Here is a 72089-nt window from a genome sequence, read left to right as displayed (position 1 = left end):
TCCTTCTGCAGCATCCCCACCTCCTCAATACTACTCCTCCCTCCACCTATCTTTTGTATCGTCTGCAACTTAGCCAGAATGATCACAGTTCCTTCACTTACATCATTAACGTATAAAGTGAAAAGTTGTGATTCTAACACCGACCCTGTGGAACACCACTTGTCACCGGCTCCCGTCCTGAGAAAGACCCTTTTCACCCCACTCTCTACTTTCTGCCAGACAGCCAGCCTTCTATCCATGCTAGCACCTTACCTTTAACACCATGGGCCCTTATCTTACTTGGCAGCCTCCTGTGCAACAACTTGTCAAAGGCCTTCTTGAAGTCCAGGTAGATAACATCCATTGGATCTCCTTGGTCTACCCTGCTCGTTACTTTCTCAAAGCATTCTAGCAGATTTGTCAGGCATGACCTCCCCTTGTTGAAACCATGCAGACTTTGTGCTACTTTCCTATACCCTTCCAAATATTCAGAATTCTCATCCTTTACAATGGATTCCAAAATCTTACCCACGACTGAGGTAAGGCTAATTGGCCTGTAATTTTCCATCTTATGCCTTACTCCCTTTTTAAATGGGTGTAATGTTAATGATTTTCCAGTCCTCTGGGACCCTCCCTGACTCTAATGATTTCTGAAAGATCATCACTAATGCTTCCACTATCTCTTCAGCTATCTGCTTTAGAATTCTAGGGTGCAGTCCATCTGGTCCAGGTGATTTATCCACCTTCAGGCCAATCAGTTTTACTAGCACCTTTTCCTTGGTGGCAGCCACCATACTCAGCTCTGCCCCCGACCCTCTTGAATTTTTGGGAAATTACGAGTGTCTTTCACTGTGAATACTGATGCAAAGTAATTATTCAGTTCCTCAGCCATTTCCTTGTTCCCCACTACTATCCCTCCACAGTCATTTTCCAGTAACTCAATGCTCTTTTGCCCTTTATATTCCGAAAGAAACTCTTGCATTCTTCATCCATACGGATACCCCTCAGCTTCCGATGCTCCAAGGAAAATAGCCCCAGCCTACTCAGCCTCTCCCTTTAGTTCAAACACTCTAACCCTGGCAACATCCTTGTAAATCTTTGCTGAACCCTCTCAAGTTTAACAACGTCATTCCTTCCTATAGATTGGAGTCCAGGGTTTTTTTAAAATAATTGTACTCATAAGATGCAGGTATTTAAGGCTAGGATAATATTTATTGTCATCCCATTATTGCCCAAAGGGCACTTGAGAGTCAACCGCATTAATGTGGGTCTGGAGTCACGTGTAGACCAGACCAGGTAAGGATGGCAGATTTCCTTCCTTAAAGTACATTAGTGAGCCAGATGGGTTTTCCCCCTGACAATTGACAATAGTTTCATGGTCATCATTTAACTCTTAATTTCAGATTCTTTATTGAATTCAAATTGCCCCATCTACTATGGTGGGACTTGAACCCAAGTACTCAGAACATTGCCTGGGTCACTGGATTAATAGTCTAGCAATAATACCACTAGGTCATCACCTCCCCTAGCACACAGTATTCAAAAAGTGGCCTAAACAATGTCTTGCATAGCCGTAACATGACCTCCCAACTCCTGCATGGATCTATAATGGCAAGCATAACAAACTCCACCCTCGGTATCCTATCTATCTCTGACTCCACTTTCAAGGAACTATGAATCTCCACTCCAGGGTCTCTTTGTTCACAACACTCCCCAGGACCTTACCATGAAGAGTATAAGTCCTGCACTGATTTGCCTTTCCAAAATGCAGCACCTCTCATTTATCTAAATTAAACTCCATCTGCCACTTGGTCAATTGGACTGTCTGGCCAACAACCCACTGTTCTCTGAGGTCACCTTCTTTGCCGTCCACTATACCTTTGATTTTGGTGTCATTTGGAAATTTACTAACCATATCTCCTAAGTTCGTATCCAAATCATTTATGTAAACGATGAAAGACAGTGGACCCAACACCAATCCTTGTGGCATATGGCTGGTCACCAGGCCTCCAGTCTGAAAAAGCAACCCTCCACCAAAACCCTCTGTCTTCTACCTTTGAGACAGTTCTCTATCCAAGTAGTTTGTTCTCCCTCTATCCCGAGTGATCAAACCTCAGTAACCAGTCTTCAGTGAGCTTTATTGAATGAAGTCCACATAGATCATATTCACTGCTCTGCCCTTCTCAATCTTCTTCGTTACTTCTTTAAAAATATCAATTAATTAAGTGAGACACAATTTCCCAGGCACAAAGCCATGTTGACTATCCCTGATCAGTTCTTGTCTTTCCAAATACATGTAAACCCCGCCCCTCAGGATTTACTCCAACTACTTCCCCACCACTGATGTCAGGCTCACCGTTCTACAGTTCCCTGGCTTTTCTTTACAACCTTTCTTGAACAGTGATGCCATGTTAGCCAATCTCCAGTCTTCGGGCACCTCACCTGTGGCTATCGATGGTGCAAATATCTCAGCATGGGGCCAGCAAACACTTCCCTAGCTTCCCACAGAGTTCTAGGGTAGATCTGATCTGGTCCTGGGGATTTACCTACCTTTATGCATTTTAAGACGCCCAGCATCACCACCTCTGTATTAGAGGCATTTTTCAAGATGCTGTTTATTTCCCTATGTTCTCTATCTTCCTTGTCCTTCTCCATGGTAAGCACTGCAAAATACTCATTTAGTATCTTCCTAGCTCCTGCGTTCTTCCACACACAGATGGCCTTGCTGATCTTTCATGGGCCCTATTGTCTCCTCAGTTACCCTTTTGTCCTTTTAATGTATTTGTAGAATCCCTGGGGATTCTCCTTAACCCCATTTGTCAAAGTTATCTCATGTCCTCTTTTTGCCCTCCTGATTTGCCTCTGAAGTGTACTCCTACTGCTTTTATACTCTTCAGGGGAATCTCTCGATTTCTGCTGTCTATACCTGCCATATATTTCCTTCTTATTCTTGACCCAAACCTCGATTTCTCTGGTCATTCACCGTTCTCTACACCAATCAGCCTTGTGCTCCATTCAGACAGGAACATACTGTCTCTGGACTCTGGTTATCACACTTTTGAATGCTTCCCATTTTTCCAGCTGTCCGTTTTCCCTGCAAACATCTGCCACCAATCAACTTTTGGAAGTTCTTGCCTAATATCCTAGAAAGCAGGTGGCTGGATCCAGGTGATTTTTCAGCTTTTAGACCCATTTATTTTCTTCTCGTGTTCATGGAGAAATTTTGGTCAACTTTCAATATTGGTTGGTCTGTGTGATAAAACTCCACTTGTGACAACCCTCCTAACAGTTGGGAATGTGATTGGCTAAAGAAACTTAGCAGGGTAATTTTTGAGCTCTTGATGAAGTTGGATACATTTGGAAAGTATCCAAGAGTTTGAGTAGCCTGTAAACCAGACTTGTCATTACATCAGCCACCTGCCTCTTCAACAAACCTGTAACTGTGCTCTGTGCTTGGACTTGAAGTGTAAATTGGTGACGAAGAGGTCACTTGCAGGATCAATCGACCCATCAGCGATGTTCCCATTCTGACAGAAAAGTTCGCTTCATTTTCATGTCACAGCTATCATGCAAATCCAGATGAAATATGGTCCCTGAATTCCAGATACTGAGGCTATCTGCCGTTACAGAGCCAGTCATATAGCACAGAAACTGACCCTTTGATCCAACCAGTCCATGCTATTTCCCAAACTAGTTTTTCCTTCATTGCTGCAGACTCAGTTTCAGGACAGACACTGAATTCACATCATATAAATTTACTATTAGTACAAAGCTTAAACCACTTTAGCCAAGATGCAACTTGCAGAGTGTGTACATGTGCATCCTGGGCTAGTCTTCCCAAATGAGACCGTGTTGCTTCAATAATTGTCCTACTAGAAAGCTACCAAACCATAAAAAGCAGGAGTACAGGATTGTGATGGTAAATGATGGAGTCTCACAAAATGTGCCTGATTTGAACCTGCGTGAGAGTCACCCTGAGTTACTCCGACATATTTCCCACTGAGTGAGGCCTGACAGAAACCTGTGTGGTAGCTGTCAACAGCTTAATGCTGTTGTGCTGCCAATCAACTGATTATGCTCTGTTTAACAACATCACCAATTACATTGCACAACAACTGAGCAAGCAATATCCCTTTTCTGAAAAAAAATCAAGTTGCTGCTTTTTCCTAAACAAATATCTCATGGGCATCTAGCTTATGGAGAATTGCTAAGGGGGAAAACAGCAGAAATGCTACAATTCAAAAAAGTAGTTTGGGAGTGGACCAGGCCTGATATTCCTTTGTAGCCAACGTACAGCCATATAGCATAGAAATAGATCCTTCGGTCCAACTAGTATATGCTGACCGTGTTCCCAAACAAAACTTGGATGAAGGTAGAAGATGGGGTTGGGGCTTGAGGTGGGAGGACAGGATGGGTGGGAGGAAGGGCAGGTTAGGGAGGCGGGGAAGAGCTGGGCTGGTCTTGGGATGCGGTAGAGGGACGGGACATTTTGAAGCTTGTGAAGTCCACATTGATATCATTGGGCTGCATGGTTCCCAAGCGGAATATGAACTGCTGTTCCTGCAGCCTTTGGGTGGCATCATTGTGGCACTGCAGGAGGCCCAGGATGGACATTTTGTCTGCAGAATGGGAGAGGGAGTTGAAATGGTTCACGACTGGGAGGTGCAGTTGTTCAGTGTGAACCGAGCATAGATGCTCCGAGAACCCTGCAGCCCAATGGAATCAATGTGGACTTCACAAGCTTCAAAATCTCCCCTCCCTCTACTGCATCCCAAAACCAGCTCAGCTTGTCCCCGCCTCCCCAACCTGTCCTTCCTCCCACCTATCCCCTCCTCCCACCTCAAGCCCCACCCCTATCTCCTACCTACTAACCTCATCCCGCCCCCTTGACCTGTCCATTCTCCCTGGACTGACCTATCTCCTCCCTACCTCCGCACCCACACTCACCTTTACTGGTTCCATCCCGCCTCTTTGACCTGTCTGTCTCCTCTCCACCTATCGTCTCCTCTATCCATCTTCTATTCGCCTCCCTCTCTCTCCCTATGTATTTCAGAATCCCCTTCCCCTCCCTCATTTCTAAAGAAGGGTCTAGGCCCGAAACGTTAGCCTTCCTGCTCCTCTGATGCTGCTCGGCCTGCTGTGTTCATCCAGCTCTGCACCTTGTTATCTCAGATTCTCCAGCATCAGCAGTTCCAACTACCATCTGCCTGCATTTGACCCATATCCCTCCAAACCGTTCCTATTTGTGTACTTATTCAAATGTCTTTTAAATGTTGTTACTTTACCCGCATCCTCCACTTCCTCTCGCAGTTCATTCCACACACTGACCATTCTGTGTCTATTTAAAACAAAATGTGTCCCCTCATGTCCCTTTTTTTAAGTGAGAGGAGTAAGATTTTAAAAATATGCACCCTAGTTTTGAACTCCCCCACCCTAAGGAAAAGACTCTGCCTGTTCATCTTTTATCTATACCCCTCATGATTTTATAAATCTTTAAAGGTCACCCCTACACCTCCCCCCCCTCCCCCCGCCACCTGAATCTCTCGCCCTGCAGAGAGTGAAATCCTAGCTTACCCAGCCTATTTGTATAAATCAAACCGTCCAGTCCTGGCAACATCTGGTAAATCTTTTCTGAACCCGCTCCAGTTTAATTATATCCTTCCTATAACATGGTGACCAGAACTGCATACAGTTTTCCAGAAGAGGCCGCATCAATGTCCTGTCCAACCTCAACATGACATCCTAGCTCCTGTACTCCATGGTTACTGAGCAACGAAGGCAAGTGTGCTAAATGTTGCCTTAACTACTATGTCTACATGTGTTGCAAATGTCAAAGAATTCTGTACCAGAACACCCCAGTCCCTCTGATCTACGACCAAAATAAAGTTGCTGGGAAAGCTCAGCATGTCTGGCAGCATCTGTGGAGGAGAAAACAGAGTTAACGTTTCGGGTTCGGTGACGCTTCCTCAGAACTTCCTCTGATCTACAACGTTACTCAGGGCCCTACCATTAACTGTATCAGTCCTGCCCTTGTTTATTTTCCCAAAATGCAATACCTCGCTTTTATCTCAATTAAACTCCATCTGCCACTCCTCAGCCCATTGACCCAGTTGATCAAGTTCTCTTTGTAATCTCAGATAACCTTCTGATACTGCCAGGTTTAGTGTCATTCACAAACTAATTAACCATGCCTCCTATATTTATATCAATAATTTGGATGAGAATGACTGACAAAAGTGGACCTCTGGAATACTGATGGTCACAGACCTGCAGCCCTAAAAACAACCCTCCGCCACTCAGTCTCGTACTGGCAAAACAACTTTGTATCCAACTGGCAAGCTCGCTGTGAATCTCATGTGATCTAACCTTATTAATTTCTCTACCATTTGCAACCTTGTTAAAGGCTTCGTAACAGTCTAAGTAAACAAGATCTACCGCATTGCTGTCAATCTTTTTGGTTACTACTTCCTCAAAAGACTCAAGCAGGTTTGAGACACAGTTTCCTTCGCACAAAGCCACGCTAGCTATCCTTAATTGGTCCTTGCCTCTACAAATGCAGGTATATCCTATCTTTTCAGAATCCCTGCAACAACTGACCCACAACTGATGTCAGACTTGCAGGTCTGTTTGTTCCCAGGCTTCTCATTACAGCCATTCTTAAATAAAAGCGTCACATTAGCCACCCTCCAGTCCTCCAGCATCTCACCCATAGTTATCGACAACACAAATATTTCTGCTAGGGGTGCTGCAGTTCCCTCCCCAGCTTCCCACAATGCCCTGGAATACACTTGATTTGATCTTGGAGATTTATCTGCTTTAGTTTTCTAAGACCTCCAGCACTTCCTCTGGAATGTGAACTGTTTCCAAAACATCAATATTTATTTCCCCAAATTCTCTAACCTCAAATTCTTTCTCCACAATAAAAACTGACGCAAAGTATTCATTGAATATCTCGCTCATCTCCTGAGGTTCAGCACACAACCTCATTGATCTTTCAGGGGCTGCATTCTCTCTCTAGTTGCTCCTTTGCTCCTAGCGTACTTGTAGAATTTCTTTTAATTATCCTTAACCTTATCTGCCAAAGCGATCTCATATTCCCCTCTTTGCCTGAGCTTGATATCATTGCAGCAGAGGTTCCTCGGGCAATAAACATAATCTCCAACCTTCAATAAAAAAATCTGTAATAGTGGAGTCCTGCTGTTCTGTGCATGCACGTATATTATGTTTATGTACATTGTTGTGCATCTATCATGGAACATCAGGGAAACTTAAACTGCACAAATTCAAATTTGCATGTGCTTTAATCAGGAATGTCAGTAATCTCTCATTAAAACATTATACACATTATTAAAGCAGGATTGTATTGAATATGCATGGCTAGCATTTGATGAGCGGGCTGCTAATCATTTTAATATTTCTGAATGTTGGTTTCTGCCTTTCAAAGAGCAACTTTTAAGTCGGGTCAGGGATACAGCGACTCGCCCCAGTTTCATTTGAAGCTTGATTCCCAGGTGACTTTCACTGCTCATTACAATCACTTGACTTGCATACAAAATCACTTTAGCCTGAATTTCACCATCCTCTTGACATACATGTGGGATTTAAGTATGAGAGCTTGCATAAATGCTTAAATGTCAGTGTTCATTGTACTAACTGTGTGTATTGTGTTCAAATTATTCAGCTTTATGGAAATGAATATAATTAAACTAAATTTGGGAGAACTAGCATTAATTAAAATCATTTCTGAACAATGTAGTTTTGGGAGAGGCAATGAGCAAAAATGCTATATGGGTTAGGGGGACAATGGACACAATTTTTTTTTCCAGAAATGAACATTGTGCAATTTCCAATTCCCCAGTGCACTGGCCAGCTCACTTGGCTGGATAGCTGGTTTGCAATGCTGTGAGATGCCCACTCTATGGATTCAATTCCTGGGCTGGTTGAAGTCACGATGAAAGCCTTGCACCTTGCCTGAGGCAGGGTGACCTTTTGGTAAACTCAGCAGCTGCAGTATTTCATGAGGCAGGGGGCATTGGTGACGTCTAACCAGAGCTGATGGTGTTCACGTTCACCCTTTTTGTTCAGATAGAATGGCGAGCCAAGTCACAAGTTTGGTTTTTTTCAAAATCACACTGTTACATGGTAGCAGTAAATGTATCTCTTGCTCTGTTTAAATAATCATATGTGGCAGTTCGAGGAAAAGTCTGAGCAGCTAAAATAAAGCCAGAAACGCTGCAAGTATGCAACGTTATTTAAGTGATAAAATGCAGTATTAAAGAAGAAAACATTTTGTATGGCTGGAATGTCATGAGTCAGACCCGTAAGGAGAACGAATAGATTAATATTGTCTGCGGAACAAAATATTTAAGCCACGCAAGCCCCATCGTGGATAAATAAGCAAGAGATAGTGCAATCGCTAAGGGAACATGTCCTTCTGATTCCTTGTCGATATATCAAAACACCTGTGGTTTCAGTCCGTACCCTGAATCCCTTCATATTCTAGTTTTGACTAAGCATTTTACTCAGCGTGCACATATCAAATCACTTTTTGTATTTGAGTTTCTGATATCACCTGTTTCATTTACAGTAGCTGTTTAATTGCCAGGTCATTTCCTGCTTGAATCTTAAATCGACAAAATGGAAAATGCCAGAAACACTCAGCTTCTGTGAAACCTAACACTTTTTTTTAAAGTTTGATGTTTTGTTTAATCAGAAATAGGGAAAGTTCCAGAATATAATAGGTTTCAAGCACGTGAATAGGAAGAGAGGAAAAGTGAAGGTTGAGTAGTTGGAAACCAGGGAGATTCCAATGATTTTGACTTAGTGCTATAAAGTCCGAGTGAACGGTACTGATGGAGAGTTATGGGACTTGAAACATTAATTCTACTTTCTCCCCACAAATGCTGCCAGTCTTGCCCGAGTTTTGCCTGTAATTTCTGTGTTTGTTTGAGTGAACGGTCATGAGAGAAGTAAAGAAACGAGTAAGGTGTAGAGAAGGTGTGAATGGCAGAATGATTGGCTGCCATAAGAAAATAAAAACAAAGGGGAGAGGAAAAACTACAACCTACAAGGAGGAAGAGTAGCATCAAGCGTTCTCACTCCTAAATATTTTTGGTACAGTTTGAGCCAAGAGCACAATAGTGTTGAGGGTAAAAATCAGAAATAAAGGCAAACTGTTAAGAATATTCAGCATTTGTGAATAGAGTAGCTGAATTCTTGTCAGTCACTGACCTGAAACAGTCAACTGTTTCCTCGTCACAGATGCTGCCAGGCCTGCTGATTATTACTAGTATTTTCTGGGCCATGGTTACCTCAGTAAATGATGAAAGTGATCAACTTCAGACCTATTGCATTCTATTATGATGCAGCTTTGAACTAAGTGAGGGTTTAGTTCACTTTTTGCTTTTTTTTTGTTGCTTCATTAATGCAGAGAACACACACATCTCTAGGCTCACGTTAACTATATGTATTAACAAGTGGGTTGAGGTCCAGCAAGATACTATCAAAATGTTAAACATCTTGAATCTGACCTGTCTTCTATCTGCCACTTCTAGGTTTTAGTCGATGCAGGACAGGCAGGTATCATGCAGGCAGCTTGGCCACTTGAACAATATCCTCAGGTGTCTAGCAAGGTATTTAACCTGGCTCCAGCTTTAAACTTCTGTAGGTCAGGTCTCCCCAGATCTTGGGAGATTCAAAGCAAGCTGAAGGCTTTTCCATGAGGCAAATGTCTTTTATAGCACTGCTTAAGGGCAGGAGGAGTGTTTCCTTCTTGCCCAGTGAAGCTTAACTGGTGCTCTGTCCATTATTGTATGATGTCGGCCTAGAGTCTAAAGATTCTCTCCCCAGTCAATCAGGAATATTGCCCTCGCCCAGGCAACAGCACCTCCTGACCTATAAAACCTGAGTGCAGTGAGTCACCAGCAATATGAACTGTTTACCACCTTCACACTTCCTTTTTTCCCCATTGCAATTAGCTGTGAACTAAGGTGACCCTTTCTGTAGCACCCCTGCTAATTAGTGAGGCAAACCTGTCCAGCAAGCTTTCTTGCTGGTGGGGGAACTACCTGGGGGAGAGAAGGCGCCTGCTGTGAGAAAAGTTCCACAGTCTCTGGGGCGAACCTGACTTCGTCGTTCTTGAAATAATGCACTCTCTCTAAATTTGCACCAATTAAGATTAGGGCCTTCACTACTTAGAGGTGGAAGCAAAGGCAGCTGTTAAAATAATGTGATAAACAGCACAGTTCCTGATTCACGCATTTGCCAGCTTTGTGCATCTGTACGTCCATTGGAACCTGCTGGAGACCTTCAGGATACATCACTCCTACATGCAGTGCAAACAAGGACATTTTTATGGTAGCAATTACAGTCGATGATTCAACAATTCATGAAATGATCTACGACATTTGTAAGAGCTGAGGGCAAGAAAGAAATCAATAGTGAATCTGAAGTAATTGCATAATAATTCTGTGTCCAAAGATAATTGTATACTGACTCATGAGTGGTGATATTAACGTTTAGTTAGTTTACGAGTAAATAGATTTGATACTACGCACCATCTTGGGTGCTGCTTTGTTAAATATTGATTCATCAATGAATTACATTGATACTGCAAAGTTCCCAGGCATTATAATGTAACTTTCGAAGCGAATATTCAGTGCTTGACTGTGTGTTGTGACTTTTACATTCAAAACATGGTTAATCTCCGCTCCTCTTGCTGATACTGAGTTTAAAGTTAAGACTTCAGCAAAGGAGTGGCATGGTGTCTCAATAGTTAGACCTGCTGCCTCCATTTTGTCAGCAACCCAGGTTTGATTCCATCCTCAGATAACTATTTGTGTGGTGTTTGCACATTCTCCCTGAGCCTGCGTGGGTTTCCCCCACGTGCTCTGGTACCCTGCCACAGTCCAAAGAATCGCAGGCTAGGTGGATTGGCCAGGCTAAATTGCCTGTAGTGTCCAGGGATATGCAGGGACAGGTGGGTTAGCCATGGAAAATGCAGGTTTACAGGGATAGGATAGAGAGTTGTGTGGACTGAATGCTTCCACACTCCAGGGATTCCATGAAATTAGTGAATGTACATTGGACATATGGGCTGAGTTTTCCTGACCAGATGAGGGTGGTATTTGGTATTGATGAGGTTGGAGTGACTCTGAAAATGACATTGGGATCCCAATAGCATCCTACCCTCTGTGAGCTTTCCTAAAGGCCACTTGCAAGGCCTATGTGGAATCCATTGTCTCAACTGGAACAAAAACAATAGATTGGAAATTATAAGGATAATTAGATCCTTCTTTTGTTTCCATTTTTGCAACCATAGATTGTTTTTTCTCCCCCCGACAGTGGACAGGGTCCATACCATACATGCACGTTTCCATGGCCAATTGTGTGTATGGCGGGAAGAGCTGCTTTAGTGAAACTGACCAGCTTAGATATACCTTGGTCTATTACACTGAAGAGCTTCAGTCAGGGTCATTGACAGGCTGCTCTTCAGCGAATTACTTTTCTACAAATTGCTTTTACTACTGTTGGATGATTTCGTCTGTTTAGGGATGCATCGATGAAGCCATGTCTGAATTTTTAAAGTCGAAGGAAGATGTTGCATTCCTACAAATAGTAGTTAACCAGACAGAACTTTGAGCAGAACAGTGTTCTTATCCAAGGCAACAATATTTTCCTGGGGAGTTAGCTCACTGGCTGGGATGCAGTGATTGGTACTGGATTAGAAGAACTTTAAAGTATACTTTCTTTCAGATAGAATGTAGTAGGGATCTTGAATACACAGAAGCAGAGGTTTAGAAACTCTCCTCTCGTTTTGGGCCCTTATCTCATCCCCACCCTCCATGATGGGGGAGCCCAGCACATAAACACATTTGCGGCAATCTTCAGCTAGAAGTGCCGAGTAGATAATTCCTCTTGGCCTCCTCCAGTGGTCTCTAGCATCATACAGCCAGTCTACAGCCAATTTGATTCACTCCACATGATGTTAAGAAACAACTGGAAGCACTGGATATTGGGAAGCACTGGATATTGCAAAGGATATGGGTCCTGCCGACATTCCAACAACTATACAGAAAACCTGTACTCCACAACTTGCCAGTCTCCTTAGCCAAGCACTTCCAGTACAGTTCCATTTTGTACATCTACCTGACAATGTGAAAAATTGCCTAGGTATGCTATATATATACACAAAGCAGGAGAAATCCAACCTGACTGATTACTGCCCCATCAGCCTCCTCAAAATCATTTCTAAAGTGATGGAAGGAGCCATTAACAGTGCTATCAAGCGGCACCTACTCAGCAATAACTTGCTCAGTGATGCCCAGTTTGGGTTCTGTCAGGGCCACTCAGCTCCTGACCTCATTACAGCCTTGGTTCAAACATGGACAAAAGAGCTGAATTCCAGAGGTGAGAGTGACATCAGCAAGGTAGCATAGTGGCTCCTTGGTTTCACTGCTTCCTCACAGTGCCAGGAACTCGGGTTTGAATCCAGCACTGAGTGATTTTATGGAGTTTGCATGTTCTCCCCGTGTCTGTGCTTTTCTCCCACAATCCAAAGATGTTCAAGTTAGGTGGATTGGCCTTGCTAAATTGCCACATATTGCGCAGGATAAGCGGGTTAGCCATTCAGAATAAGGTTTTGTGGAGAGGGTGGGTGCACTTCAGACATCAGTACAGACTCGATGGGTGGAATGGCATCTTTGCACGCTGAGGCGATTCTGATTCTATCAAGAGCACATTTTACTGAGTGTGTAGAGAGCACCAACAGATTTGGAATCGGGGCAAAGTCTCCGCAGGAGTTATAGCTGGCATATAAGTTCCTTGGAGTTGGAGGTTGGTCATCTCAGCTCCAAGACATCTTTGCAGGAGTTCCTCAGGGTAGCATTGTCGGCCCAAACGTCTTCAACTGCTTCATCTTTGACCTTCCCTCCATTGTAAGATCAGAAGTAGAGGTGTTTGCTGATAATTGCAATGTGTTCCTCTGATACTGAAGCAGTCCAGGTTCAAATGCAACAAGATCTGGACAATATCCAGACTTAGGCTGGCAACTGGCAAGTAATATTCATGCCACACAAATGCCAGACAATTACAATCTCCAATCAGAGGTAATCTAACCACTGCCCCTTGACTTCCTTTGGTGTTGCCACCACTGAAAGCTCCAATATCAATATCCTGGGGCTTACCATTAAGCAGAAACTCCACTGGACTTGCTGTATAAATACAATGGCTTCAAGAGCAGGAATACTGTGGCAAGTACTCACCTTCTGACTCCCTAAAGCCTACCCACCATCTATAAGGCACTGATAACAAAATGTGAGGCTGGATGAACACAGCAGGCCAAGCAGCATCTCAGGAGCACAAAAGCTGACGTTTCAGGCATAGACCCTTTATCAGAGAGGGGGATGGGGAGAGGGAACTGGAATAAATAGGGAGAGAGGGGGAGGCGGACTGAAGATGGAGAGAAAAGAAGATAGGTGGAGAGGAGAGTATAGGTGGGGAGGCAGGGAGGGGATAGGTCAGTCCAGGGAAGACGGACATGTCAAGGAGGTGGGATGAGGTTAGTAGGTAGGAGATGAAGGTGTGACTTGAGGTGGGAGGAAGGGATGGGTGAGAGGAAGAACAGGTTAGGGAGGCAGAGACAGGCTGAGCTGGATTTGGGATGCGGTGGGGGGAGGGGAAGAACAGGGCTGGTTTTGGGACGCAGTGGGGGAAGGGGAGATTTTGAAGCTTGTGAAGTCCACATTGATACCATTGGGCTGCAGGGTTCCCAAGCGGAATATGAGTTGCTGTTCCTGCAACCTTCGGGTGGCATCATTGTGGCACTGCAGGAGGCCCGGGATGGACATGTCGTCTGAGGAATGGGAGGGGGAGTGGAAATAGTTTGCGACTGGGAGGTGCAGTTGTTTATTGCGAACCGAGAGGAGGTGTTCTGCAAAGCGGGCCCCAAGCCTCCGCTTGGTTTCCCCAAGGTAGAGGAAGCCCCACTGCGTACAATGGATACTGTATACCACATTGGTAGATGTGCAGGTGAACATCTGCTTAATATGGAAAGTCCTCTTGGGGCCTGGGATGGGGGTGAGGGAGGAGGTGTGGGGGCAAGTGTAGCATGTCCTGCGGTTGCAGGGGAAGGTGCCGGGTGTGGTGGGGTTGGAGGGGAGTGTGGAGCAGACAAGGGAGTCGCGGAGAGAGTGGTCTCTCCGGAAGGCAGACAAGGGTGGGGATGGAAAAATGTCTTGGGTGGTGGGGTCGGATTGTAGATGGCGGAAGGGTCAGAGGATGATGCGTTGTATCCGGAGATTGGTGGGGTGGTATGTTCCATCCCCTATTCCCAATTCCTCTGCCTTTGCCACATCTGCTCCCAGGATGAGGCAGTCCACTCCCGCACATCCCAGATGTCCACGTTCTTCAAGGACCGCAACATTCCCCCCACAGTGGTCGAGAACGCTCTTGACCGCGTCTCCCGCATTTCCCGCAACACATCCCTCACACCCTGCCCCCGCCACAGCCGCCCCAAGTGGATCCCCCTCGTTCTCACATACCACCCCACCAACCTCCGGATACAACGCATCATCCTCTGACATGTCCGCCATCTACAATCCGACCCCACCACCCAAGCCATTTTTCTCCTCTCCACCAATCTTCTTTTCTCTCCATCTTCGGTCCGCTTCCCCCTCTCTCCCTATTTATTCCAGAACCCTCACCCCATCCCCCTCTCTGATGAAGGGTCTAGGCCTGAAACATCAGCTTTTGTGCTCCTAAGATGCTGCTTGGCCTGCTGTGTTCATCCAGCTTCACACTTTGTTATCTTGGATTCTCCAGCATCTGCAGTTCCCATTATCACATCTATAAGGCACAAGTGAGTTGTGTGATGGAATACTCCCCAGTTGCCTGGATGAGTGCAGCCCCAACAACACTCAAGATGCTTGAAACAATCCAGGACAAAGCAGCCACTCGATTGGCATCACATCCAACCTCTCCATCCAGTAACTAACCTGCCATTACCCAGTAGCACCAGTGCATACTATTCACAGGATGCACTGCAGAAATTCACCAAAGGTCCTTTTTAGACAATACTTTCCAAACTCACAACAGCTTCCACAAAGGAGGCCAGGGGCAGCAGATATCTGCGAACACCACTTTCTGCAAGCTCCCCATCCATGCCACTTACCATTCTGACTTGGAAACACATTACCATTCCTTCATAGCCACAGGGTCAAAATCCTGGAATTTGCTCCCTCATAGCATTGAAGGCAAATCTACAGATTTGGACTGTCGCGGTTCAAGAAGGCAGCTCACCACCACCTCAAGGGCAACAAGGAACTGGCAATAAATGCTGGCCAGCCAACAACGGCCACACCTGACAAATGAATAAAAAAAAAATTCTGTGCAATGCAGTCGGTATACTTGCATGTATGATGTACAATAAAATCAATAAGGACACAACCAAAATTCTGTACAAGCCTGTGATTTGGTAGCATTGTAAAATGTTGATGTTGTAAGTAGACTTCAAGGTATCTGATTTGAGGAGCCTGAATGTATTTCATAGAATGTTATGCAGGCTAACATCAACTAAACTAAACCACAAAATGGCATCACTGTAGAAACGTGTTAGTTCTAGATGACATTGACAGCAAACATATATGTAAAGCAGATGGTAGCAAGTGGGAACCAGCTATTACTAGCTACCATGACTGGCTTTAAACGTGTGTTAAGGCTGAAAAGGTGAAGTATTTTTTTCCAAACAGTCAATCATTAATCTGTCAAGGTTCAGAGCCAAAATTACAACTGTTGTCAAAATTAAACGAAACAAACCTGTACTCAGTGAGCACTCTGCCCCACTTTCTACAAACAAATAAATACAATCAGTTGCTGAATTGACTTCCTTCTTTAAAAAAAAGGAAGCTTAAGTAGTCTTGAAAATATAGCTCCTAGAAAGAATTCAGCTTAACCACAAAAGCATATTTTTAGAATTTAAAAGGTTTACCAGTATTCAGACATTGGCCTATTCCACCATTTTGTTTTTCTGTGTTAGCACAAAAATAGTCTGTGACAATATCGCATTTTTTTGGCACAAAGAGCAAACTCTTCTTCTTGAGGCCACTGAAGGGCTAAGACTTGAACATTCTGGTATTTCTGATGCTGACTGCTAAAAATCCTGACATTTTCTTTCAGATTTTGGGCAATCAACTGAAACTTTTCAATTTGACAATATCCTTTGCAGTTTTTCCATTGTGTGTAAAAGAAAAACAAGAAAAATGTTGCTTTCAAATTAAAAGACTCTGGAAGATACCACAGTTTTAAAACGGGCCACCAAAACTGTTATATCTACGCAGAAGCCTTATTGAAACAGTAGTGGGGGAGATTGCTAGACCCCTTTGGTTCTGCGAGTATGTCCAAGGGCAGTTTGGTGAGTGACAGACTCCTGTTTGGTTTTTAAAGTGGACAAGTTGTGTGTGCTCTATCCCGCACTGGCTTTCTGTTGTGTCACACCCTCACTTCCCCGCCTCCCCACCACCCCTTTTCCCCACTCTGCGACCACCTCAGTAACTCCGAACGGAGTTGACATCCACAATCTGAATAGATCCCAGAGGTATACACTTGCGACATTCTTTTGGGCCTTCCCCTCCTGTAGTATTTGTGTCCTGTCTGTTTGGGTGTGCGTTTGTACGAACAAAGAGCAGTTCAGAAAAGGAACAGGACCTCTGGTCTACCAAACATATGCTGACACACAACTCCATTCTAGACCTAAAAACTTTTTGTTGTCTCTTAGAAGTTCACATCACTTTCTTTCCGCTGCCTATTAATCTGTCAGTCAAGGTGCTTCTTACATGTTACAATTGCATCTGTTTCTATCACCTGCTCTGACAATGCATTTCAGTCACTTACCCTCCGCATTTTAAAAAAAAAGCTTGCCTTGCACATTTCCTTTTAAACTTTTTCCTTTTTAGCTTAAACCAGTGTTCCCCAAGGATTGACATTTGTTCCTTGGGTAAAAGACTCCAAATATCCATTCTGTCCATGTCTCTCATAATTTTGTAAACTTCTATCAGGTTGCCCCTCACCTTTCAACATTCAAGTGAAAATGAACCAAGTTTGTCAAATCTCTTCTCCACAGTATGGGAATTTTATTTTTGAAAGACAAACATTTAGGCGATAGGGTTAGGTCAAAAATGCATGTTTTCTGCCATCAAGTTGTATAAAGTGCTGGCAATGAACAACTTTTTCTTAATCCAGGAATCTGATTGATTGTTTTATTTTAACCGAAATTTGTTAGTCAGGTAATTTGGGACTTTGAATAATTTGATGAAACCTTTTCACGCCTGTGATGACTCCAGGAATAGTGGGACTTGATTACCAGTCCACTATTTCAGTGATCTGTGACAAAACCAAACAGGTTGGTTGGTTGTAAGATAGCAGTGATAACAAAAACAAATTTCTGGAAAAGCTCAGCAGGTTTGGCAGCATCTGTGGAGAGAAATTCTTCCTCAATAATTTTGCCTGTCAGAGCTAAAATGATGGAGATGATTGAAAGTCCAGCACAATATTTAGATTTGTTAGAAATAGAGAGACTGGATACTCTGAGAGACAAAGTGTTGGAATTTAGCTTAAACTGAGTTACGGTGAGCTTTGAGGATGAGAAAAGCATTGGAGATGGACAGAGATTTTAAAGATCTTTAACTATAGGAGACATTATTGCTGGACTGTTAATCCAGAGACCCAGTAATGTTATGGAGACCTGGGTTCAAATCCTGCCATGGCAGATGGTGGATTTGAATTTATTAAATATCTGGAGTTAGGAATCTAATGATGACCATGAAACTATCATTGATTGTTAGAAAAACCCCTCTGGTTCACTAATGTCCTTTAGGGAGGGAAACTCCTAGCTTTCTTCTGGGAAATTAGGGATAGGCAATAAATGCTGACCTAGCCACCAATATCACCACTTTTTGAATATAAAAATATAACTACAGACCAAAGAGAAAGATGAGCGAAGTGAAACACCAGATAAGAGTTTGGGGAAACTAGAATGTGAGGCATAAAAGGACACAGGAGAGAGAGAGAATGTGAATTTAAACTTAAAATGTGCTAGTTGGAAGAGGAAAGCTGATAAGCCAAACAGGGGCTCTTGGGGACATTTTAGTCCGAACCTAAAATCCAGATTGATATGCCCTTTTAAAAATTTAAGCATGTCCTAAGCTTGAAGGAAAGAATGTCGAAGAATTCTTTGCCTCACTTTCGCTCAAATGGCAAATGAACTGAAATGAAAAAAATGCTGGACATTGGCAACGCAGTCCAAATTGATGGAAGAATCATGGGCAGTTTATGCTTCACAGTCAGTGGAGGTTTCTGGGGTTAATGACACTTCTTAAAAATCATGCTGGGTGCACATCAGTTAGATCTGGAAAAATGCAGAATTCAAGGAAACTACGTGGGTGAACCAAAACCAAATCTGAAAGGGTTAAGCAATGGAAACTTTAACCATGTATGAAGTTCTCAGGCAATTCTATTGGATGAATTTAAAAGCTTGCCATCTTTTGTAATTTAAAAAAAAACAAGTCTTGTTGAAAACCAGAGGATCACAACTGCTAGATGGGCTGTGGTACCATAAAATGAAAATATATTTTATCACTGCGTGTTCTCAATGCAGGACAGGGGAATGAAATGAAGACCAGGAACCAGAGTAAAGGAAGGACAGCTGGAAATGGCCAGTTTCTGCTTCTTGGATAAAGGAAAGAGCTAATCGTGGAGTTGAAAGTTTGAAGGCTGAGCTGTTTCTGTAGTAACAAAGTAAGTGTCACGGGCCAGACCAGACCAGAACACCTCAAAATATATTAGGAAGGTAGCCTATGCCCTAACTTTATTTTTTTATTTTAAAGGTAACTGTGAGGTGCTGTGTTCCGGGTGTAATTTGATTTGGTCAAACTAATTGATAAGTAAAACACTTTATTCAAACACTGGTTAAAAAAAAACAACAGAAAGGGAGGTCTTAATTATTGGAAAACTTTACGGAACATAGGCTATTTTATTCCTCAACAGTAGTGAACTGTTCCAATCTGGTCACATCCCATAAACACACCCTTGTCAAAAGGCAAATTCAGAAAACAGAATTGTCTCACATGCAACTCCAGCAGCCCGGGAGGAGAACCATCGAGAGAAAACTCAGCTGGGAGGGACTTGCTGTCTTTCAAACTTGCTAAGACCCCAGCATCAACTGCTGAATACTAAACCCAAAAATCTTGGTTCTGTGGCTGACAGCTGGATGATACCTATTCAGACTGCTTCTATTGTTCCAAATTTAAAACAAAAAGCAGAAGCCTCTTCTAGGGATGCCTATCTTGAAGAAGTTATCCTTCTCCCTTCGGAAGGACTTCAATGGATTTCTCTTCCATTGCAACCCTCTGGTAATCTCTTCGGCCTACCTGCACTCACCTATCACCATCTCACCTACCTTCCCCAGCCCCACCCCTCCTCTCTATTTATTTCAGAGCTCCCTTCCCCCTCCTCCACTTCTGAAAAGGAGTCCCGACCCAAAATGTTAACTTTCCTGCTCCTCTGATGCTGCCTGGCCTGCTGTGTTCCTCCAGCCTAAGACTGTGTTAACCCAAAGCTTCTCAGTAGTTTATCTTCTCAGGCCACTCACTGCCTGTCTCCCAATCTCTATCTAAAAGAAACCAGGTCAAAATACCCCTCTTAAAGTCATCTTTGCTTTGAGGGAAGCCTGTGGGACTTGCTGGGTTTTGTATGAATAAATCTGAAAAGGGAATTTGGAAGTAAAATACTGTAGATTAAACTGTAGCTTTAGCTGCTGGGTGCAGTTTTTGTTAAAAGGGAAAATAACTCATTTTTCTTCCCAGTCATGCCACCAAACCCACAACTCTGTTAAGGGACACTGGGAGCTACTCAGAGTCTCTTTGCTGGAGAAGGATTTTATCTTTTGTTGCACTCTCTGGAGGGAGAACTAAGCGTGAGAAGATGGGTTAAGTGGAAAATTTATCACAGTTTCATTATATAAAGGGAAATTGGAGTGTGACTGCTTCACCAGAACAGTCGTAGTAGGATTATTAAGAAATTACCACTGGATGAAACTGACTTAGGTCATATCTCATAGAATCCCTACAGTGTGGAAGCAAGCTATTTGGCCCATGAAGCCCACATTGACCCTCCAGACCCACCCTATCCCCGCGATGCTGCATTTTCCATGGCTAATCCACTCAGCCCACAGGTGGAAACCCGAGCACCCAGAGGAAACCCGCACAGACACAGGGAGAATGTGCAGATTCCACATAGACAGTCACCTGAGGGTGGAATCGAACCTGATGCTGTGAGGCAGCAGAGCTCACCACTGAGCCACCATACCTCCTTACTTCTGGATAATGATTTGACTAGAGTAAAGGTCATTGCAGGTGTTACTATCATGGAAGTTCCAAATGAGTTTGAAGAGATGGAACAGCAACAGTATGTTTCCAATATGTCTATTGGCCAGAGCTAAACAAAGTGCATCATCTGAAATCAAGCAATTGACACAGGCAGATGGTAGACTAAAGGAAAATGTACTTGAAGGAAGATTTTAATCAAGAGAAGTGTGAGACACATCTTCATTAATCGTGGCTCAGAAAGCGGATGCAGAGTTAGATAGGTTCACCCAGGCCATACTGAAGTTGAGGCTGCACGATTCTGGAGTGCCATTATGTTAAATGTGGAGACACCCTCCCAGATCTGTGGATGAAAAAAGGACGGTTGTTCGTCAGTAGTACCATCCAAGTATCCTAAGAAGATATTGCACATAGCCCATGAAATCCCTATGGCAGGACCTGTAGGAATACAGAAAACTTATTGATTTTAAACAGGCATTTTACAAGGCTATGACTTCAAAAGAGTGTAATGCATTACTGTAAAAGAGACCAGGTGTCAGGTAGTAGTTAAACCTTGGCATGTAATTAAACTGGCACCATTAATACCCAGAGATAACACAGAGTGGAGCTGCAGGAGCACGGCAGGCCAGGCAGCATCAGAGGAGCAGGAACGCTGATGTTTCGGGTTGGGATCCCTCTTCAGAAAATTCTTACTGTCTCTGGGTGAGTTATAACCATTACTACATGCCAGTTTTTGAAAACCTCTTAGTCAAGTGTTAATAGATTGTGTAGGACAGTTACCAAAAATGGAGGCATGACATCTGTATATCCTTATGATTGTGGATATTTCTTTTCTGAAGCAGTCCTTTTTAAGGAAAATTGCAACTGGCATATAATTGTGTAAAATTAACTTTCTTTCCTTTTAAGACCATAAGACCATAAGACGTAGGAGTGGAAGTAAGGCCATTCGGCTCATCAAGTCCACTCCGCCATTTAAATCATGGCTGATGGGCATTTCAACTCCACTTCCCTGCGCTTTCCCCGTAGCCCTTGATTCCTTGTGAGATCAAGAATTTATTGATCTCTGCCTTGAAGGCATCTAATGTCCTGGCCTCCATTGCACTCTGTGACAATGAATTCCACAAGCCCACCACACTCTGGCTGAAGAAATGTCTCCTCAAACTTATTTTAACTTGTGGTCTACCCATTGGCATACAATCTGCCCAAGGCCTGACCTTGTTTAAAATTTTTCAGAATGTAATTAGCAACTTGGGTCTAAAACAGTTGAAGTCCACCACCTGGAATCCATGTAGATGGGGAAGGCACCAACACACTCTCGAAATCATCATGAACAAAGCCTATCGTCAGGAAATGACTGCAAGACTGGGAGAAATTATTAGGCAGACAAACAGGAGGCTGGGAGAGCACAGCAGGCCAGGCAATATCTGGAGGAAAGGAGCAGAACTGAAGAAGGGTTATAGCTGAAACGTTGACTGCTCCTTTCCTCCAGATGCTGTCTGGCCTACTGTGCTCTTCCAGCCTCCCATTTGTCTACATTGGATTTTTGTGTGTTTTTTTTTTGACTCTAACTGGGATAAATGATTAGATTATTTCCCATTTGCTACCTCAGATTTCCCCAAACTAAGCTGCTGTGTTCAGTCCTTTCAAACTGGTCTATGGTCACAAGGTAGAAATTGTTTCAGGAAATGTTCTTGAGACCAAAGAAAGCAATCCTTAACGTTGAATTGCATGTCCCTGTTTTAGAGAGACTTGCAGAGTGCGTAGAACTGCACATAAAATGACTGTTTTAAAAACTTTGCAAGAAAAAAAAGAACAGAAGTCTGGGCAGACAAGCATGCTCCAACCAAAGAATTTCAAAAAGGAGGAGGCAGGCTAGCATCATTACATAAAAACTGAAAGAACTGCGGATGCTATAAATCAGGAACAAAAAAAAACGAAGTTGCTGGAAAAGCCCAGCAGGTCTGGCAGCATCTGTGAAAGACAAAAAAAAGTTAACATTTTGGACCAGGTGGCCCTTCCCCACAACAGTTCTAAGGAAGGGTCACTGGACCCGAAACATTAACTGTTTTATTCCTTCACAGATGTTGCCAGACCTGTGGCGTTTTTCCAGCATCTTTGTTTTTTGAGACTACTGGCTTTATTACCTTTTGAAAGGAGAACTTTAAACAAAATCCCACAGTCTCTATAGGACAGTTACAGGGAGCGTTAGTGTAGTGATTTATCTGATGGACACACATTGCAGGGAGAAGCATAAGAAGATTGAAATGATCCCATCACAGTGAAGAGGATGAGAAGGAGCTGGTGTCATGTGTGATGTGTCATGGAGGATTACAGAAAAAAAAGAGTGCGGTAGAAGGAGAAGCCGTAAGTTCACAAAGTAGAGTTAATGAAACTCTTTGTGAGGGAGAAAACAACTTGTTTCTCTTCCAAACCACACACCCCAACCCCGATCTGCCATTTCTCCTCACTCAGTGGAGGGGTAAAAAGAAACTGCCCTCTCACTTTTCAAGTTCCCTTCTTGAAAGGGAAAATAAGGGAATAAAGCATCTTCAGACAGACTGAAATGTGGAACTTGAAGCGGTGAATGAAGAATTGAGAATCGATGTGTCTGAAAGGGAATAGGAAGGGAACTGAAGGTAAGCGTCTTATTGATGCCTGTAGCCTAGACTGGGGTGTCAGAACTGTGCTTCACTTGCCCTTTTTTGTTCCTTCACCACGTCTTATCTTGTCTCCTTGTACTTCTATTGGATTTATTTTACAAAAAAGGGTCAAATTTAAGTTTTACAGAGTTATAAACAAGCAATTCATGTTTGTTTTCTGCCCTTGATTTAAAAAGAATCTGCTTACCATGAACAGCTGCTCCCAACTAAGTGGAGAAACCCTTCCTCAGCATTCACTGTTTCTGATGAATTGTACCACTATACATGCATGGACCGACCAGATGATTTTGATCCATGAGGTGACAGGTCCACCAGTTGCAACACCAAAGGCCCTGAACTATAATGTCTCTCTTGTACATTTTGGTCAAAGCTCAGCGGAACCAATTCAACAAGGTGCGTGAGATGGTGACCAACTGCAGGAGTTCAGAAAGATTATTGTGTGACCTGAACACAGTGAACAGATCCCCAGTCCAGTGCCTTTTCCTCCTGGTCATTCAAAGACAATCTAGAACTCTCCAAGAATGTAATTAGTAAAGGCAAACATGCTGTAATTCCACAAGCTATAGTGTTCAGACATGCTAGACCATATAAGTCATGTGGGTGCAGAAAAAAAGAGAAAAAAAACATAACCATAACTAATCAAGTCAGGTGAAAGTGTCAGTTCCATCAAACTCAAAAGATTTCTTTTACTCTGAACCAGCTAGTCACCTAAATCCACTCATTTGAATTTAATAATCACAAGCCAGAAGAGAATGTATTTAAAACAAAGCTCACTTCTGCCTGTTTCTAAGCAATAGGTGTATGCTAAACCCTTCCGTGGATTCTCGAATGCTGCATCTATGAACAGGACTAGACCAGTTTTAGAACATTCTGTTACGGAGAGCACAGATGTCGGCATGCCACAACTTCAGAGCAAGCCTTGATTACTAATATATTTTATTCGTTATGTTTATGAACTGGAGCTCACCAACACTGTCACTCTTGCTAGGTTGTTCGACTGTTTCCCTCAATCCTGTGTCAATCAACTGAAATATTTGTAAGGTTAGTTTTATTGTCAAAGTGTCTTATAACTATTCCCAAAGTGTGGCGAACAGATTCAGTTTTAAACAAAGGGTAGAAGCTGGCTGTTCCAAGCCAATTACCTTTCTTGACAACTTCAGTAAATTAATTTGGAGAAACAGCTTGATTATGTATCTCCCGCATATAAAAAGCCCCAAAAGCAGTGAGAAGAATTTTACAAAATTAGCAATTTGTAAGAGAGAAAAAAAAACATTGCATCAGATCCACATTCCATTAGGAGTAAATGTGACTTTGAATCAGAGTGTGAAAGAGGTGATATCACATTGGAGTTCAGTTTTGCATCACTCCTGATTTTCAATGTATTTCCATTGAAGCAATTGCTCCTTCCGTGTCCCCACACCCTTACTTTGGCATCTGGTTGAGCTCAGACTTGGATTGGAAGATGTTAGCCTGACAATTGGTGACTTGATATCAGGACACACTATTTACTGATGAGGCAGAAAACAATTGAAAACATCACAACATTTAGTCTGGAGCATGCTGAAATTCAAATCTCGGACACAAATTTCAAAAATTTCTTACTGTGAAAACATGAAGGATTAAACTTCCAAGCACCAATTTTCAGTATCTCTAATGATCTGTGACAAATTAAAGAACTGGCATCCTGCTCAGTAAATCAGTGCTTTAAAGTAGTAATCTCCTTATTGAAACAAATAGCATACTTAGAACATAAAGATTCATTTAGCAGGATCTCTGTGGTTTAGATAAACAAATGTAATGTGGGTTAGGATGCAGGACCGAAGCTAGATGATTGGACTTTGGGAGTCAGTGAGTGCAATTAAACCCCTCTACATCTGCATTATTGATCAATGCTCCATGGATCTCAGGTTTGAGTTGTATGTGCAAGCCCCATGTAAACCTGCATGACTCTACATTTAATGCTCTGGCTACTAAACTGAACCAGAGGTTATTGCTGCAATGGGAATAAATTAACATACAATTTATGCCAAGCAAAGCAGCTTTTAATGTTATAAGGTTTAAAAAAAAACAAGCATTTCCTTAAGGGCAGGATTGCCTTTATGCCGGAATTAGATTACAGGTACGCATGCCCATGCATGTTAAAGCAAAGTCACTTTCCCACTTATCTAGCAGCTTTAAGGTTCTCTGGTCTGTTTGCCTTGTCACATTGACCCCTGGTTTCCACAGCATTGCTGTCAGAATTCCCTTCGTTCTCAACTGAGGAGACAAGTGGCCGCTCCATCTCCCTTTCAAAGTTCTCAGCCCATCGTTGAAATAGGTTGTGCAGCTAAGAAGTGTTATTCTCGAGATCGGAAGAACTGCGGCTGTTGTAAGCCAGAAACAAAGAAATTGCTGGAAATGAAAACAGAAGTTGCTGGAAAAGCTCAGCGGGTCTGGCAGCATCTGTGAAGAAAACATAATCAGAGATACTGTTTTGGGTCTCCTTGAACCTTCCTCAGAACAGACCTGAAACTTTAAGTCTTTGTTTTCCCTTCACAGATGCTGCCTGACCTGTTGAGCTTTTCCAACAATTTCGGCTTTCATTCCTAATTTACGGCATCCACAGTTCTTTTGGTTTTTAAATTGCTGGAAATGCTCAGCAGATCTGGCAGCGTCTGTGTTGCAACATCAGAGTTAACACTTCGGGTTGAGTGACCCGTCTTCAATTTCCAGTGATTTCTATTTTTGTTTATTATTCTGGAGACCCTGTCCAGTGAGTACCTCGGTGCTCCTCCTGAGCACTCCAGACAATAAACTCCTCTTCAGAAGACAATTGTCTGTTCAGTTTTGGCACTTGTGGCTGCATAGAGCGCATTGTGACACCGCTCAGCATCAGCCTGAGGGATTTGCACTTGGATCATTAACCTTGACACACACAAACCAGCCCTGGAAAAATGTGGTGGTGGGCAAATATTGGACGAAACCTGGAGCTGTGTAGTTTTAAACATGGTGGCGACTCTCTGGATAGCAGGCTCACATCTTTGAGAATTGTTGACTGTGGTCACAAAATGAGTTGGATGCTGAAAACACAATCCCTTTCTGGTCAGGTGTTTGACTGGGCGATGCCATGGAGATCTGAGCACCACATGTGAGCAGTCAATGGCTCTTGGGCTTGAGGGAACCAAGTAGTGGCTCTGACAGCTTGTTGTTTGAACCCATGGTGACCTGGGCAAACCATATTGCTTTCCAATAAGGGACATTGGTGCAATCTCAAATGATTTGTGGTCTGGTGACTAAGTGGCCCCCTCATTAAGGTTTGAAGGGAAGCTGGTGGTGAAAAAGTTCAACGCTAGTACGATCATCCATGTCACCAGCATCATAGCACCTCCTAAGCCATACAGATCTGCCTGCAGATATAGGTGACGTCTTCTCTAGTCATGTGATGGTATCTGAACATTCCCCTGTACTGCCTTCTGCCAGTTAACTGCTCACTGGTACTGAAGACCTTGCTTCGCCTCATCTTCAGGTACTGCTTGCTCATTCACAACTGCAGATCCCTGAGCCTGGTTCTGTTGGAGCTCTTCATCCCTCCTCCTCCTCTGAATAAAGCTGCTAGGTTTTAGTTCGTTTAAACATCTGGCATAGAAATACTGATTGGTGAAGAAACATGTATCAGGGATACATGTTTGTTTTCTATACCAGTCTTGACGAAATTGAGCTAGGCTTTGGGCCCTTATCAGGTTCCTCATCGTTGGATGGAAGCCTGCCCTAAAGTTATGGTGGATCCTCCATTTTACAAGACAATTGGTTTTTCATCTTCCCTGTTCTGCCATGTGCAGAATCTTTGTCTGGATCGTGAAACTGCTTTCCATCCTCTTAATAACTTGCAGATATGTAAGTCTGTGAACGTCCTATGTGGCTAATTGTGGAAGATCTTCAGCATCGCAGTTCAGTGGGTCTTTGAGTGCCCTTTTCCTCCCCCTCAAAGTTAAAGGAGTTGTGGGACATGGTTGGGAAGTTGACGTTTGGAACAGCCAGAGGTTATTCCTTTTTATTCTGCAGTGAATGTTTTCCTTCAGTGCAAAGATTGTAGCTGCTCACCCGATAGTATTTTTCAATTCCTGTTTTGACTTCCCCAGTTTTGTTTGTGCCGTATGGAAACATATCAACAGATCTCGAGCAGTATGTTCCGAGGCCTCATTTTGAAAATTAATTGGGACACTAATTATGGAAGAAGCTTTTTCATTGGGTTGATTATCTTTTTAACCTCCAATTTAATGTGATTTTTTCCCTTCAAAAGTTCTTCCTGTGTCCTTTTTTTTGTCGTCCTTCAATCCTCTGCCCTCGCAACAACTCTCTGAATATTCCTGCTCTTCCCCATGATCCAATCCCCAAGCCCAACCTTACCCTTTCACTGCCCCTACTCAGTTCACCCATTAGTTCTCCCCACTCAGTGCCACCAAATTACCCCAATTGATCCCCCAGCATTGTTATGTAGCAAGGTTAGATTACATGCAATCAAGGGGAGGCTAGAAAATTGAATACAAAATTGGCTTGAAGGTAGGAGATGGAGGGTGGTGGTGGAGGGTGGTTTTTCAGACTGGAGGCCTGTGATCAGCGATGTGCCACAAGGATCGGTGCTGGATTCACTGTTTTTTGTCATTTATATAAATGGTTTGGAAATGAATATAGTAGGTATGGTTAGTAAGTTTGCAGATGACACCAAATAGACGGTATGGTGGAGAGTATAGAAAGCTATTTCGGAGTATAATAGGACCTTGATCAGATGGGCCAATGGGCCAAGGAGTAGCAGATTGTGTTTAGATAAATATAAAGTTTTGCTTCTGGTAAGGCAGACCAGGGCAGAATATATACACTTAATGGTAGGGCCGTTGGGGGTCGTTGATGAACAAAGAGATCTAGGGGTGCAGGCACATAATTCTTTGAAAGTGGTGTCATAGGTAGACAGCGTATTGAAGAAGGCATTTGGCATGCTTGCCTTTATCAGTGCATTGAGCATAGGAGTTGAGAAATCACATTGAGGCTGTACAGGACATTGGTTTGGCCACTTTTAGAATACTGTGTTCGGTTCTGGTTTACCTGCTATAGGAAGCAGGCGTTAAACTTGAAGGCGTTCAGAAAAGATTTACAAGGATGTTGCCAGGATTGGAGGGTTTGAGCTAGAGGGAGAGGCTGAATGGCTGGGGCTTTGATTCCCTGGAGCATCGGAGAATGAAGGGGTGATCTTGGAGAGGTTTAAAAAATCATGAAGGGCATGGATAGGGTGAATACACAATGTCTCTTCCCCAGGGTAGGGAAGTTCAAAACTAGAAGGCACAGGTTTAATGGTAGGGAGAAATGATTTAAAGGGGACCTAAGGGTAACTTTTTCACTGGGGGTAGGTGTATGGAATAAGCTGCCAGAGGAAGTGGTGGAGACAATAACAACATTTTAAAAGACATTTGGATGAGTATATGAATAGGAAGGAGTTAGAGGAGTATGTGCAAATGTTGGCAACAGAAACTAGATTACTTTAGGATATCCGGTCATCATGGATGAGTTGAATTGAAATGTCTGTTTCCATGTTGTGCACCTCTATGTGACACTTTACACAGGCTTATGGAATGTCAGCCCAAAAAATTAGTCTCCCTTAAAATTAGCTACGCTGTTAGAGGAACAGCAGAATTGACGGTTTTTCTCCATGAAATTATCACTGTTGGAGCAGCGCACCTGAAAGGTTTAGCTTCATAATAATTAAATCAGAGGTTTGTTGAAGCAAATGAATATAGACAAAGCATCTGTGATTTCTCTTTAAACTGTGCTCACATTCCAAAAACCAATGGGTGACAAGCCCAGAATTTCCTTATCATCAGCTGTACTCAACAAGCAAACGGTTTGACTTCCTTCCTCGGCTGTATGGCGAAAGCTGATTTCACTTTCCAACACTTATTTCAGGAGAGAGAAGACTTTCTTCTGGGTGTTACTCTCCTGGAATTACCATTTGCTAGTTGGCATGGTTCCCAAATTGACATATGCAAGTTTTCTGGCCAACATCTCTGTCTTGGGTTTGCTGCACTGCTCCAGTGAAGCTCAGCACATGCTAGAAGAACAGCACCTCATTTTCCACTTGGGGACCCTGTAGCCTTCTGGGCTCGATATTGAGTTTAATAATTTTAGAGCTTGAGGACCTTCTCTTTATCCCAATCCCCGCACAGCAGACCTTGTTATAACGTGGTCTGCTATCACACACAACTTATCGTTATTCACTAATATTCCCCATTAGCAGCTATTTATTCTCCCAGGGTAATCATTATCCATTCCTTCATCTGTCCAAATGTTCTTCTCTCTCATTGGGCTCTATCTCAACCTATTGTTTACTCCTTACCCCTCCCCAACCCTATCTTCTGCATTAAAAAAACAGCTTCACTACCAACGGCTTTGAGGAAGGTCATTGGAACCAAAACATTCTGATTTCCCCACACAGTTGCTGCCAGACCTGCTGAGCTTTTCCAGCAGCTTTTGCTTTGTGTCCAGCAATGGTTCTGAAAGATACAAGCAACTTCAAGTCTTTGCCATTGTAAGGTTTGCAAGGTTTATTCCTACCTAGTACTCAGTGAAGAATGCTGCTTTCTGAAAATGAGCAGTGTAGTAATTTAAAACCCTGGTAATGCAATAGTGCAATGATAGTGATGTGTATTAATTATTGTGGAGCTCTGTAGATTCTAGACGAATGGCATTGCACTTGCAAACAATAAAGATGCAGAAATTCATTGGTGTGAAATAAATTTCACTTGTAAAAATAATTTTTATCACAGCATGTTTACAGGCAATTAACATAACCTCTGAATGTCACTGATTTTATGAAGGGTTTTCATTCTGTTCTGTCAGTTTTATAGAGACATCAATTGGATTATTTCTTCAAAAGGTAACATGCAACTGCTTGTGAGAAATTTCATCTGGAACACCCATTTCTCTATGCAAAACTGAAACTGTGAACATTTATCCAAACAAATTCATCTGGTATCGGAATAAAAAGAAACCATTTTTGAACAACAGTTATTTGGATCGGGAGGGCCAGCAATTGAGTCAAAGAAAGATTCCCTTGATAAGCAAGGGATTGAAAGGTTCTCAGTATCAATGATTTGGATTTGAGGTTACGAACAGGTCAACCACGACCTTATTAAATGACGCAGCAATGTGAGGAGCTGAATGGCCCTCTCTTGCTCCATGCTTGTACGCTATTAAGAGTTGATGCACAGACAAGCTGGAAAATTGTTTATCAAGCTCATCTTACATGTCTTGATGGCTAATTTCTAGCTCTTTAAATTTACCTGGAGTTTACTCATCTGCTGATGTCTTCAACCAGACCATTTGACTTTCTGGAAAACTGTTCCAAAGAATTCCTGGCAGCTTTCCCAAAATCCCCCTACCAGTAAAATTGAGGACGCACCATGTTTTAACTTTCTAGCCTCATCCCCCATTCAGTCTTGTCCTCACTTACCTACAATGGCTCCTCTCATTCTTTTCAAATTTCTCCATATCCTCATCTCCTCCAGCCCCACAACCCTCGCCAAAAGTTCCACATAAATGCAAGTCCTTCTTTGCTTTTCAGCTGGGGACAGGTTAACTCAGACAGCTGGTTTGTGACGCAGACTGACGCCGGTTTTAACACAGGTTTAGTTCTCACACTGGCTGAGGTGATCATGAATCTCCCAGTTTTTGACTTGCTCCTTGCCTGAAGTTTGGTGACCCTCAGGTTAAACCATTACCAATTGGCTCTGTTTAATGAGATAGCTGCTTTGTGGCTCTTTGAGATTATGGTGATTTCACCTTTACACATGTGAGGCAATGGTGCTGTATAATTATGAATTCATTGAAAGCAAAGTCTATGTATAATATTTTAATGGAGAAAGACTGCAGAATGTTATTGTGCAGAAAAATCTGTACGGCCATGTACATGTGTCACAAAGTCAGCATACAGCTAGTAAGTAATTAGGCAGTAAAATGGAATGTTGCTCTTCATTGAAATGAGACGGAGTATTCAAGTAGACAAGTCTTATTACAGTTGTATAGGGTATTGTTTAGATTGTCCAGACAGGATCATTTGTAATTTTGGTGTCCTCACTGAATAAAGGGCGTAATTGCATTCGAGATAGTTCAGAGAAGATTTGCTCAGTTGATTCCTAAGATGAAGAAAAGTTTCATAGTTTGGGCCTCTAATCTTTGTAGTATCCATATATGGGAGGCAATCAGGTGTAAAGATGAGACTCTAAGAGGACTGATAGATTAGATTTTGAGAGGATGCTCCCATTTGTGGGGAGATTAAAAAGTAGGAGGTGCGATTTTTGAGAAAGGGGCATCATTTAAAATGGAGAAGAAGAAACTCTTTGAGGACTGGAATTCTTTTTGCCAGAGAGCAGAGGAGCCTGGGACATTCAACTCATTTATGGCTGATTTAAACTTCTGATCTGTGTCTGAATCAAGGGATGTTGGGCTGTGTGTTGATTAGCCCATGAATAGCTCAGACACGGTCTTGTGGCGTGTTGGACCAGGCCTGAAAGGTCAAGGAATATTTTGCTGTTCTTATTTCTAATGTTATCATGTGCTAGAGTCCACATGGTACTCACAATCTCGTAAATACTAACCCCAAAAGCTCAACTGAAATCTGTGTGGATTATTCCTTTCAACTGTAACAGGGAATTATTGGTGAGAGCTTCTTGTTGGGATGGTATAAACCCGGGAGTTGAGTTTAATCTTCCTGGCCAGCTGCATGATATAAATGAACTATTGTCTGTGTTTAGTGACGTTGGGGAGGGGACATTGTCTAAGACAACAATTCAACTGATGTAAAGCTGCCTAATATAATTAGAGATTTTTTTATCATGTGGTTTAATTTAGGGATGTTAAGTGACCTTTCATCATAAAAGTGTAAAAATGGTATCCTGACCGTGGTAATTGTGCTTAATCACCACACAGTCACCCCAGAACAGCCTTAATGGTTTCAGAGAGACCAATTCTACCACATGTTCATTTCATTTTTATTTTAGTTTGGAAACCAGACACAAAATGAATTACCAAGGTTTTGGAGTCGATCTGTAGCTCGGGTTGTGGGTGTTGAGATTGGTTGGCTTGCTGAGCTGGTTTGTTGTTCCGCAGACGTTTCATTTCCCTGCTTGGTAACATCCTCAGCGCAGCTTCTGATGAAGCGTCGGTGTGTTTTCCTGCCTGGCTTTTAAACGAGAGTCCATTGAGCTGGATTGCCTCACTTCCGGTTTTCCTTCATAACGGAGTGTGTATGGGGTTGAGTTCTGTATGTTTATCGATGGCCTTCTTCGTGAAACATCAAATGGGCATCAGAGTGGCACACAAGCTCACATCAACCCTATGACAACTGCTCACCCCAACTGAAGACCCACTCCCCGACTTGGACAGGACCAAAATCATCTACAAGATCCCCTGCAGAGACTGCGAGAAACACTACATCGGACAAACAGGAAGAAAACTAACAACAAGGGAACGTGAACACCAACTGGCTACAAAAGACATGACCAGTGCTGACTCATCTCTACCCACATGGACAAGGAGAACCACCAATTCGACTGGGACAGCACCAAAATCCTGGGACATGAAGAAAGCCATCAATAAACAACATAGAACTGGACCCCACATACACACGAAGGAAAAACGGGAGTAAGGCAATTCAGCTCAACAGGCTCCAAAGTTTAAAAACCAGGTTGGGAAAACACTCTGACGCTTCATCGGAGGCTGCACTGATGACGTTACCCAGCAGGGTAAAGAAACATCTGCGGAACAACAAACCAGCTCGGTGAGCAAACCAACCTCAACACAAAATGGATTATTTTGAATATAAGGGTTTTGCCTAAATGTATAAGAAGTTTCTAAATGCCTTTCTCTTCTCGCCAAGGTTTGCCATTGGACAGTGTGATCTCTACCAGGTACGTCACCTAGGGCCAACAACAAAGATTAGCAAGTCGGTTATAGTTATTTTTCTGAATACCAGAAGTGCTCTGGCACAAGTGAACATTTCTTTCCCCATCACCAAATCAGCTGTGCGTTTTTTTTTGTTTTTCATCTATGAATCAGAACGAGTAAATCACTCGTGCTTTCATTTGACTAATTTATGTGCAAAACCCACTAGGAGCAATGGAAACCATTGCAGGAGAGGGGGAGGTGCTAAATCAAAACGGAGTTGGGAAATTGGTTACAGTGCAGTTAGAGAGGGAGTCCTTTCATCTGCTCCACAATTTTCCACGTGTTGGATCCTTTATTATACGTTCAGCCATGATCTAATTGAACTGGTGAGCCTCGGGACCAAATGACCTCCTCCTGTTCCTGAGTACTATCAGTATGTTTGAAACCAGTGGCAGTTCTAAGCTTTTGGAATTAGGGCGACCAAACAAATTTCACATAACACCCTTTGAGCCTTCACTTTGTGGTTGGATGTGAGGTGAGGTCGGAGAAATGGGTGTTTCAAATCCTTCTTCAACATTCCAAACCTAATGTACAAATTTGTATTCAATTGAACAGATTCGGAAGTCTCTGAATTTCTGTGCAAATAAAAATACACACTGCAAACAACATGAGCACCACACCAATATCCTACAGCTCATCAAATTTCACACCCCAACCTTGTAGAAATAAGCATTATATTACTACAGGATACGAGATCTGTGAAATATCAAAACCAAATACCCAGCTTGCGGCAATAAACAGACCGGTCTCAATCCATCGATGGTTTTCCACACTAACATCACTGGCCCTGCTCTCTGAGCTAATGTAATAGCAGCAGCATCAAACGCTGATGTTGATCCATTCAGACTCCGAGAACATGCCGAGTTTATGCTCATATTTTATTCATTAGATGCTGGCTGTTCAATGGGAGATTGTGATGTATGCTCGGCCACAAGCTGCGGCTAGAGGGCAGTCTGGTCATGTTTATTTGACTGTTGATGATGGTGCAACAAAGATGAACAGAGATTTCCATCTCATTTCTCTAAAACAAATATGAATGGCTTTGCATTTGTGAAAAGGGACTGTGGAGAGTTCCTGTGCTCTCTTTGTTAAAAGTGGTACTTAAAACTGCTCGCTGATGAGGTTTACTTTGAAGAGCACAAGAGCATAATAGCAGCTGCAAAAAGTATAAAATACCATGGTGCTATTGTGTTAAATTGTCCTGTGTTTGATGTTGAGTTTGTTTACTGTTGATGCCCACTATGCCTAACTGCTTAAGCTGGGGCATGGAATTGCAGAAAAGTAAACATATTGCAGAAAGAACTGGAACTAAGACCATCAATTAGACATTTTAAAGTACTGTCAGTAAAGCCTGATTATCATATTGAAGCTGCTGTGTCATATTATTCAATGTCATTAAATATTCAACAAGAAGTGACAGTGAACCATAATACAGGAGGCTATGCCAACTTAATTGCTAGAAATGTAAAATCCACATTAAGATATTGTGAGCTGCCTTGGAATTGTGTGTGAATGAAGTAAGTATAGCATGCTTATCATAGAATCCCTGTGGAATCATGCCATTTGGCCTATTGAGTCCACACCAATCCCACCCCCCTAACCCTGTCCCTATAACCCCATATTTCACATGGCTAACCCATCTAGCCTGCACATCTTTGGACTCTGGGAGGAAACTGGAGCACCCAGAGGAAACTCACGCAGACAGTCGCCTGAGGGTGGAATTGAAACTGGGTCTTGGTGCTGTGAGGGAGGAGGGGAGTACAATTGCCTGGGAATTGCAGCTTCACTACTAGGCCATTACTAGTTCACAGCACAGTACCTGAAACATTGAGTTGTGGCAACAGGATGTCATCCAAACTATGATTGTTGGGCAAGGGCGAAGAACCACAGTAAATAGCTGGACTACAAGGAGAGAAAAGAATGGCTGGCCCTGAGCTGTAAGTTCTATGCTTCCTGGTATTTATGTGATTTGGAGACATTGAGAAACTTTGTGGTGCAGTAGTTCATTGAGATGCATTCGGTCCGCAAGGAGCATCTGGTGGAGACGCCTGGCACCTAACCCTGTGTTGTGACAGTTCTGTGCATTGGCAAACTTGCAATGCTTGTGCTGCTTGGTTGCAACATCATGTTGGGTAGGCAGTCACACATTTATTGGCAGAATGGGCCGCCAGATCGTTCACCCTGTTACAACACTGAAGCCATGTTCTCCTGAGACACCTCTGCAGCCACTTTGATCCACGCTTCCTTTATCATCTACAAAGTGGAACATCTTTTTGCTCCAAGGTGACCTGCAGGAGGAGTCACAACGGCATCATGGTCCCACTTTCTGTCTGGCTTTGGACTTCACCGGGGTGGATTGGGGGTGACTAACAGAGCTTGAGTGTTGGTCCTAGCTTGTAGAGAAGGAAGTGCTGCATGGGTTGACTTTTAAAAATGATATCCAAATGTTGGAGCCCCGGAGCAACCGTCTGAATTTCTTGCCATTCTTGAGGAGAATGTAGTTGAGCCAAAACAAAGGGACATATCCTGAAAATTAGGACTAGATATTTCAGGAGAGCAGTTAGGAAGCACAGGGTAGCAGAAGATTGGAACTCTCTTCCACAAATGACAATTGTTGCTAGTTGTCACTTTTGAATTTGAGATAGATACATTTTTGTTAAACAAATGTACTAGGGATATGGACCAAAGGCAGGTGCATTTTTTAGGCCACATATCAGCCATGATCTCATTGAAGGAAGAATAGGCTCAGGAGGCTGAATGTCCTATTTCTCTTCCTGTCTTGCTATGAGTGAGCAAAGGGTGCAGGTACATAATTATTTGAAGTTTGAGTCACATATAGACAAGGTGGTTAAAAAGGGGTTGAGCCTGCTTGCCTTCATTGCTTTTGAGTATAGGAGTTTGTTGAGGCCCCTTCTGGAGTAGTGCCCTGATGTGGTCGCCCAGTCATCAGGGAGAATATTATTAAATGAGAAGGGATTTGGAAGAGATTTTCCCAAGTATGGAAGGCTTGAGTTATAAATAAAGGCTGGCTAGACTGTGTTAGAGACAAAAAAAACTGCAGATGCTGGAAGCTGGGGTAGACAGACAGGAGGCTGGAAGAGCACAGCAGGCCAGGCAGCATCTGGAGGAAAGGAGCAGTCAACGACGGGTTTTCCCATCATAGGTGAGTAGAGGAGACCTACGATTTTTAACGTCTAATATGAAGCAAAAAAGTCATTAGTTGTGTGTGTGGATTCTGCATTGAATACAGAAGAGTCCTGAAGAAGAGTAATACCTGAAACGTTGACTTCTCCTTTCCTCCAGATGCTACCTGGCCTGCTGTGTTCTCCCAGCCTCCTGTTTGTCTGCTTTGGATAGGCTTGGACTTCTTTCACTGAAGCATAGGAAGTTGAGAGGTGGCCTTATAGAAGTTCATAAAATAATGATAGGGTTATTGGGATATATAGGGACATTGATAGGGTTAATGGTAGGTGTCTTTTTCCAAGGATGGGGGATTTCAAGACGAGAGGGAATATTTTTAAGGTGAGAGGAGAGAGATTTAGAAAGACATGATAGGCAAATTTGTTACACATAGGATGTTCATTCCATATGTGTACCACCCTGAAGAAGTGGTGGATGCAGGTAAAGCTACAACATTTAAAAGACGTTTGGGTAAGTTCATGAATAGGAAATGTTTGGAGGGATATGGGCCAGGAGCAGGCAGGTGGGGCAAGTTTAGTTTGGGATTATGTTTGGCATGGACTAGTTGGACTGAAGGGCCTGTTGCTGTGCTGTATGACTGCACGACTCTCTGACTGTATGATCTGCGCCAGGTAAAGTACTGACTGCTTGTAGAGCTAGTTCCACAATGCACCTTTTAAAAAAAACATGATATATCTTTTGTCTCTAATCAACTCATTTGTGGAATAATACTTTTAAAATACATAGTTAAGGAGATCCATTTAAGAGCATACGTCATTGAGCAATTGTTCTCAGGTTGTGAGGACAGGAAACAAACCTTGGATTGCCAAAGCTGTTGACCATTCGACAGGAAAATGTTCCAGTCAAAGGGAATTGATCCATCATGGTTCAAGAGTTGGCTGTTTCATAATCCTTGTGTAGCATGCTGACATTTTACAGCAGTCCACATGATCCTACAATAAAAAGAAAGCCACTTCAACTTCTGTCTGTGCTAGTTCTTTGATATTTCCAAAAGCCCAGCAAAAGCTTTCCTTTCTTTATATATGTTCAATTCTCCTTTGAAAGATACTGCTGAATCGTTCTCCACCATCTTTTACTTTAGAAAAAGTTCGCAATTCAGGCAGAAAATGTTGGAGAAACTCAGCAGGTCTGGCAGCATCTATGAAGAGAGAAACAGAGTTGACTTTTCCATTTTTGACCAAGAGTGGTTATTGGATTCGGAACACGAATTCTGGTTTCACTTTCCACAAAGGTTGCCAGACCTCTGGAGTTTCTCCAGCACTTTTTGCTTTTATGACCAGCATCTGCATTATTTTGCACTTTAATAATGTTCAGGTTGTCTGTGCAGGTAACATATTTTCTGTTGCAGGAATGACTGTGTAAATGTCATGTTCAAGTTGTAGATATTAAAGATGTTATTTGATGGTGGTATAGTACGTGAAGGCAGAGGATCAGCCATGATCTAGTTAAATGATGGAGCAAACAAGAGGGACTGGTTTATTTCTGCTTCTCTATATCCTGTGTTCCTTAGCTGAACAATATAGCATTGTAAAGCGTAAATATGAACTAAATTTAGAATTGTCAGTGACACAAATTGAGCAATTTTATTTCAACTTCCATGGACAGCTTTCCTCATCAAATTTGCTTTGCTTTTCATCAAGAACAGAATATACAATGTGACCTCACTGACCCCAAGCACACAGTGAGTCTAGTTCCATGAATTGATGCAGGAGATTGAGCTCAGAGCACGATCACTTTTAAAAAAAAAACACTACAGTTGCTTCAGGACCAAATGAACTTTCATGCAAAATAATAAAAAAAATGTGGTATTAGCCAGAAACATGAAGTAACCAGTCAGCCTTTTTCAAACTTGCAAATTGAGGCTGTTTAAAGGATTAGGGGTTTTCCTTTGTTAGACTGGGTCTGTACTAGTGATTATAGAACATAGAACAGTACAGCACAGAACAGGCCCTTCAGCCCACAATGTTGTGCCGACCATTGATCCTCACCCACAGGTCTCTTCCTACCTTAGTTTCTCGAATCCTTTCTCAAAGTCCTACTGTCCCTTTCTTCCTCACTATTATATTTGGGTTTGGAAAGGTGGATACTGAGGAATGCCATAGACACCACCCACTATAATGTTATCTGGATTTGTGTTCAGTTTTACTGTTTAGAGATACTAATAGCTGGTCCTCCTCAATGATACGATAGATATTGTCTCTCTAACGATGTAACCTGTAACTAATTGCTAGTGTGCAATAAATGAATAAGAACAACTACAGGAGGCTCTTTCAGTTAGACCAGGAAGTGGCTCCCCTCTACCCCACTCAATTGAGCAGCCTATGTAGATTCCTACATTTAAAGATGGTGCTCCCAGCAACCTGCATCATGAGCACAGCATACTCAGTTGATATTTCCCTTCTGCACAGTAGGCAGCGATGTAGGTTTGATTTGATTGAACTCACGCAACGCCAATACGTGGCCAGTGAGATTCTCAGATGCAGCTCAAAGGCACCTGCCCATACTGGACCATCTGCTCAAGGGAGGAGCTGAAGATTGACTGACCTTACTCAAGAAACCCTCATGGCAATCTTGAACAGGGAAGAATCTTCCGCTGGGTGTTTAAAAATAATTCAGACCTGGTAAGTGATGCACTGAAGCACGAGAGTTAGCAACTCCCCGGAGAAGGAGAAAAACTCCAAAGCAGATATAAGCAGCAACACAAGATGATTCGTGGGAGGCTGTACGAAAAGAAATGTAAAATCCCCGGGATTAAAAAGGTGCAGTAAATAAGGCTGCAAATGTGATAAATTAAAAAAAAACTTGCAGCTTAGTTTGTGCTCTACCATCAGAGTGCATAGGCATTGAGGCAAAACTACAAAAATGGAGATAAATAGCAATGAAACAAATGTTAATCCAATGCCCCAGGGACCTTGTGAAGCCAGTAATTACATTGGTTGTTTTAGAGACATGCAATGGCGAAGCTGACCGGGTCTAAAAGGAAAGTAAGTCTGGCGAACACTATTCAGGCCATGGAAGAGCAGCAATTAGGGGAGAATATTTCACTCAAATCAGAAGGAGTGGGATTTATTCTGCATAGCCATAATTGATGGGGAAACCATTACTGCCCTAAGAACAGCAGGATTCTGGCACCGGCGCTACAATAAAGGCAAGCATCCACCACTATTATTGACGGGCGGGGATTCCCTATTTAAAGTGCAAAAGGTAGGGATCTTTCATTTTATCTGCATTGTTGGGAAAAATTACTCTCACTCTGGTAGCGCAGAGCAACAGAACCTCTATTTAAGTAAACAAAATATATAATATTAGGAAGACAATAGCATCAAAAGGAATTATGGTAGGATGACTTAATTTTGATATTGGGCCAAATAGCACACAGAATTGGAAATCTTGGAGAAACCAGTACAGAATAGCTTCCAAATTAAGTTCTAAATCAGAAGCTGAACAAGTGAATACACTTTTATGCACAGGATAGCTGCTGAAGTTACTGCTAACAATGGGCAATAGAAGCAACAGAGATTTTTGAATCGGTACTGAAAGTTTTTGACAATTGCTTCAACCTCAGAATGAATCAAATTTGTGAAGGAGCAAGCTTTAAGAGACAATTTGTTTTCTTTGTTCTTTGGATGTAGGCATCACTGGAACTCAGCATTAATTGCTTGCCTCTAATTTTTCAAGGGCAGTTAAGAATCAATCACATTGCTGTTGGTCTGGAGTCTCAGAGAGGTCAGATCAGGTAAGGATGGAAGGTTTCATTCTTTGAAGGATATTAGTGAAAACCAGGGTGTTTATGTTAATCAACAGCAGTTGTCATTAGATTAGCCAATCTTTTATGCAGTTCACATTTCACCCTCTACCACAATGGTATTTGAGCCTATGTCCTTAAAACATTACCTTGGAATTCTGGATTACTTTTGTAGTGGCCATGGCATGGTCTCCCCTGATTTCAACATCCAAGAGAGCCCATAATGATTTGATTAATGATCACTGCCGATTAATGCTGAAAAGCAATCATAGTGATTAAAGTGAGAATTCACAAGTGAAAGATTAGCTGTCAGAATTGTTGATAAATCTACTTCATATTTATTACAACTCAAATAAGACCTAGCTCTAGAGATAGCCATTTAGATGGAAAGTGAAGCAGAATTCTGGAACAACACATATCAATCCTAAAAGGAAAAGATCAGCCTTGGATCAACACTGGAGACCAGCAATATTCATTCATTAATTCTTGAGGTATAAAACACAGTGCCCCATGAAAAAAATGTACTGTGATAGGGCAGCAAGTAGTAAAATTCCTTATCGTGCCTAGGACAATGAAATCACACAGATTTCCAATATTTCCCAACTGTTAAAAGTTAAATGCTTTATTTGCCTCACAGCAGGTCACAGAAAATGTGCAGAAGTATACCGCAGTTTCAAGAAAATGAAAAATCAAACAGCTACCCACATGAAGAGGTTAATGAACTTCAAACAGTTTAGAACATAGAACATAGAACAATACAGCGCAGAACAGACCCTTCGGCACTTGATGTTGCGCCGACCTGTGAACTAATCTAAGCCCCTCCCCCTACACGATCCCATCATTATCCATATGCTTAACCAAGGACTGTTTAAATGACCCTAATGTGGCGAGTTAACTACACTGGCAGGCAGGGTGTTCCACGCCCTTACCACTCTCTGAGTAAAGAACCTGCCTCTGACATCTGTCTTGAATCTATCGCCTCTCAATTTGTAGCTATGCCACCTTGTACAAGCTGAAGTCATCATTTTCGGAAAAAGACTCTCACTGTCCACGCTACCTAATCCTCTGATCATCTTGTATGTCTCTATTAAATCCCCTCTTAGCCTCCTTCTCTCCAATGAGAACAGACCCAAGCCCCTCAGCCTTTCTTCATAGGGCCTGCGCTCCAGACCAGACAACATCCTGGTAAATCTCCTCTGCAAGAGAAGAGCAATTAAAACTTTCCTTGGGTTGATGGTGACCCAGCCTCCCATTTTGAAAAACTGACGTCTATGTTAATAGTATTCTCAAAAATTCCAATTAAGACACCAGGACAAATGTCACTATATTATCAGATAGTGTGGCATGGAAAACATGGCCTATAGTTACCACAATGGAACTATGTGATCTAGGACAGATAGCACTTAAGATTAAAGGTATGCTATGAGTAATTCTGCAATGTAGAGGCATGAAATGTTAGAAGATCTGTGCAAACTTCATAGTCAAGCTTTCTAATTCTTGAGTCAGATGGCATGTTTTGATCACTATCTTCTTCAGATGGTGACAATGTGTTAATTTAGAGTTAAGGAGTAGCTGGTCAAGAAACAACTGCTCTGAGAAAAGCCTGTCTGGGCAACCAAAGGGCAGCTGATGGAGGAAATCATAGGGTTGTGTAGACTCATGGGAAACCTAAACAAAAATCCAATGAAACTGGAACAAAAACAAAGTTGCTGGAAAAGCTCAGCGGGTCTGGCAGCATCTGTGGAGGAGAAAACAGAGTTAATGTTTCGGGTCCGGTGACCTTTCCTCGGGACTGTTCTGAGCAAGGGTCACAGGGCCCGAAACGTTAACTCTGTTTTCTCCTCCACAGATGCTGCCAGACCTGCTGAGATTTTCGAGCAACTTTGTTTTTGTTCCCGATTTACAGCATCTGCAGTTCTTTTGGTTTTTATCCAATGAAACTGGTTGTGTTGGCTTTAGAATTATGTTTTACGTTGTCAACGAGATGTAAACCTGTGACTGTACTGGATTGATACAAATGTTTTCCGCTGTTTCCAGCACCAAAGAGTACTCAGACAGCAAGGATCAGTAAAGTTTTCAAGGAGACATAAGTAACGGGATCGTCAATGAACAGTATACCCCACTGCAGTATTGGAAAGAATCTATAACTCCAAACGCAACACAACCTGATGAACAAAAGCAATGACAGATTCCAGTCTGATGTTAGATGCTGAGATGGCTCAGAAGGCAAAATTTCAAGCAGAATATTTGACTTCCTTATCTTCAAGAATCGTCAGTAACTGTGGCAGAGATTATAACAAGCAAGAAGTAATGCTTGAATAGCAAAACTATGAAAGTGAATGTTTTGGCTTCACCAATAAGATAATGGTTGAGAGAGTAACAGAGTTGATCAATCAACCTGTTGAAGTAAAATGTTTCAGTGGTAATGGGAACTGCAGACGCTGGAGAATCCAAGATAATAAAGTGCAAAGCTGGATGAACACGGCAGGCCAAGCAGCGTTTCGGGCCTAGACCCTTCATCAGAGAGTGCTCTCTATTGAAGGGTCTAGGCCCGAAACATCAGCTCTTGTGCTCCTGAGATGCTGCTTGGCCTGCTGTGTTCATCCAGCTTCACACTTTATTATCTTGAAGTAAAATGTTTATTTACTTCGGTGGAAGTATACAGATGAATTGAGAATAAAAATCTATAACATGGATTGAAGATGTTGTGCATACAATCCTGTGGACATCATCATTGAGAAGGGATGACCAAAGGCCAGCTGTTCGCGATAATCCAGAGGCGAAATGATCTATTACAGCAGGGAAGATGGATTTCCTTCACAGAAAATGATATATAAGGCCTTCCAGTGTTTAAAATGAATTACAGCCCCTAAACTTTCAGCGAGCAAATAAATGGTAAGTTACAGTATTTTAAAGTCTGAAGACAGTATATTCTGGGATAATGGTGAATTCTCCAGACTACATACATTTGTAAACCTGTAGATTTGGGGAGTGATTGTGTAGTGGATAATATAATCATATGCACAGCTGCATTATATGAATAATAAGGAAAACCTTGAGGACAGACGTATCTGGGTCTGAAATGGTTAATCTTGAGTGCCTTAAATACTCTGCAGCAGGTGGGACCTGAAGCCAGGCCTCCTCATTCAGAGTTAAAGACACTACCACTGTACCACAAGAACCCACCTCCCTCCCTCCATTGATACATAATGTTTTGAATGCAGCTAGTGATAAGTTTTTTAAACGAACCTGTTCAGAGATGTTATTACGTACTTCTGGAGCAGGATGGCAGAAGATTTTGAAGGTGTGAGACCTAACATCTGAGGCTTGTAATAATGGCAGATTTCAAGAATACATTATCAAAACAGGTCCGCAAAAACTCAGCAAGTCTGGCAGCATCTATGGAGAGGAGAAACTTGGTCTCTTGGCTCAGAGGTAGGAATGCTTGCACCACAAAAGTACAGTATTTCACTTTTATTCAAGACTATGACTGTCAAGTGATGTAACACAAACCCCCATATTCAAGTAAATTGTATAATTCTGAGAATGCAATTGGGGATTTACTGGATTATTACAGACCGTTTCTTATTTGCATAAATCTCAGTTTTCCCGAATGACAGCCAGTAAAATAAATCCTGGTGATATCTTGGACTAATCTTGGAATAGTTGCATCCGTGTAGTGCCTTGGCACTTGTCACAAGGAAATCTAAAACAATTCAGTGTGGGAATTTGAACAGAATATATGTTTCTGCATACTGTACAAACTGAATCGGTTTGCGCTTGTTTCAGTGCAGGGACAAAGATCTCATAAAGGGAAAACATCAGTTGAACTGCTCAAAACTTATCCTTGAAAGTTATGTTGATTTGACTGCTCCCGTCTGTTATACCCCTTGGAACTACATCCAAGCTGTGTATTACCTCGGTTAAGATTGGAGTAACAGTAATGAAAAGTCTGAAATGCCTTTTAAAAAATACCAATTTGATGCTCTAGAAGCACTAAAATCGTTGACCTTATTAGTAAAATCCAAACTGGTTTCTGAGATAGAAATCAAAACACATACCTTTTCCCGCTATAGAGAGTGTATTGACATGCTCAATCTTATCTCGCACTCAGTGATGTGGCTTATCCGTATCTAAATATGAGTTTTTTTAAAAATTCAAATTGTTTAGAAATGTTATGATCATCCTCTGCAGCAGGTGCGACCTGAAGACAGGCCTCTTCATTCAGAGATAAAGACATTACCACCGTACCACAAGAACCCACCACCCTTCCTCCATTGATACATAATTTTTTGCATGCAACTACGGATGTTTTTTAATGATCCCGTTCAGAGATGTTATTACACACCTCTCGAACAGGTGGGACTTGAACTTAGGTCTCCTTGCTCAGAAGTAGGGACACAACACCACAATAGTTGGCCTGCTGTGTTCATCCAGCTCCACACATTGTTATCTCAGATTCTCCAGCATCTGCAGTTTACTCTGTAATCTGCATCTGCAGTATCTCTGATACAATCTCACCACAGTAGTCTCCTTTTTTTATATACTCAAAGGCACCTAAAATCTGCCACCTGATGCTCCTAATTTTAACAAAGAGACACACAAAAACCTTAATGACTGGTCAATCACCTAATTAACAGCCTCACTTTATAAGCCTGTCCACGGCTTTGATCCTGTTTATCTCTGCAGTCTACTGGTGCTCATTCCTTCAATTGTCATGGAAGGTGGCTCAATGGTTAGTGCTGCTGCCTCACAGCACCAGGGATCCATGTACAACTCCAGCCTTGGGCAACTGTGTCTGCCTTGAGTTTTCATTTAATCAATCTATATTAAATGTTGAACATTCTCCCTGCGTCTGTGTGGGTTTATTCCGGGTACGCCGGTTTCCTCCCATAGTCCAAAGGTGTGCAGATTAGGTGGATTGGCTAGGCTAAATTGCCCATAGTGTCGAGAGTGGGAAATGCAGGGATATAGTGGGGCTGGGTCAAGATTGCATGCCTGCCAGTGAGGCCTTGATGGACCGAATGGTCTGCTTCCACACTAGGGATTATATGACTGTGTGTGTGTGTGTGTGTGTGTGTGTGTGTGTGTGTGTGTGTGTGTGTGTGTGTGTGTGGCATTTACGCATTTTCTTTGCTCGAGTTTCCTTGGGGTGCTGTGGTTTCTTCTCACAGTCCAAAGTTGGGTGGGTTGGCCATGCCAAGTTGTCAATAGTGTGCAGACTAGGTGGGCTAGCCATGGGAAATGCAGGGTTACAGGAATAGGGTAGGGGTGTGTGTCTGGGTGGGATGCTCTACAGAGGGTTGGTGTGGACACAATGGGCCAAATGGCCTGTTCTCTCACTGTAAGGATTCTGTGATTACAGGGAGAAGACCTTAGAGTGGTATTTGGTGGAAAACTTCAGTGAGCTGGCAGTGAAACAATGGACCAAATGGACCCTCCTGTAACATTTCTGTGATGTAACGTTTTAAAATATTCCTTACGCGCGCCCACCTGAACCTGAACTCTGGTGAATGTCTGTGTGAATTCTTGCTCTGTTGAAGGAAAGATGGTGGCATCGTAGCAATTAATGGCATTAGGTATTCGGGCAAATACTTGATTTTAAAAAAATCTGAAATTGAATAGCTAGTCCCAATAATGGTGGTATTGAGCTATCAATTGTCAAAAACAAACATATGTGGTTCTCTACTGTCCTGTTAGGGAAGGAAATCTGCCAAATTTCTCTGCTCTACGTGTGACTCAAAATGTGCAAGTAACTATGTGCTCGACTCTCAATTGCTGTGGGTCTGAAAAGGCCCAGCAAGCCATTCAATTCAAGAGCAGTTTGTGATAGGCAACAAATAGTGGCCTTGCTAGCGACATTCACATTCAATGAATGACTTTTTTTTAAGAAAAGTGATTTGGAAATAATTGTCTGTTTATTGAGCATTGGGAAATGAAAGGGTCGAGTGTTTAGTTCTGAGGACTCAGAGCTCAGGACTAGTATTTTAAAATTTAGATTAAATCTTCCTTTAGCCTGATCTAGAGAACACTTCAGCCCAAATCTGAGTAATTCACCAATATATTTTACATTTTGATTTATCCTCTGATCTCTTTGGCAATCTCAGGTTTTTGCCAGCAAGGATTAATATTCTGCCAAGATGCTCTCCCCCAAGATTGCCCAGAAAGGAAATTTTCAGCCCGTACAGAAAGTCTGCCTTAGACTTTGAAAGTGGGTTTGAACGACGCACTTAAACAATTTTAAAATAAATGCGTGGGAACTTATTATTAACATGGATCTTCAAACCTCCCATTATAGACATCTCAACATATAACAAAATGAACCTTTGAAAAGTATTACTTTTCTGATCGCCACAAGTTTGGAATAATGAGGTTCAACCGTATAATTAATTTCTATTATTAATTCCATGGGACTGCAAAACTGACTGGATTGGACTTCTTTTAACAGTAAATTAATCTGTATTAAATATTGCAGTGACAGATACTTGTGATGCCTGTTTATTTGTGGCCTTTGAGCAAAAATGTGATTAGGTATAATCAACTGTCACTGTCCATTCCCAATTTATCATGAAGTAAGTTATCATTTTCTTTCAGCTTTCTGCTTTTAGATCTGTGTTCAGTTCAAAAACTTGGCTCCATTCTAGTACAGTATTATATATACTTGTCACATTGCAGCTGTTGCTGTGTACGTTTTTGTGTTTTGACAAACTCTTTATCAAACTCTGATTGGCACCCATGAGCTAATAGTCTTGCCATCTTGTGACCAATGGGAAACAGATAGGAGCCAATACTCTCATGAAACTAGAATCTCCTTTTATTACATGAATGCCTGTCGTATTTTTGTCACAATTATAAATATGCCAGAAATTAATAGTCATCAGAATGCAATCTTAACGAACCATCTTCCTCAAATTTGATATTATGGCATAATAATAAGGAAGAAAATGCACTTTGTGGAAAGTTGATCTTTTTATAATTATTTAACTGAAATTGGCACCAACCAGTTGAGTTATGCAGCCTGTGTTGCAAAATTATTTAGCTGGAAAGATAGTAGCTTCCCATGCTATCATGAGCTATGGCTTCTAGTTCTTTTCCATCTGCAGGTACGTGCGCATCATGGGTTGTCTTGACTTGTCTGATGTCCTTGTTTGTCTTCCTTTTGAAGCCTGTGATTTAGTTCTTGTCGTCTCCTCAATGCAAGATATTTGCAGAATGAATTTGGCACATTTGATGGAGAAAGGAGTTGTGTAAGGTGTGTGTGTGGGGGGTGGGGGGGTGGGGTTGTGATACAGAGTAGCAAAGTAATCTTTATTACATGGAGTGCTGTAAATGCATCATTAAATTTAATTGGAAAAGTAAGACATTTTTAAAACGCAGGTTAGTTTGTGAGTGCTCAAATATATTCTAATGCCAACTTCTGGAGAGCTGAGAATTCAGCTTGCTGAGTTTATTTGCAATCCTAGATGGCAACTAATAGTTAATAAGAATTGGATAAAAAAAATCAATACTTACTAATTCCTGCATATCACTGACTTTGTGCAAAATAACTATTCCTACTGATCAGACCTGAGGACACTGTAATAACTTCTACCTCAAGGTTTAATTGCAAGACTTTAAGAAGCGTAAAAATAAGCAGCAATCAGGTTAAACTTACCAATTGGGATCAAGTTTATATTCACTATTTAGATAAGTCAATGGATGCTGTTGAATTCTGAGAGTCTGAGTCAAAGTAAATCAATGCATTCTATTTACATATTGTTCATTTTTGTAAGCCCCTGTGAGCTCAGGTTTACATATAGTCGGTTTTAATGTTTGATGCCCTTTGTTAACATGGTCCTGTGGAACTAACCTTTCTAAGTTAAATGTTATGACGTCCCAAATGTACAATTTAAGCAGCCATGTAACAATCCAGGGTTTTTTCATTTTTATCAAAGAAAGGATCACCATTGCCAGTGTGAGCAGGAAGTCAAAGATGAGGTAAAGAATGTTCCAAATTGACAAAACTAATGGCGTGTCCAAAGTTAGGGGAGGTTTAGATAAAATTGTTAACCTTCTAATTGAAGTCTTTAATCAACGTTTGAATGGAGGAACTTGAAAGTTCTGAGTTGCCATCATTAATTTATGCATTGACCTTTAATGTCTTATTGACAATGTATAATTGTTGATAAAACATTTAGGAGAAAGCTATGTGACTTTTGATGTTGGGTGAACTCATCGCATGACTAAGATTAAACAACAGAATTTTCTTTCACACCAAAGACTAACATTTCTTACGATTATGATGAAAAACTCTGAATTTCAGTTTATCAAAGAGTTAAACTAAAAGCCAAACCCTTTACAGTAAATATTGTTCACAAAAGTTCTATCATGCGATTTATCCACTACTCGCCACTTAAAAATTGCAGCTAACTTTTCTTCTGTGCTTTTTAGAACATAGAGCATAGAACATGGAACAATACAGCGCAGAACAGGCCCTTTGGCCCTCGATTTTGCGCCGACCTGTGAACTAATCTAAGCCCCTCCCCCTACACTATCCCATCAGCATCCATATGCTTATCCAAGGACTGTTTAAATGCCCCCAATGTGGCTGAGTTAACTACATTGGCAGGCAGGGCGTCCTACGCCCTTACCACTCTCTGAGTAAAGAACCTGCCTCTGACATCTGTCTTAAATCTATCCCCTCTCAATTTGTAGCTATGCCCCCTTGTACAAGCTGACATCATCATCCTAGGAAAAAGACTCTCACTGTCCACCTTGTCTAATCTTCTGATCATCTTGTATGTCTCTATTAAATCCCTTCTTAGCCTTCTTCTCTCCAATGAGAACAGACCCAAGTCCCTCAGCCTTTCTTCATAGGGCCTGCGCTCCAGACCAGGCAACATCCTGGTAAAGATAATAAAATGTGAGGCTGGATGAACACAGCAGGCCCAGCAGCATCTCAGGAGCACAAAAGCTGACGTTTCGGGCCTAGATCCTTCATCAGATAGGGGGATGGGGTGAGGGTTCTGGAATAAATAGGGAGAGAGGGGGAGGCGGACCGAAGATGGAGAGAAAAGAAGATAGGTGGGGAGGTAGGGAGGGGATAGGTCAGTCCAGGGAAGACGGACAGGTCAAGGAGGTGGGATGAGGTTAGTAGGTAGGAGATGGAGGTGCGGCTTGGGGTGGGAGGAAGGGATGGGCGAGAGGAAGAACAGGTTAGGGAGGCAGAGACAGGTTGGACTGGTTTTGGGATGCAGTGGGTAGGGGGGAAGAGCTGTGCTGGTTGTGTGGTGCAGTGGGGGGAGGGGACGAACTGGGCTGGTTTTGGGATGCGGTGGGGGAAGGGGAGATTTTGAAGCTGGTGAAGTCCACATTGATACCATTGGGCTGCAGGGTTCCCAAGCGGAATATGAGTTGCTGTTCCTGCAACCTTCGGGTGGCATCATTGTGGCAGTGCAGGAGGCCCATGATGGACATGTCATCTAAAGAATGGGAGGGGGAGTGGAAATGGTTTGTGACTGGGAGGTGCAGTTGTTTATTGTGAACTGAGCGGAGGTGTTCTGCAAAGCTGTCCCCAAGCCTCCACTTGGTTTCCCCAATGTAGAGGAAGTCACACTGGGTACAATGGATGTAGTATACCACATTGGCAGATGTGCAGGTGAACCTCTGCTTAATGTGGAAAGTCATCTTGGGGCCATCCTGGTAAATCTCCTCTGCACCTTTTCCAATGCTTCCACATCCTTCCTGTAACGGGGTGACCAGAACTGCACGCAATATTCCAAGTGAGGCTGCACTAGCGTTTTGTACAGTTGCAGCATGACATCACAGCTCTAGAACTCAAATCCCTCTACCAATAAAACCTAAAACACCTTAAGCCTTCTTAACAGCACTATCAACCTGGGTGGTAACTTTCAGGGATCTATGCACATGGACACGAAGATCCCTCTGCACATCCACACTAGCAAGAACCTTTCCATTGACCCAGTATTCTGCCTTCCTATTATTCTTCCCAAAGTGAATCACCTCACATTTAGCTGCATTGAACTCCATTTACCACCTTTCAGCCCAATTCTGCAGTTTATCCAAGTCTCGCTGCATCCTGCAACATTCTTCCACACTGTCCACCACTCCACCGACTTCAGTGTCATCCGCAAACTTACTAACCCATCCACCTATCCCTGCGTCCAAGTCATTTATAAAAATGATGAACGGCAGTGGTCCCAAAATAGATCCTTGTGGCATACGACTAGTAACCTGACTCCAGGCTGAATATTTTCCATCAACCACAACTCGTTGCCTTCTTACAGAAAGCCAGTTTCTAATCTACACTGCTAAATCTCCCTCAATCCCATGCCTCCGCATTTTCTCCAATAGCCTACCACGTGGAACCTTATCAAGGGCTTTACTGAAGTCCATGTACACCACGTCAACTGCCCTACCCTCATCCACATGCTTGGTCACCTTCTCAAAAAACTCAATAATGTTTATGAGACACGACCTGTTTTGGAGTTACCATGAATTTTCCGTAAAACAGAGTTTGCTTATTTTACTTAACGCAAAATATGCCGTAATCTGAAAGAAAAATGGAACTTGCCGGAAAAAGTCAGGATGTTTGATGGCCTTTGTGGAGAAACACTGTTAATGTTTTGCCTGTGATGACTCTTCCTTGGTTCTGTCGCTTTCTCTTTCTTTTATTTTAATATTGACTTGAAATACTGTGACAGTGATCTGCCAGACATTACACCTATGAAAGCAGACGGAAGGAATTAAATAAAGTTTGAATATCTCCTCATTTTTGTTATCTCTCCTCAGCTTTCAGTTTTCTCTGACTCATATTTTCTGAAATGAATTTGCTTATTTTCAGTTTGAGCCTGTAACCGACTGATGTTTGTTTTGAAGAAATGTATTTGCATGTGATGTGCTAGCTGGCTTGCTCATGTGACCCGTGTGTCCACAGATTAGCTTCTTTTGCTTTAGAAGTGGACACATTGCTTGAAACAGTTATTGAACTAATAATCCACAAGTCTGGTCAAATAATAGAACAGAGAGAGAGAACAGAGAACATTACAGCACAGTACAGGCCCTTCGGCCCTCGATGTTGTGCCGACCCGTCATACCGATCTCAAGCCCATCTAACCTACACTATTCCATGTATGTCCATATGCTTATCCAATGATGACTTAAATGTACCTAAAGTTGGCGAATCTACTATCGTTGCAGGCAAAGCGTTCCATTCCCTTACTACTCTGAGTAAAGAAACTACCTCTGGCATCTGTCCTATATCTTTCACCCCTCAATTTAAAGCTATGCCCCCTCGTGCTCGCCGTCACCATCCTAGGAAAAAGGCTCTCCCTATCCACCCTATCTAACGCTCTGATTATTTTATATATTTCAATTAAGTCACCTCTCAACCTTCTTCTCTCTAATGAAAACAGCCTCAAGTCCCTCAGCCTTTCCTTGTAAGACCTTCCCTCCGTACCAGGCAACATCCTAGTAAATCTCCTCTGCACCCTTTCTAAAGCTTCCACGTCCTTCTTATAATGCGGTGACCAGAACTGCACACAATACTCCTAGTGCGGCCGCACCAGAGTTTTGTACAGCTTCACCATAACCTCTTGGTTCTGGAATTCGATCCCTCTATTAATAAAAGCTAAAACACTGTATGCCTTCTTAACAGCCCTGACAACCTGGGTGGCAACTTTCAAGGATCTGTGTACATGGACACCGAAATCTCTCTGTTCATCTACACTACTAAGAATCTTACCATTAGCCCAGTACTTTGCTTTCCGGTTACTCCTACCAAATTGCATCACCTCACACTTGTCTGCATTAAACTCCATTTGCCACCTCTCAGCCCGGCTCTGCAGCTTATCTATGTCTCTCTGCAAGCTACAGCATCCTTTGTCACTATCCACAACTCCACCGACCTTAGTGTTGTCTGCAAATTTACTAGCCCATCCTACGCCCTCGTCCAGGTCATTTATAAAAATGACAAACAGCAGTGGACCTAACACCGACCCTTGTGGTACACCACTAGTAACTGGTCTCCAGGATGAACATTTCCCATCAACTACCACCCTCTGTCTTCTTTCAGCAAGCCAATTTCCGATCCAAACTGTTATATCTCCCACAATCCCATTCCTCCTAATATATTAGAATATGAGCTCAAATTCCACCTGAACAGTTTGACAATTCGAATTCATGTATAAATGGATTGTGAAATTTTTATGTGCATTTGGATTATCATAAAGATGCAACCAGTTCGCTCATCCTCCTTCCAGAGAATGAAGTCTGGTCTCCTCAGCCTAGTCAGGTGTAGCAAGTCACTTAGTCCTCTCAACCCCAAAGCAAAGGTTCATGTGGAGAAGGTCATCTGACATTGTCTTCTTGGGACAACGAGGGATGAGTTTACAGAAAATGTCGGATTCACCAGCAAAACTACAAACAGAGATTTAACATTAAAAAGAGTGGGTAGATTTATCCTTTGGTTGTTGAGAAGCATTCCTATCCCTTTCGACAGATTTCTGGAGTGAATTTAACTGTGATATTGTTCCAATGGAACATGCACAAAGAAATACATTTACCTCACAAAATTTATATTCCTGGAGCTGAATCGTTTTCTATTGTTAATGATGTCTTTGTGCTTCTCCTTGAGCCAAAGCACTGCTTTGAATTGCGCAGTTTTTCCATCTTTTGCAGTTCCCACCAATGCCAGGATCTCCAAGTGATCTACAGTTTAGCGTATCGTGATCATTACTGAGGTTGCTGGTTGTGGCGATACTCCACTCTTGAGGAAATTCTTTCCGTTCATGTGTTAGGATGAGCCCCTCAGCAAACTGCAGTGGAGAGAACCCAAAATAATTTTCACTGCCCCTTAAAATTTGGGAGACCAAGGAACCTTTCAGTCAGACTTCTACTCTGGGGAGACCATGGAGGTTGAAGGACCAATATGAAACCCTGTTCCCACATACCATTCACACTCCCCCAGGGGTCTAGAGCTGTGTGGGCCTGGTCTGCATTTGATATCTAATCCTCCTGTTATTTTCTTCATATTCTCTTGAAGGGTGGGGAAATTGCAGGCTGGGCCAGCGTTTATTGTTCATTCCTAGTTGCCCTTGAGAAGGTTGTGATGAGCTGCCTTCTTGAACCACTGCGAATCACATGCTGTAGTTTGACCCAGAATGTCCTAAGGGTGGGAATTCCAGGATTTTGACCCAGCAACTGTGAAGGAATGGTGATATACATTCTATCTAGATATTTTAGATACAACTTGGGATACCTTGAGAAAATGCATTGCCACCTATCCTTCTTGGGATTGGTCTAGGCTGCTGGTACCTCATGGGGGAGCCTGCAGGCAGTGGTGCTCTCATGTATGTGTTGCTTTCTGGACTTTATTGTGATTGGGCAGTTTCTTCTCATCCCTGGAATAAACAGTGAATGCTGGAAAGGAGAACTTAAGGCAGGAAGTGCTACACAACAAACATCAGCAAGTGTTGCAAATCTTCGGCAGGGAAGTGAATATCGATCAATTTTCATGTTTGGTTGAATGAATTGCAGTCAAATGGGACAGTACAGTTCAAGTGCTTTTGTCTTGAAATAAGTTTGGTGTTTTGATAACTTGAGTAATTCCGGGTTAATATTGCAGTCCTAAATTGTAACCCTGATGTTGAGTAATAACATCCCTAATAACATTAACCTTCTGACGCCTGAGAATCAGCCATTTGTGACCACCTTAACCATTGATTAATGAACCTGCCGGAGTATTTAGCAACCACTTCTGACATGGTAGGCGAGGGAAATGCAACTTTTATTAAAACTGAATATTTTCAGAAAGATTTTGACAGCATTCTAGAGCAACGATTAATGTCTCAGATAATTAGCAGAACAGGAGATTAGACCGTGATGTTTGACATAACTCAATCAGGGAAAGAGTTCCAGAACTGTGACAGAGAGATGACAACGAATGGGAAAATATTTTTCCAAGTTGGAGTTGTGGGTCTCAGGGCAAGTAAGTATCTAATTCTGTGAATAGGATGCTAGATATTTTATAATCATCCTGTTCAGGCATGTTGTTATTTGTGTCTGGAGCAGATGGTGCTTGAGCCCAGGCCTCCTGGCTCAGAGTTAGGGACACTACCACTGCACGACAAAAGCCCCGGGATGTAAATACCTAGAAATTAATGGTCATAGGGCAAGAAGATGTTGTGAACCAACTAATTAATTGTATTCAAATGTATAATAGATACATAATGAGGGGCGGTGAGGCTGAAGTGTCACTGGGCTTCTAATCCAGATCCTCAGGCTAATGTTCTGGCGCCATGGGTTCGAATCCCAGCTTGGCAGATGATGAAAATTGAATTTAACAAAAATTTGGAATTAAAAGCCTTATAACCTTCATCCATTGTTGTAAGGAAAAGCACTTGTGGTTCTCTGTTGGCCTTTAGGGAAGGAAATATCCTGTTTTCACCTGGTGTGGCCTACATGTGACTCCAGACCCACAGCGACGTGGTTAGCCCTTAACTGCCTTCAGGGCAATTAAAAATGGACTATCAGAGCTGGTGTAGCAAAGTCAAGTCCACATCCCGCAGTTTAAACATTTAAAACAAAATTCATCCAAGACGTCTTATGGTGTGCGGTTGTTTGAAGTAAAACTAACTAGAAAGTGTTTGCCTGGACTTTAAGAGAATTTAACTTTTTTAATGAATGCGGTGGAACAGGCTTTGAAGTCAATGTTGTTCCCATGTACTTGCTGCTCTCATTCTCCACCTTGAGAACTGGATATCATGGCTTTCGAGGGGGCAGTGTGGAAGAAACAGGTTCATATAGACGCTAAGGGAATGAAAATGGTGGAGGTGGAAATGTAGCCTTGAGGAAATATTCCAGACACTGCTTCATCAGGCAATGTGTCTAAGGAAACTTAGATTCAGATTTATTTATTCATCACATATACTAAATATAGGAATACATAAGTACACAAAGTCGCCATTCACGGGCGCCCACTGGCTTACAAATCAAGAATTAAAAGATTTAATAGAGCCAAAAGGCAGCAAGAGAGAAAAAGGCCCAGATCTCAGAGTCTCAAGTCCCATCTCTGCCATGGTGCAGGCACCACTCCAATAGCTAGGCCACCGTCACTACGTCACCGGCCCCGCTCTCACCGTCACCGCCTCACCGGCCCCGCTCTTACCAGCCCTGCTCTCACCGGCCCCGCTCTTACCAGCCCTGCTGTCACCGGGCCCGCTCTCACCGTCACCGCCTCACTGGCCCCTCTCTCACCGTGACCGCCTCACCGGCCCCGCTCTTACCAGCCCTGCTCTCACCGGGCCCGCTCTCACCGTCACCGCCTCACCGGGCCCGCTCTTGCTGTTTCCATCACTCTGGCTAGATGGGGAAACAGAGAAATTACTAGTTATGCTGGTTGAGCAGCAAGAGGCATGTGTGGAGCATTAAATAAATAGACCAAAGGTTTCTGTTTCTGGGCTGTATATTCCATGATTATATCAAAGCTTCCATTGTTGTAGTTTGTCTTTCTATTTTAAAAAGTTTCTAATTTTAACATAGTTACAAATTTGAAAATTCACAATTTGCATACTTTGACTTTGGCAGTCATTCTAATTCGTTTTCACCCATGTTTTCTATAACTCTTACAGCAAGGTTTAGGAATTTTACAACAGCAGGCCAGGCAGCATCAAAGGAACAGGAAGGCTGATGTTTCATGTCTGGATCCTTCTTCAGAAAAAAAATCTATTTTATTTGTTTGTTATCCCATCATCAAATGCTGTTATTTTGAATCCTACACAGTGACAGATCGAATTCCAACAATGGCACTCAGTTCATCATTTGAACTGAACGTGAAGATGTTATGTTCAAATCATTTTAAAACAATAAAGGGTTTATGCTTGATATTAGGGAGATTTGCAACTTAGCAGCGCAAGCTGCACATTTCAGAGAAACACAAATTGACTTTAAGATAACAAAGTGTGGGGCTGGATGAACACAGCAGAGCCAAGCAGCATCTTAGGAGCACAAAAGCTGACGTTTCTGGCCTAGACCCTTCATCAGAAAAGATCATCCCCCTCTCTGATGAAGGGCCTAGGCCCGAAACGTCAGCTTTTGTGCTCCTGAGATGCTGCTTGGCCTGCTGTGTTCATCCAGCTCCACACTTTGTTATCTTGGATTCTCCAGCACCTGCAGTTCCCATTATCTCTGATCACAAATTGACTTTAACTTGGCGTTGTTTGAGCAGTGGAAATATGACAAAAAATACACCAAGCACAATTATGTTGCTAATCACAGAAACCTCACAAGAAACTAATTGATATAGGATGCGCTCAAAAGGAAGATGACTATCAACCTGGCTTGATAACTGGGCATTACGGAGCATCACATAATGAATAGCAACCCTAGTGTTTGGATTTTCAAGGTAAGTGTTAGCCCATTTGGTTTTTGCCCTACTCATAAGAAATAGAGTTGATGCGAGTATTCTAATTGTACCTGACTTTTCTTTAAATGTACTTTAGATTCTGGAAATTTGATGTAAAAACACATAATGTGGAAGAAACTCAGCAGATCTGACAGCATCAGCTGAAAGAGACACACAGTTAATGTTGAGAGTCCAATACATCTTTTGTTGGAAACTTCTCTGAATTTGCATTGTACTGTAGTGCTAATTGCCATTCCAAGGATCCCTGGGATAGTGGCTTTCAGGTGTGTATAATCTTTGTTAACAATTTCACATTGTTGTGTTGACCATCTTATATGTGGTCACATTGTACTTAGAAGAATGCAGCTTTCTCGTAGATTTTACCGAAAAAAAACTTTTGAAGTTAATTAGTTTTATTTATTCCCCATGTTTTTAGCCTTTATTCATTCACGAGAGGACTTGGAGTAATCGTTGTTTAAACAGCTGCCCTTGCAAACTGAACGATGGTCCATATCTGATCACTGCCCATGTTTCAGAATGCTTTTGCAATGCTGTTGTTTGAATGACTTTTAAATTAAATGCACTGTAGAAAGATGGGCTAGTAGTACCATTCATACTGGAACTTACGGGAGTGTGTTATTCAGAAGCAGCACCTCTGTGAACTTTGGAGACTGTGGAATGTTGAGAATCACTTTGTTTCCAACCAGTTATTGGCACATTAAGATCGTGAAGAGATCTGGAAGCAAAACAGTACATTATTTTAGTAGAGTCCAGAAATGGAGCAATACTCCTCCAGAGTTCTGTGATAGGATAATCTGTGCTATCTGTCTCGTCGATTGTAACTCTTCCCTCTCTAGTAACTCCCCTTGATGGTGGCCCTAGCCTGACCTTGATGGCTCAATCTGTGAACAGACTGGTAGGCTGCCCATCTTGAAATCACAGAGGTAACAAGGTGCAGAGCTGGATGAACTCAGCAGGCCAAGCAGCGTCAGAGGAGCAGGAAGGCTGAAGTTTTGAGTCGAGACCCTTCTTCAGAAATGGGGGTGGGGGGGGGGGGCGGAGAAGGGGTTTTTGAAATAAGTAGGGAGAAAAGGGGAGGCGGATAGAAGATGGATAGAGGAACAGATAGGTGGAGAGGAGACAGACAGGTCAAAAGGGCGGAGATGGAGCCAGTAAAGGTGAGTGTAGATGGAGTGGTAGGGAGGAGATAGGTCAGTCCAGGGAGGACAGATAGGTCAAGGGGGCAGGATGAGGTTAGTAGGTAGGAGATGGGGGGGTGGGGCTTGAGATGGGAGAAGGGGATAGGTGGGAGGAAAGACAGGTTAGTGAGGTGGAGACGAGCTGGGCTGGTTTTGGGATATGGTAGGGGTGGGGAGATTTTGAAGCTTGTGAAATCCACATTGATACCATTGGGCTGCAGGGTTCCCAAGCAGAATATGAGTTGCTGTTCCTGCTACCTTTGGGTGGCATCGTTGTGGCACTGCAGGAGGCCCAGGATAGACATGTCGTCTGAAGAATGGGAGGGGGAGTTGAAATGGTTTGTAACTGGGAGGTGCAGTGGTTTAGTGCGAACCGAGCGTAGGTGTTCTGCAAAGCAATCCCCAAGACTTCACTTGGTTTCTCTGATGTAGAGGAGGCCACTATGGGTACAGTGGATGCAGTATACCACATTAGCAGATGTGCAGGTGAATCTCTGCTCAATGTGGAAAGTCTTCTTGGGGCCTGGGCTGGGGTTGAGAGAGGAGGTGTAGGGGAAGGTGTAGCACTTCCTGCAATTGCAGGGAAAAGTTCTGGGTTGCTGGGACTGGAGGGGAGTTTGGAGCTAACAAAGGAGTCACGGAGAGAGTGGTCCCTCTGGAAAGCAGACGAGGGTGGGGAGGGAAAAATATCTTTGTTGGTGGGGTTGGATTGCAGATGGCGGAAATATCGGAGGATGATGCGTTGGATCTGGAGTTGGTGAGGTGGTATGTGAGGACGAGGGGGATTCTGTTTTGGTTGTTATTGCAGGGTTGAGGGATGAGATGCGGGAAATGCAGGAGACATGGTCGAGGGCGTTCTCGACCACTGAGGGTGGGTAAGTGTGGTCCTTGAAAAACTAGAACATCTGAGGTGTACGGGAGAGGAATACCTCATCCTGGGAGCAGATGCGGTGGAGGTGAAGGAATTGGGAATAGGGGATGGCATTTTTGCAGGAATGTGGATGGGATGAGGTGTATTCTAGGTAGCTGTGGGGGTCGGTGGGCTTGAAATGGATATCGGTTTCCAGGTAGTTGCAAGAGACGGAAACAGAGAGGTCAAGGAAGGAGAGAGAGGTATTAGAGATGGTCCAGGTGACCTTACGTTTTGGGTGGAAGGTGTTGGTAAAGTGGATGAACTGTTCAAGCTCTTCGTGGGAGCATGAGGTGGCACCGATACAGTTATCAATGTAACAGAGGAAGAGGTGAGGTTTAGGGCCAGTGTAAGTATGGAAGAGGGACTGTTCCATGTAACCTACAAAGAGGCAGGCATAGCTTGGGCCCATGCGGGTACCCATGGTCACTCCCTTTGTCTGTAGGAAGTGGGAAGAATTGAAAGAGAAGTTGTTGAGGGTGAGGACGAGTTCAGCCAAGCGGATGAGGGTGTTAGTGGAGGGGGCGCTGGTCAGGCCTGCAGGACAGGAAGAAGTGGAGGGCCTTTGGGCCATCTGTGTGGGGAATGCAGGTGTATAGGGACTGGACGTCCATAGTAAAGATGAGGTGTTGGGGGCCAGGGAATTGGAAGTTCTGGAAGAGGTGGAGGGCGTGGGTGGTGTAACGGACATAGGTGGGGAGTTCCTGGACCAAGGGGGAGAAAATGGAATAAAGATAGATGGAGATAAGTTCGGCGGGGCAGGAGCAGGTGGAGACAATGGGTCGGCAGGGCAGGCAGGTTTGTGGATTTTGGGAAGGAAACAGAGGTTTTTCTGTGGAATTGGCATCCGATTCCATCAAATTAGATCACAATATATGCAAAGTGGTGTAGTATAAACAATGTACTGCTTGAGTAGGCCTTATCTATAGGATTCCTTCCCTGAAACCTTTGCCTCTCATTATCTAATTTCTCCCTTAATTCACTATTTAAAACCTATCCCTGCCTTTTGGTTACTTCCCTTAATACCTTTTGATGGGACTCTGTGTCAAATTTTATTTGATAACAATTCTGTGAAAAGCCTAGAGATATTTCACTGTTAAGCACACTATATAAATGCAGACTGATGTTGTTGTGTTTGTGATTCAGCCACATCTATTATTGCAGGGTAGAAATTAATCTGAGGCTAATTCCAGAGAGTGCAATTGAATTAAATATCAGTTGCTGCATATAATGGATGGCTAATCTAATAACTTCCATTTATTGCTACTCTTGAAGACAAGTTGTGTCTCTATTTCATAAATCATGCGCAAAAAATATATTTAATTTATTGCAAGTTAATATATGCATTTGTGACTTTCCACTTTTCTAGATTTTAGAAAGATCCAGTCATTATATTTGTTTTAATCAAATTTGATCCAATCAGATCAAAGCAATTTTTAAAAATTTTATATCCAATGGAAGGAGACAGCAGGATCTGTTTCTGCTCGGTGATTTTGCCACTCTATTCTTGCACTGATCTGACTAACAGTTGACATGTTTGGATACGTACTTAGAATCAGAAGAAGTCCACGTGCACATAAATCTTTATTTACGAGCTGAGGATGAATCCTCTTATAGAATTCCTACAGTGCAGAAAGAGGCCATTCAGCCCATTGACTCTGCACCAACCCTCCGAACAGCATCCCAACCTATCCCTGTAACCCTGCATTTCCCATGGCTGATCCACTTAACGATAACATCTCTGGAGGAAACCAACTCAGACATGGGGAGAATGTGCAAACTCCATACTGACAGTCTGGAATTGAACCCAGGCCCCTGGTGCTGTGAAGCAGCAGTGCTGGACTTCACCAGCTTCAGGGTCTCCCCTTCCCCCACCGCATCCCAAAACCAGCCCAGTTCGTCCCCTCCCCCCACTGCACCACACAACCAGCACAGCTCTTCCCCTCCACCCACTGCATCCCAAAACCAGTCCAACCTGTCTCTGCCTCCCTAACCTGTTCTTCCTCACACCCATCCCTTCCTACCATCCCAAGCCGCACCTCCATCTCCTACCTACTAACCTCATCCCACCTCCTTGACCTGTCCGTCTTCCCTGGACTGACCTATCCCCTCCCTACCTCCCCAGCTATACTCTCCTCTCCACCTATCTTCTTTTCTCTCCATCTTCGGTCCGCCTCCCCCTCTCTCCCTATTTATTCCAGAACTCTCACCCCATCCCCCTCTCTGATGAAGGGTCTAGGCCCGAAACGTCAGCTTTTGTGCTCCTGAGATGCTGCTTGGCCTGCTGTGTTCATCCAGCCTCCCAGTTTATTATCTTGGAATCTCCAGCATCTGCAGTTCCCATTATCACCAGTGCTAACCACAGTGTTGCTCCACAATGAAGCATTGGGCATCCTCTGCCCTAACTGCAGTATTCTCCTCTCCAGACTTTCTGATATAATTATCTTCTTTTGGCTCCCATAGGCCTCTCGCTGGTCTCCTAGTGTTGGATTTTAAAGGCTGGACAGTAGCCTCTCAACCAGCATTTCCTTCAAGTTTCTTTTATTTTCCAAGAATGGTTTCTTTTATATGTGGCTCCCTTTTAGATTTCATGCTCAGGCATGTGTGTGTGGTATTACAGAGGAGCTGACTTGTGTATAGTCTGCGTGGGGCCTTTTGGATTACTGTGTGGCCATGTGGCTTAGCAGGAGCATTGCCATAACACTCTTGGCTTTGTTGTGCTGCTTGATAATATTTAGAATTTGCTGAAGTGAAGAAAGCATTATTTAAGAGACACTAAGAGAATCACACAGTGGCTTCATCTTGCACCTGGGGAGAGTGAGAACTTACATTGTTACATTAATTCCTGGAGGGTGTGTATTACCTGTCATTAATAAATCCTGTAGTCAGACTTAACATTTTACACTACCGTAATTCCCAGTCATTTTTGGTCAGAACTCAGCATTTCGCATGCCAATAGCCTCCCTTCCTCCCCTCACTAAGTTGTGGACTAGCCCATGAGTGAAATGGATCCTGTTCCATGCCCTGATGTACATCCAAGTCTAATCCTGCTAATAAAGTACACATTTATAATGTCACTACACTGAGTACAATGATGGTGTTCCCTTTTTCTTGCTATCTCTTTTCTTGTTGAGAAACAATAGAAACTAGGATCAGGAGTAGGTCATTTGACCAGTTGGAACCTGCTCTGCCATTCATAGAATCATGGAAGCCCTACAGTGTGGAAACAGGCCATTCAGCCCATCAAGTTTCCACCGAAACTTTGAAGAGCATTCCACCTAGACACACCTCCCTACCCTATTCTTGTAAGCCCGCATTTACCATACCCACCTAGCCTACACATCCCTCGACGCTATAGGTAATGTAGCATGGCCAATCCACCTTTGGACTGTGGGACGAAATTGGAGCACTGGGAGTAAACCCACGCAGATACGAAGAGAATGTGCCAACTCTACGCAGATGTTTGCCTGAGGCTGGAATTACACCCGGGTCCCTGGTGCTGTGAGGCAGCAGTGCTAACCACTGAGATACTGTAACATCTGATCCTCGATGCCATATTCCTGTATTTTTGTCCCACCCCCATACTCCTGGGTGTCTTTAAAATGTAAAGAAAATCTATTTCTTAAATGTAGTCAGTGAATTGACTTCAACAGTCATCTGTGGTAGAGAATTCCATAGGTTCACTACTCTTTGAGTGAAGAAATATTTCCTTATCTCAGGCCTAAATAGTCTATCCCGTATCCTGAGACTGTGTCCCTTGTTCTAGACTTCCCAACTACAGAAAATATCTAGTCTGTCTGGTCCACCTTGCGTTCCATACATTTAAATCAGATCCACTCTTATTCATCTAAACTTTACAGTGAATACAGGCTTAGTTGAACCAATCTCTCCTTATATGATAGCTCTACATCCCCAGTATCAATCTGGTGAACCTCTGCTGCACTCCCTCTTTGGCAAGTACATCCTTTCTTAGGTAGGGAGGCCAAACTGTCTGCAATACTCCAGGTGTGTTCTCACCAATGTCCTGTATAACTGATGCAAGACATTCCTACTTTTGAACTCAAACCTTCTTGTAATGAAGGCCATTATACCATTTGCTTTCCTAATTTCTTGCTGCCCAAGCCTGTTCACTATCATTGACTAGTGTATAAGGACACCCAGACCTCTTTGTACACTAATGCTTCCCAATTTTAAAAAAAACACCATTCAGATAATCCAGCTCCACACTTTGTTATCTTGGATTCTCCAGCATCTGCAGTTCCCATTATCTCTGATCACAATCTTAACCTCACTGCGAAGCCTCTTCCAGGATGCCTCAGAATCGTCACCCCATCCCCCTTTTCTGATGAAGGGTCTAGGCCCGAAATGTCAGCTTTTGAGCTCCTGAGATGCTGCTTGGCCTGCTGTGTTCATCCAGCTTCACATTTTGTTATCTCGGATTCTCCAGCATCTGCAGTTCCTATTATCTCTGATTCAGATAATACTGTTCCTTTCTGTTTTTCATACTGAAGTGGATAACTTTACTTTCATCCAAGTTATACAGTATCTGCCATTTCCTTTCCTCGACTTATCTAAGTCAATTTGAAGCTTCCTCATAGTTTCTTCGCAATTATTGAATCCCACCCAGTTTTGTGTCAACAGCAAACTTGTACCTTTTGTTTAAAGTCCTAAATTAAAGTGGGTGCCGCAGTCACATATAATCAGATCCGTGAGGTGACAGCAAGAAGACATTTTGGTCTACACTTTCAGCTTTACGGCTCTTTGTGGGATGCCTGCAGATTGTAGAACTCAAATTAGTCTTCCATCAAATGGGATTGCAGGCTTCTGTTTGAGAAAGTACACCAAAACATTTGATTGGTCTCCGTTTCCTAGAGATAACATGCAGTATACATTGTTCACTAAGTTGATCAGATCTGACTGAGGGCAGATTTGCCAAGTTCAGTGAGTTAATTTTTAACTGAATTATATTTATATTTAGGATAGTCACTCAAAAACATCTTGATTAGAAGGGGATGAAGCATTGCACCCTGTATATAAACTGTGCATTGAAAAATGACAGATGAGATCACTGGCTACTTGCAAACGCGAAATGCTGTCAGCCAATGTGCAGATAGATTTTGAGTGATTCCCTTGGCTCAGATTGATCTGAATCTCCTAGTCCCTTTCTTGATGGAGAAGAAATAGCTCACTCTTCTTTGCTGCAGATAATCATTAAAACACTAGCGTATGTGAGAGAGAGACTATCACTCGTCAACTATCAGCCTAAACTTAAACTTTATCCAGGTCTTTCTGCAAATGGGCCCAAATTTCATTATTTGATGAGTTGGAAGTAGAGCTGAACATTATATAATCATCAGTGACCTAACGTCCACTTTTAATCTTTTTGATGGAGAGAAGGTAATTGATGGAGCAACTGAACATGGTTGGGCCTAGAATATTGTCCTGAAGAACTTTTGCAATGAAGCCTTCGAAGTGCTATAAGTGGCCTCTACTCATTGCAAATGCAGAGCTTTCCTGATTTCAATTGGCTACAATTTTGTGAGAGTTCATCAATGACATACTCAGTCAAATGCGGCCTCCTTGATGTCAAAGTTGAAAAACTGAGATTCAGTAAATCCCATCCATTGGGAAGGAATCAGACGCGTAAACTTTCACAGCCATGTTCACCTTTGACAGCGATTGGCAAATGTGGTCCTTATCCTGGCCTGAGTCATAGTTTTTGCAAATTTCACGGAGAATGTCATTAGTGAAAGTGAGATGCCTCACACTCTGCTCTTCACGAAGGTTCAGGCAAGGAAATTGCTCCCTAGGAACCTTGGGCAGGCATTTGCAGCAGCCTGCCATTCACAGAAGTTGCACAAGGTAGGTCACTCAGGCTTGCTATTCAAAGAGTGTTGTCGACATTTCGTTCTGCCTTACCAGAGAACAGCAGATGGAAGGACCCACAGTCTTGTAAAGATTACAAGGCCTCCAGCTGAGAGTCTTTCACCTCAGCCTCCTTGCCTCTTTTAGCACATATCCTGCTTTGTGTTTCACTGCTCATTCTCCCTTTCCATCTGGCTTGCAAAGGAGAATGCTTACTTCTACACCAATGTCTGGGAGCAAGCTGGTTTTGCGCAGAAACTTGCAAAACACATCAATCATGATGTGGATGCCATGACTGTGGCATTAGAGCAACTGTGCTGATTAATAGGTACATCATTAGAATTAGTGGCTTCATTTAGGTTACAAGCTGGTCACCTTCAGGGAAAAAAAATCTATCTGAAGTGATGATGATGGCAAAATGTGACCTAACAGTGTATCCAAATTGTAGCAGACAAAAATCCAGATTGTAAGAAAAATTAGAAAATGTTGCAGATTAATTTTGAATATCTTGAACTAAGTTTGAAGACCATGTGGGGTGTTATTAAGGAGTACTTGTATAAATCAATTTAGAAAAGTGGAGGAGAGACTTGCAATTTATAGATAACACAGTGTGGAGAAATTTCTGAAGAAGTGTCCTGACCCGAAATGTCGGCTTTCCTGCTCCTCTGATGCTATCTGACCTGCTGTGTCCCTCCAGTTCCCCACTGTGTTATCTCCGACTCCAGCACCTGCAGCTCTTACTATCTCTGACTCACAATTTATGATGTTTTCACTTGTCAGAACAGAAGCATCTTAAACTGAGGTGCTTTGTTTTTTGCAGAATGGCTCCTGGATGGCTTTCAGTTAGTGATCGGAATTTTCTTTTCGAAACATTAGAAAGCAGCAAAGGTGAGGGTTAAGAAGTACTAAAATGGCTTACTTTAGCAGAGTTTTAATGGATTCAGGCAGTTGAAATCAGACTAAACATCATGAAGCCGTGCCCATTAGGACATCAAACTGTGTTTGAATCTAAGCACACATGCTGCTGTGTTGTTTAGGGCACAGATACAATGATAATAAATTTCTGCCTCGAGCCAATGCAGATTGCCATCTCCTCAGGCGCATTATTCAAATTTGTAATTGCTGAGTTAGTTTGCACCCTGGCTGATTAACAGTTGGAAAGCAAGTTAATGATGTGAATGACATCTGTGGTGATGTGATCTCAGAGTAAGGACATAAAGGGAAACTCAAGCCTATTGCTCCTCAGTATGAGCATGCATTTAATCTTCCTGCAGGACACAGCAGGTAGCACGGTCAGCTATCCTGTTTACCTACTGCTTTCCTCATGGGTGCCTTTGCTTGATGAGATTCAATAATAAAAGCACGTGGCGATACAAAAACATTGCAAGTTAGAAATCTGGAATCAATGTAAAAAAATCTTGCATTTTTATTGGGCCATTCGTGACCTTTATAACTTTAAGCACGTTCAAACTGTTCAAATGTAATAAGGTCTCTGAGATAGCTATATCTGCCAATTATATAGAACATGCAGTTGTTAGAATCATTTAATAAACGCTTTATATTTACTACAGTGTTGTGTTAATTTTAGATTGCACCATTTTTCACCCAAAGATTTAGATTTTGTAGAAAATAATGAGCATGTTTTTACATCCCACTGACTTTTCAATGGAGTTCGAGAAGTTGGAGGATATCATTTGTAAATATAGTTCTTCATAATTGAAGACAATCCTTCAGCAGGGTTTTGACACCAATGAAAAGGTGGGGAGTGGAGGCGGGTGTGTAATTATAAGGCATCAGCAGTGGTGGGGGTGGGGTTGCCAAATCTGACACTCCCAAGTTATTTTCCTGGATTGGGAGTAAAATGGGGTATGTTCATGACTGAGGTGGCTTCAAATACAATGAAGATCATTGACCAGAGGGAAACTGGCACTTTTGAGTTGCTCGGCAAGCTCCCTAAGGCGTTGGGACCACGGCAGACATATGGAGGCAGTGTTTCTACAGTAAAACCATGGGCTTATGCTCTCGGCTTTGAAGGTGACCACAGCCCCTGTGCACTTGGCCACAGCTGCAGTCACTGGCTGACCTGTGGAGGAGCTCTTCTTCACATTGGTGGTCCAACAACTGAAGTCATTTATTATTTCAATCTTTCTGGCCTTCTATCTGTCTCTCTATCTTTGTCTCTCTCTCTCTGTCTCTGTCTTTCTCTCTGCCCTCCCTCTCTCTCTCTCTCTCTCCCCCCTCTCTCTCTCACTTTCTCACTCTCTCTGTCTCTCTTTCCCTGTCGCTCTCCCCTTCGCTGTTTCTCCTTCTCTGTCTCCTTGTTTCTTGTCTCTCTATTTCTCTCTGTCTCCCCTTCTGTCTGTCTGTCTCTATGTCTTACTCTCTCGCTCTCTCTGCTTGAACTCTCTCAGTGACCTTTCAGCTTCAAAACCCTGTTTAGTTTGATGGTCAACATCTGATGGTTTGATTCCTCTTCCCTTTTCCAACTGAGGTAACTTCTAACTACTGAAATGACTTTCTCACTGAGAGTTATCCCGGAGATTCATCCTGGATTAAAGATGGACAAAACTTCCAACATCATTCAAATCCTCACATTCCTGCTCCCTCTGTTATATATGTGAACAATAAAGGCTGGCAGCTTTTTGCTTCTACCTCTCTGCTCTGTCTTCTTTCTCTCAGATTCTCACAGAGTGATCTGTCTGGAAGTTTGCGGAAATCTTAAGAAAAACCTTGTAAGCCAATGCAACAGTATCTTTCTGGTACAGTAGGAATTGCAGATGTTGGAGAATCTGAGATAACAAGGTGTTGGGCTGGATGAACACAGCAGGCCAAGCAGCATCAAAGGAGCGGGAAAGCTAACATTTTGGGCCTAGACTCTTCTTCAAAAAATGTTTTTCTGAAGTAGGATCTAGGCCTGAAACATCAGCTTTCCTGCTCCTCTCAGTATATTTCTGGGGTCCAGTTCCCTATCAAACTCATCAAAATGTCAAAATGAATCTTGTGGGCCTTGTATCCATGGCAGAAAAGCTGATTAACTATTTTCTAAACTCCCAAAAATGTCTAGCCGTTTATAAAACCTGATATTCCTAATACTGCCTTGTGAGGCTTGGAAACTAACAGTCAACCTACAGTTATCACATCGTTCAGGGGTATGGCCATGTTGTACTTTCTTCCCATTAAAACAATTTGGTTCTGCTTTAACATTTAGTGTCTATCTGAACTTTTTGTTTGACAGTTTGAGAGCAGATTATATGACTACATAGTCAATCCTCCATTTAATCCTTAAAGACAATCCTCAAACTGTAAATTGGGTGCACTTTGTAACATTGTTATCTCACCATCTCTCCATTCCATTATCAGCTAGTAATCCAGTTATACCTGTTAATTCTTTTTGTTCTTAATATTTGGTTAAATTACAGATTTTCCTGTGACTTTTGTCCCTTCTTCCAGTTGTTATGGCATATCAGGCAGTAACTTACCTTATATGTAGCCTGTTGCTGCTGGAATGTTAAGCTGGGTCATCTCGTTCTGGTATCTCCCACATGAGGAAATAACCTTTCAGCATGCACCCTGTCAAATCCGCTCAGTGTATTAAATGGCTTAATAAGATTGCCCCTCATTCTTCTAAACTCCAATGGTTACAGACCCAGCCTGCCCAATCATTGCTCACAAGATAACTCCTTCCTCCTAGGTATCAGTCAAGTGGACTTTTTTTGAAGTGCTTCCAATGCATTTACAATCCTTTCTTAATTAAGGAGTACTGCAGATGTATATGCGCACTAATGCCATGTACAAATATAACAAAACATCCCTACTTTTATACTAGTTCTTCTTGAAATAAATGGCAATATTCTATTTGTGTTTCAACTTAGTTGCTGTACCTGCTAATACTTTTATTGGATTTGTGTATTGGGAGAACCAGTTCTCTCTGATTCTCAGAGTTTTGCAGTCTGCTTCCATTTAAATAAAATGCTGCTTTTCTAATTCCCCTTAACCAAGTAGACACGTTCACACTTTGCTGATTATACAACATCTGCCAGATTATTTTGCCCCCACATTTCACTGATCTACATCCTTTTGCACACTCCTGTGTTCTCTTCACAACTTACTTTCGTACCTATTTTTGTGTCATCAGTAAATTTACCAATCATAAAATCAGTGTCCATATGATTATTATGAATTGCAAATAGTTGCGATTCCAGCACTAATCTCTGTGGTACTCCACTTGTCACACTTTGTCAAAACAAAATGACCCACTTTTGGCCACACTCTGTTGGTTAATCTATTCTCCATCCATGCTATTAAGTCAGCCCTTACACCATGAGCTCTTAATTTATGCTATAACTTTTGGTGTGTCATCTTGTCAATAAATTAATCAAGCATGACTTCTCTTTCACAAAACCATATTGACTCTGCCCAATTGTGCTCAGATTTTCTAAGTGCTAGCATTTTACCTGTGACAGATGCTAGGCTAATTGGCCTGTGGTTTCAAGATTTCTGTTTATCCAGCATGTTTTGTTTTCCAATTTGTGGGGCTTTTCCAGAATCTATGAAATTTGAAAAATTAAGCCAAGTCTTTCTGTAGCGACCTCTGTTCAGCCCCTACAAAGAAGTCCGTCAGGATCTGGGAACTTGACAGCTTTTAGCTCTAACAATATTCTTAATACTCCTTTCCTGATTAATGTAAATGTTTTAAATTCCTCCCTTTATTTATTTTCCTGATACACAATTATTTACGTTTGTTTTTCTCCTCTCCAATAAAGACAGATACAAAATTTATGTGTGTTCACTTGTCATTTTTCCTTACTTGTTCCACAAATTCTTTTAGTTACTTGACTTGCTCTTTTCCTTTAAAAATATTTGTATGGACTCTTATTATCCATTTCTGTAATTCTAGTTAGTTTTCTCTCATACTCTAAGTTCTCCCTCCTTCTTAATATTGTATTCAATCTTTGCTTTTTAAAAATTCTTTCTAATCTTTTGACTTTCAACTTCTCTTTGCATTATTATATGTTTGTCTTTCAATTTGATAATACTTCTACCCCGATTTCATGGATGATGCTTTCTTCAATTGGAGCCTTTCCTTCTCACTGGAATGTACCCTTTCTGAGTATTCTGAATTATCTCCTGAAATGAATATCTCTGCATCATTACTGATTTATCCTGGAATATATTTTCCTGGTTCACTTTAGACAGCCTTATCTTCATACCCTTATAATTACTCTTATTTAAGATAAAAACACTAAACATAGAGTCATACAGCATGAAAACAGATCGTTTGGTCCAATTAACTCATGGAATCCCTACAGTGTGGAAACAGCCCATTCAGCCCAACAAGTCCACACTGCCCAGCTAACCTACACATCCCGGGCCACAATGGGAAATGTAGCATGGCCAACCCATCTAGCCTGATATATTTGGACTGTGGGAGGAAACCAGAGCGCCTGGAGGAAACCCACACAGACACTGGGAGAATGTGCAAACTCCACACAGTCAGTTGCCTGAAGCTGGAATTGAACACGGGTCCCTGGTGCTGTGAGGCTGCAGTGCTAACCACTGAGCCACAATGCCACCCAATTCAATTAGTCCATGCCGAATATGTTCCAAAACTGGACTTGTCCCACCTGCCTGTGCTTGGCACATATCCCTCTAACTCTTTCCTATTCGTGAACTTATCCAAGTATCCTTTAAACATTGGAACCGTACCTACATCCATCACGTCCTCTGGCAGTTCACTCCATACATGAACCACTCTGTGTAAAAATGTTGCCCCACATGTCCGTTTTAAATCTTTCTCCTATCAAAAAATATGCTCCCTAGTTTTGATCACCCCCAACCTAGGGAAAAGACCCTTATCATTCGCCTTGTCCAAGCCCCTTGTGATTTTATAAACCTCAGTAATGTCACCCCTCAACCTCCAATGCTGCAGTGGAAAACAGTCCCAACCTTTCCGATCTATTTGTATATCTGAAGCCCTCCATTCCCAGCAACATCCTGCTAAATCTTTGCTGAACCCTAGCCTTGGACCTACAGTTCTGTTTCTCACACTGTATCTTGTTATGTAAAGCAGTTGGCCTGGAAGGGGTTAAAATAGAGCCTTTGCATAACTCTGCTCACTGTGATATATATTATATATATATATATTTGCCCAGTTTAATGAAGATAACTAAACTAATGTAACTTGATCATAGCATCCCTACAGTGTGGAAACAGGCCCTTCGGCCCAACAAGTCCACACCAACCCTTGGAGCACCCCAGCCAGAGCCATCCCCCTAATCACCACGGGCAAGTTAGCATGGCCAATCCACCTAACCTGCACATCTTTGCACGGTGGGAGGAAACCAGAGCACCCGGAGGAAACCCACGCACAGATATGGGGAGAACGTGTCCACACAGACAGTTGCCTGAGGGTGGAATTGAACCTGGGTCCCTGGCACTGAGGCTACAGCACTAACCGCTGAGCCACTGTGCCGCTCTTGATATTTTTCTATTATTAAGTGTGAGTTAACCATGAGCCTTGTCTGCTGAGATTTATATGTGCTTCAGCCTTCACAGTTTAGTTTAGTAAGCCTTAAGTCTAACACTGACAAGAATGGCTGTTGGCAGCAAATCTTCCTAAGGAGACTTCTAGCAGAACCAGGCATTTCTTAAAACAAATGTGATATTCAGTCAGATTATGATCACATAAAGGCACCTTCATTATCAGGACATCCATTACTTCCTGTCTCATTGCACAGAATCACATCTAATGTAGCCTGGTGTTTGATGTGGTCATGATGCTGTTGTGAAATATTCCCAAAACACACTCCAGTCTTGTCAACCAAGTAACCTTTGCCATTCGGATTCATCTAGTCTAAATGTAGATGCAAATTCCCCATGATCATTACAGCTTTTTCACAAACACTCATTATTTCTCCCTGTATTACCCTGTCTTATGCTGTTTACTGTCAGGGGACCCATATATCACTCTCAAGTAACATTTCTGATGAAGGGTTTAGGCCCAAAACGTCAGCCTTCCTGCTCCTCTGATGCTGCATCGCCTGCCATGTTCATCCAGCTCTACACCCTGTTATCTCAACTTCTTACCCTTCCTGTTTGACATCTCCACCCTAACTGATTCTACATCTTGATACCCAGAACTGTTCAAACCAGAGTCTCCTCCACCCTATCTTAGCATCCAATCTTTCCCAAATATCATGTACCTTCAAATTTTCAGGCTTTGTTATTTTGCAACCAAATTTCTACAGTGGTGGCAAGATTGTACATATTTATTTCTATTATCAATTTATCTGCTTTGCTATAAATGCTAAATGCAGAACACTTAGCTCTATCATTTCACTACTTTTGTAACCTTTGACCTTATCAGCTGATGCACTCTTTGGTTTACATGCTCTGTACCTTTTTTCCATGCTCTGATCATCTTTTCCCTTATTGCAGCCTTGTTCTCTTGCCTTGACTTCTCCATTCAATATATTACATCTGCAAAAACTTGATCAAAGATCCCGGCTATTTAGTACAAAGCTTGTTCTACTACCCTTGTAATATGATTCACTGGAACACTGACTCCATCTTGGTTCAGGTGAAGTCTGTGATACAGCTCAATTTTCCCTAAATACTAATGTAGATGCCTCATAAATCAAAATCCATTTCAACCGCACCAAGCTTTGAGCCATGTATTTACTTCTCTCACATCATTTATCCTGTACTAATTTGCCTATGGCTCAGGTAATAATCCAAAAACTATTACCTTTTGAGATTTTGAATTGAATTATACCCCAAGA

This window comes from Stegostoma tigrinum, chromosome 11 (assembly GCF_030684315.1).
Source record: "Stegostoma tigrinum isolate sSteTig4 chromosome 11, sSteTig4.hap1, whole genome shotgun sequence".
Classification (NCBI taxonomy): domain Eukaryota; kingdom Metazoa; phylum Chordata; class Chondrichthyes; order Orectolobiformes; family Stegostomatidae; genus Stegostoma; species Stegostoma tigrinum.
This window is presented reverse-complemented; position numbering follows the sequence as displayed.